At 42.6% G+C, this 60948-nt stretch overlaps 3 protein-coding genes across 7 annotated transcripts in view; 2 read left to right on the forward strand and 1 right to left on the reverse strand.

Annotated features, from left to right (window-relative positions):
• LOC115144926 (semaphorin-6B) overlaps positions 1-17187 on the reverse strand; it is a 153449-nt gene extending 136262 nt beyond the window's left edge. For 2 of the 3 annotated variants that reach the window (XM_065003076.1, XM_065003075.1), the window contains exon 1: positions 16948-17187. In XM_065003076.1, the coding sequence (XP_064859148.1) occupies positions 16948-17076 (129 nt within the window). In that variant the 5' untranslated portion in view covers positions 17077-17187. The other variant, XM_065003077.1, reaches the window with a different exon arrangement.
• Positions 17188-40559: 23372 nt separating this feature from the next.
• On the forward strand, positions 40560-52137 carry LOC115144936 (perilipin-3-like). Of its 2 annotated transcripts, none has more exons than XM_029686091.2 (8): positions 40560-40678; positions 48638-48732; positions 49027-49222; positions 49325-49404; positions 50029-50380; positions 50612-50973; positions 51097-51312; positions 51495-52137. In XM_029686091.2, exons 2-8 carry the CDS (start codon positions 48661-48663, stop codon positions 51630-51632), a joined length of 1416 nt encoding a protein of 471 aa, XP_029541951.1. In that variant the 5' UTR covers positions 40560-40678; positions 48638-48660; the 3' UTR covers positions 51633-52137. The 2 variants fall into 2 exon arrangements, with proteins under 2 accessions (XP_029541951.1, XP_064859150.1); XM_065003078.1 differs by lacking the exon at positions 40560-40678 and adding an exon at positions 43756-43780.
• A 351-nt stretch (positions 52138-52488) lies between these two features.
• On the forward strand, positions 52489-60457 carry zgc:77486 (uncharacterized protein LOC405808 homolog). Of its 2 annotated transcripts, none has more exons than XM_065003079.1 (6): positions 52489-52606; positions 54094-54258; positions 54533-54647; positions 54834-54961; positions 55138-55245; positions 56854-60457. In XM_065003079.1, exons 2-6 carry the CDS (start codon positions 54099-54101, stop codon positions 57000-57002), a joined length of 660 nt encoding a protein of 219 aa, XP_064859151.1. In that variant the 5' UTR covers positions 52489-52606; positions 54094-54098; the 3' UTR covers positions 57003-60457. The 2 variants fall into 2 exon arrangements, with proteins under 2 accessions (XP_064859151.1, XP_029541952.1); XM_029686092.2 differs by having other exon boundaries at positions 52490-52606; positions 54043-54258.
• The last annotated feature ends 491 nt before the right edge of the window (positions 60458-60948 follow it).

Genomic DNA, 60948 nt, shown 5'->3' on the forward strand with positions numbered 1-60948 from the left:
ACTGACCTTCATGTCTTAAAGTAATGGTGGACTGTGATTTCTCGTTGCTTATTTGAGCTGTTCTTGCCATAATATGGACTTGATATTTTACCAAATAGGGCTATCTATGTATACCACTCCTACCTTGTCACAACACAACTGATTGGCGAAGGAAGGAAACGTTTAACAAGGCACAATTGAAATTCATTCCTGGTGACTACCTCATGAAGCTGGTTGAGAGAATGTGTGTGCAAAGCTGTCATCAAGGCAAAGGATGGTTACTTTAAAGAATCTCAAATATAACATATATTTTACATTTTTTGGTTACTACGTGATTCCATACGTCTTATTTCATAGTTTGGAAGTCTTCACTATTATTCTGCAATTTAGAAAATAGTAAGAATAAAGAAAAACCCTGGAATTAGTAGGTGTGTCCAAACTTTTGACTGGTACTGTATATTGGCAGTGATACTAGGCCTGGTTTGGGATGAGGTTCTTCTGGCTGTCTGGGCTATTCTGTCCAGGCTATCTGTCTATCTAGGTCTTGCCATGGACACTGAGCTTTCCATAGGAGTGGTTCTATTATAGCCCAGTAAAAGAGTCTGGCTGTATTTCACATGCTGACACCCACCATTACATTAGGAGGGACGGTGGTGGTTGAGGGGGTTCCTGTACTGGTTGAAAGGATGCATTTGGATCTCTATATTAACCAGCCCTGCCAATGGCTAGGGGATTGGGCTGTGCTCTATATCAAGGGGCTCTTATAAAATACACTGTAACGCGTGATACAATAGACAGTCCCAGACCAATTTTCCAAGCTATTCTGAGGGGAACAAACGAAAGCACTTCCTGAAATAACAGGCTATTTACGTTGTGTTCCGGTTGTAATGAAATACATAAACCGCTGTCGCTCGTGCGACGTGATTGCTCTCTGGTTTTTCTGTTTTCCTTTCTGTTGTACTCCTCTCTCCTCACTCTCGGAAGTCTGTCTGCATTTTAAACAGCCGGGCATCTCACTAATTATCATAAAATTGCTTACTTAAAGTGTCATGTTTATGACGTTCCCTCTTTTCTTCTGTGGTATCACTTACCAGCACGAAGTAAGTAGTGAAACAACCTTGTTTTGTTTTTCTGGGTAAGACACCTTTGTTGACAGCCTAATGTTGCACCATCCTCCTCCCTAATGCACAAAAAACAATGAACACAACCAAAACAACACTCATATTAATTCTTAAATACACTATCACTCAACTTCGAGAGCTATAACCAACCCCACTGCGGCACAACCTGATTGGCACATTGTCACATACAGGATGGGTGTATGCTACGAGATAGTGGGCCAGAAAACTCATTTATAGACTTCTTCATATGCATGTTTTACATCCAAGTCAGGAGAAGGGTTTATTACACTATATTAAAAGAACTATCAAAATAACAGCAAAAATACTTTTCTGATAACCATAGAAATCCCAAAGCAGAGAAGGTAGTCTTTACCATCACACCCCCTAAAACACGCTAGACTCAATTCTGTAATTGAGGATATGTATTGTTCTGCGCTATAAAAGATTGATGTAGAGCTACTGTGGCTATAAGACACAGATGACTCAACCGCGAGTGGGGATTCTCATTTTCCAGACTAGTTGGTTACGTTGGTTGGTGGGCCTGCCTGGGTTTGAGTGTATAATCATTTACATTAAGATTATGTTAATGGAATGCAGAGGAATTACTCTGGGTATGTAGGGTTGGGTCCCAGGGCTCTGAAAAAAATTGTCTGGCAGGCAACTCTGTAAGGCTTACAATAACCATGCCATGGGTTTAACTTCCCGGCGACGCCTCTCAACAATAACAAATACTGTGGTCACAACAATAACAAATACTGTGTATACACAGACAGGCGTACAGACAGGCGTACAGACAGGCGTACAGACAGGCGTACAGACAGGCGTACAGACAGGCGTACAGACAGACAGACTAAATAACAATATCTGCCCGTGAAAACTAGTTTGACATGTCCAATATCAGCATGATTGAAATCATGCTCTCCAATAAGGTTGGGAGGGAGGGAGAACTGAGACTGTGTTTACAAACCATCAACTATTTCTAGGGCGGGATCCCCCAAAATACACCCTACTCTCATAGGGTTTAGTCAGGGAGAATGAATGTGAGCAGTTCAACAAAGTGCACCAAGTAGCAGAGCATGCATGGCTTTAAGATGTATTTCCACAGCAGGAGTTTAAGCTTACAGCAACACTCTCTCATGGGACAATACCACACAAACGCTATTAAGGCCTTTTCTGTGGCCAAATATTTTCTGTTGCTGAGCTGTGTGTGTGTGTGTGCGCATGTTTGTGTGGCTGTGCTCAGCGTCTCCTTGGTAGTAGTAATGGCCTCTGGTTGGGCTCCCTGTCTTGCTGCTGTGAATGGAGGCAGAGATAAAGTAGGTCGGGGACTCTGTCGGGAGCTAATAAGCCACACACTGTGACAGACTTACGCCCATCAGCCACTGGGAGAGAAGAACCTCACACCCCAGCAACTCATTAATGCACCTTAGCACCAGTGATGGGCAAGCAAGGTAGGGCACAGTGCCGCAGAGCAGTGAGGGGTAGTCCATAGTGTCCACCTCACCCATGCCAATGTAACGGGATTGGTAATGTTTCCACTTGCCTCTAAAGAAAGGTGTACTCAATGTTCAAGCATTCTTATTGGTTGGTTCAACTCTGATGACAATAAGGTGTGTTGTGATTGGCCCCGCATGCAGATAGGGGGAGATCGCGAACGTCAGATCGCACCAGTATAAAAATGTGATGCAAGGGGTAGGTCACGTTCTGAATACGGTTTTCTATTTTACAATGTGTACAAGTTTGCTGTACGTTACTGATTTATACATGTGTGGGTATATGGTACCTGTTAGGGATTGAGGGGCTTTCTGGGATGTGCTTTGGCATAGGATTGCTGTAAATAAGTGTGTTAGCTGCATACACCGATGTAATGGTCACATAAGCCCACTGCTAACGCAGTTGTTTTCATGCTACAGATTTGACCATCGACAGCCATCAACATCGTTAAGCCCTGCACAACTAACGTGCTGTTTCCCATTTAACAACAGAAATAAATCATGCTCAACTGGGACCAAAGGCTGGGGTGATTTATTTAGACAAAACACAATGCAAGGAGAGTACGATTTACATCTGTTACACCAGGCCAGGTAGAGCTGACTGAGCCCCTGGCTGGCAAATGGGCAGAGACATGAGACACGATGGTGGTAGGCCTGATCACAGACGGCGATGGGACAAGGAGGAGGTGGTGCCAGGAAAACAACCTCTCCCTCAACGTCAGCAAGACAAAGAAGCTGACCGTGGACTCCAGGAAACAGAGGGCAGAGCACGACCCCATCCACATCGATGGGGTTGTAATGGAGTGGGTCGAGAGCTTCAAGTTCCTCCGTGCCAACATCACTAAGGATCTATTGTGGTCCACACACACCAACACAGTCGAGGGCACAACAATGACTCTTTCCCCTTAGGATGATTTGACACTGGTCCTCAGATCCTCAAAAAGTTCTACAGCTGCACCATTGAGAGCCTCTTGACTGGCTACATTACCGCTTGGTATGGCAACTGCTTCGCATCCGACCACAAGGCACCACAGTACATCACTGGGGCCGAGCTCGCTACTATCCAGGACCTCTATACCAGGCGGTGTCAGAGGAAGGCCATAAGATCGCAAAATATTTAAATATACTGAACAAAAATATAAACGCAACATGCAACAATTTCAAAGATTTTACTGAGTTACAGTTCATTTAAGGAAATCAGTCAATTAGAATAAATAAATTACGACCTAATCTATGAATTTCACATGACTGGGTAGGGGCGCAGCCTTGGGTGGCCCTGGGTGGGCATAGGCCCCCCCACTGGGGAGCCCACAAAAGGGCTTTATTTCAGACAGAAATACTCCACATACTTCATCAGCTGTCTGGGTGGCTGGTCTCAGACGATCCTGCAGGTGAAGAAGCCGGATGTGGAGGTCCTGGGCTGGTATGGTTAGATGTGGTCTGCGGTTATGAGGCCGGTTGGACGTACTGCCAAATTCTCTAAAACAATGTTGGAGGCAGTTTATGGTAGAGAAATGAACATTACATTTTCTGGCAACAGCTCTGGTCGACATTCCTGCAGTCAGCATGCCAATTGCACAATCCTTCAAAACGTGAGACATCTTTAGCATTGTGTTGTGTGACAAAACTTCACATTTTAGAGTGGCTTTTTATTGTCCCCAGCACAAGGTACACCTGCGTAAAGATCATGCTGTTCAATCAGCTTCTTGATATACCACACCTGTCAGGTGGATATCTTGTCTAAGAGGGATTTGCTCACTAACAGGGATGTAAGCAAATTAAAGCAAAAACCATTTGAAAAATGTGTTTTTTGTGCATATGGAACATTTCTTGGATCTTTTATTTCAGCTCATGAAACACGGAACCAACACTTTACATGTTCAGTTTATATTTTTGTTCAGTATAGTTAATAAAATAGCTATCCAGATGATCTGCGTTGACCCTATTTGCACAAACTTTTTTGACTCATCACAGACGTTGCTGCTACTGTTTACCATCTGTCTCTTTATTCCTAGTTACATATCTACCTCAACTACCTCGTACCCCTGCACATCCACTCAGTACTGTAACACCTTGTATATAGCCAAGTTATTACCTCGTACCCCTGTACATCCACTCATTACTGTAACACCTTGTATATAGCCAAGTCATTACCTCGTACCCCTGTACATCCACTCAGTACTGTAACACCTTGTATATAGCCAAGTTATTACCTCGTACCCCTGTACATCCACTCAGTACTGTAACACCTTGTATATAGCCAAGTTGTTACCTCGTACCCCTGCACATCTACTCAGTACTGTAACACCTTGTATATAGTCAAGTTATTCCCTCGTACCCCTGCACATCCACTCAGTACTGTAACACCTTGTATATAGCCAAGTTATTAGCTCGTACCCCTGCACATCCACTCAGTACTGTAACCCCTTGTATATAGCCAAGTTATTACCTCGTACCCCTGCACATCCACTCAGTACTGTAACACCTTGTATATAGCCAAGTTATTAGCTCGTACCCCTGTACATCCACTCAGTACTGTAACTCCTTGTATATAGTCAAGTTATTACCTCGTACCCCTGCACATCCACTCAGTACTGTAACCCCTTGTATATAGCCAAGTTATTACCTCGTACCCCTGCACATCCACTCAGTACTGTAACTCCTTGTATATAGCCAAGTTATTACCTCGTACCCCTGCACATCCACTCAGTACTGTAACTCCTTGTATATAGTCAAGTTATTACCTCGTACCCCTGCACATCCACTCAGTACTGTAACTCCTTGTATATAGTCAAGTTGTTACCTCGTACCCCTGCACATCTACTCAGTACTGTAACACCTTGTATATAGCCAAGTTATTAGCTCGTACCCCTGCACATCCACTCAGTACTGTAACTCCTTGTATATAGTCAAGTTATTACCTCGTACCCCTGCACATCTACTCAGTACTGTAACACCTTGTATATAGCCAAGTTATTACCTCGTACCCCTGCACATCCACTCAGTACTGTAACTCCTTGTATATAGTCAAGTTATTACCTCGTACCCCTGCACATCCACTCAGTACTGTAACATATAGCCAAGTTATTACCTCGTGCACATCCACTCAGCTGTAACACCTTGTATATAGCCAAGTTATTACCTCGTACCCCTGCACATCCACTCAGTACTGTAACACCTTGTATATAGCCAAGTTATTCCCTCGTACCCCTGCACATCCACTCAGTACTGTAACCCCTTGTATATAGTCAAGTTATTACCTCATACCCCTGTACATCCACTCAGTACGGTAAGCCCTTGTATATAGCCAAGTTATTGTTACTCATTGTCAAATCAAATCAAATTTTATTGGTCACATACACATGGTTAGCAGATGTTAATGCGAGAGTAGCAAAATGCTTGTGCTTCTAGTTCCGACCGTGCAGTAATATCTAACAAGTAACCTAACAATAAAACAAAATACTGCATAGTTTCTGTGTATATATTAGTATATATATATATTTTTTTTATTACGTGTTTTACTTTTCTATTACTTCTCTATTTTCTTTCTATCTGCATGGTTGGCATTTCACTGTTAGTCTACACCTGTTGTTTACGAAGCATGTGATGAATACAATTTGATTTGATGCTGCACTGATCAGAGTGTGACTCATTAACATCCACACTAATGAAGAGCCTGGAGTGAGACACTAGGGTACAGATGAGGCTCTTGAGACACACACATAAACTGTTTTAACACGCCCAGCCTGCTTGGTTGAGCACTGCTGTTGGAAGTCTGGCACTCCTTCTCAGTCTGAGGAGTGACACACTGTCTCATTTGAGATGGAAAAACAGAAAGGGATTATCCGATGAGAAAAGAACGCACCTCCATCGACAGCGGAGTAGACAAAGACTCTGATGTACACTCTTCATGTGAACAAAAAGCACCTCAGCAGCTGCTTGAGCCTGGATGCTGCGTCAACTCTCTAGGAAGAGGCCTGCACAGCCACACCATTAATTACTTCTTATCAGCAACAGGGAACATGCATAACAATGCAGCCAAAGCACAGCCTAGTGGCCAGTGAAATACAAACAGAATAGATTCCAGGCAACATAATCAGCTTTTCCACTTTCCTTGCTGCGAATGTGACAAAGGCTAAGTGACAAGTATATAAATATATAAAGGTGTCTGTCGGGCGGGCGGCGGTCCCCGGCCAGCCAGTCATCAAGTCAGGCAGCCATTAGGAGTATGTGGATGCGGTGCTGGACTCAGTGTGAAGCTGGAATAATGGAGGAGTGTTATTACATTAATGAAGGACACTACACAGCTGCCGACGCAGGGATTTGCATGGACTTTCCTTCTCAGCACTGGGCTGATGGCTGATTAAGATCTGCCAGCCAAATCTCCCCGACACCTTGCCTGCTGATGCAGAGACAGGACGACTGTCACATGAACCCCCCCCCACCCCCACCAACACACACACACTCCTACGCACACACATCCCTCCTCAAGCCCTGCACCCTTATCCCCCTCACCTTCTGGACTCCTCTGTTAGCATAAGTCCACTCCCAAAACAAAACTGCATCTGTGGAAACCATGGAGACACCAATGGGAGACATGGAGGCAGAGATAAAGAGGTGGGATCAGCCTGCGTTCCATACAGCCAGCTGGTAAATGTCCCCAAGATAGTAAAATAACCATCTGATTAGGAATTGAAACACAGTCAAGTAAATGCACACAAGGCATCCACTTAACAAGAGATTCACCAATAAAATGTTAACTTGCCAACAGTCACTACATCTGCTATAGAAAACAGATCAATGCCTGTGTTATTGAGTGTCATTTTTACAACATGACTTATTTTGGTTTTTAGGTTCTGTCTTAACATTGATATACTGTACGTTACTATCAAAGCATGTTACTATATCAACTGTACAATACTCAATTTTTTAAAAAGGGCTAAATGTTTTGCCTGGACCTTTCCAAGGTCACACATGGTGTGAGAGAGGGAGAATGAAAAGGGAAGAGAGAGAGAAACAGAGAGAGAGAGTCGACAGGGGGAGAATAATTGGCCCAGCTGTCCTGAGGGCCTTATCGTATAGGAGGGGACCGAAATCTGAACTAAGGATCAACGCTGAACTCCCGAGCTGTCCCTCTTTAAGGCCCTGAGCCCTGTGGAGCTTCAAAGCCACTTTGTAGTGTCCGCTAATGGTGCCGATGACAGCAGCAGCGAGAAGCACCAAGCGGGTGAAATGTCCAGGCCAAAAAATACAAGTAGCAGAGGGAGGAACACTCCTGTCCAAAGGCCATAAAAACCCATCCTAAAATGACTGCCATATTTAACATTTGGCAGGAACAGCACTCCCCAGTGTTACTTAAACGAAGCACTCAACACTGGGGCAGTACAATTATATACACTCTGGCCGAGATTCATCAATCATTTGATTTAACCTTTATTTAACTAGGGAAGTCAGTAAAGAGAAGAGTTCCAAAACAGTTTGATTCCCTGAAAGCCAGGAGTATGCTGAGTGTAACAGGGCTGTTTAGAATGTTTACCGTTACATATTTCTATGATGATTGGGCTATTCTTCCCTGGTGCCAGCATGTGCTCACAATTTCCACACCATCATAATATTCGATTTTATTGTTGCTACTCTTCTTTTGTGCCTATTCTTCAGTTGCGTGAACATGGAAAAACTCTGTCATTGCCTTGCCGTGCCCTTGTTACCCCACCCGTAGCATTTCAGGGAACATGAAGTTATGACAAACTACAGGCTACAGGCCTGTGAGAGCTGGATTCTCAGGCACTTCAGCCTGGCCTGATTATTGCTTTAGTTTAGTCTCAGGGATCGAGTTTCCTTGGCTACTGCAATGGCTAAGCGAGAGAGCAGGCCAGGACTGAAACAAAACAGAGGGGACAAGCTATGCTATTTATATGGAGCAAGCAGATAATTGTTTAAAAGGTTAGTCTACAAGCAAGGGACAAACAACAGAGAAATCTGGGAAGTGTTGCTGCATGCTACTGAAAAAAGCCAATTTTCTAGGCCTGTCACATGGCTGAGTGGCTGTCTGCCCAGGAGACCCACAGCTCCAGCCAATGGTCTCCCAGAATTAGCTGGTCATGCTCTAGCACCCACAGACCAACCATACAACCATGTAATTACAAGGAGGAACGGGGCAATCACTGAAGTATGATGGTAATGCATACATTATATACAGACATATATATACATACACATACAGATATACACACACATACACACATAACCCTATACAGACACACACACACACACACTAGTGATGGCAAAACACCAAGGCTATCGGCACACACACCAAACCACCAAGCGAAATTAAATGATGGCCAGAGCAAATCACCACTAAACTCACACATAGAGAAATAGAGAAATGTCCAAAGCAGAGCTCATTCCATGGCACAGTACCACCAGCGTTGAAATACTGCCATCTAACTGAACTCACTCCCCATGCTGCAAAGTCAAACTTCTCAAGCTGAGTTATAGATGTTCCATTCTGACAATAAGAACTCCTCGAGCTGAACTGTTAGAGCTGAACTGACGAACTTCAAACAACCGACCCTGATATGTGTATGTGAGTCAGACAGGCGGATGAGTGTGCCATACTTTGAGCAGAAAACCTTGGATGTGTCCATCTTACGGGCGCCAAGGGATTGGGCCAATGAACAGAGTGGAGGCGCGGTCGGAGCGGTGCTGGGGGCTGAGCTCTGATGTTTGCGGCAAAACAAGTCATTAAAGGCAGGAGGATGTGCATGAATATTCACACAGAGATCCACTGGCTAGAGAGCACATCAAGGAGAAAAATCCCTACGCATTAAAACCCTGTCGGGCGGGCGGGTGGCACTGCTCTGAATGTCACTGACAGTCAGCCCGCCCTCTCTCTAAGCGAGGCAGACAGTGAGCCATTTTGATTGCTCCACCAGCAGACCAGGGGGTGAAAAACATTTACATGCAAATACAGATGACCCTATAGTTATGAGCAGGCATGTAGTCATGGGATTTCTGAATGCACACGAACAGCAAATAACCACATAGGAGACCAGCAAATAGTCCTCCACTACCACCCTGAAAGAGGAACTACAGTATACAACATCCTTTATTTCCAATAAAATACAGGAACTACAGTATACAACATCCTTTATTTCCAATAAAATACAGGAACTACAGTATACAACATCCTTTATTTCCAATAAAATACAGAAACTACAGTATACAACATCCTTTATTTCCAATAAAATACAGGAACTACAGTATACAACATCCTTTATTTCCAATAAAATACAGGAACTACAGTATACAACATCCTTTATTTCCAATAAAATACAGGAACTACAGTATACAACATCCTTTATTTCCAATAAAATACAGGAACTACAGTATACAACATCCTTTATTTCCAATAAAATACAGGAACTACAGTTTACAACATCATTTATTTCCAATAAAATACAGGAACTACAGTTTACAACATAATTTATTTCCAATAAAATACAGGAACTACAGTATACAACATCCTTTATTTCCAATAAAATACAGGAACTACAGTATACAACATCCTTTATTTCCAATAAAATACAGGAACTACAGTATACAACATCCTTTATTTCCAATAAAATACAGGAACTACAGTATACAACATCCTTTATTTCCAATAAAATACAGGAACTACAGTATACAACATCATTTATTTCCAATAAAATACAGGAACTACAGTATACAACATCCTTTATTTCCAATAAAATACAGGAACTACAGTCTAGTGTATGTACAGTATATAGTATCCAAAAAAGGCAGATATGCGGTGCCTCATAAACAGATTAGCTGTTAAAGCTCCATAATCCTCTCTATCACATATAACATATTCTTTGAGTATGCAGAACACTCACCAATGTATTTCCTACCTACAACCAAACCCACTCATCTGGAAAGATTGTGTTAATAATAGTCATCAAACATTCGCAGTCAATTTCCACAATTATGTTGTCCACCAACGACCACCAGCTCTTCAATCCATAATGCTTAACTGCACGACTGGAGCTAATAGAGGATGGCAGGTGACAGATTGTGGCCTGTTAGAAGGAGAGATGTGGGGGTCTTGGATAGGGGAGACCCTGGCTCAGACTCTGGCCCTGACACAGGCCATGTGATGCTCTGATTGGAACCCACCTGCTGTCCTGAGACCTGTTGCCTCCAGATGGCCCCTGGGCCCCCCTTCCCTCCATCACACGTTCTCTATCCTTCCCTCATCTCTGACTCAGGCCATGGCTCTCTGGCTGGCTCCACAGAGAGGGGGCAGAGCAGACGCTCAGCACAGTCAGACATCTTTAATTCCCCACACCAGAGATGCCGGCACCATACATTAATTGGTGCTTCGTGAACAGTTGATTTAGTGCTTTCGAGGGCCCACTTCATCAGAGTAAGCAGTCTACAGAGTCTATTATGCTTCTGCCCACCCAGTGTAATCCTGCTGGTCCTCCACTGCTACTGCATCTCTGCCCCCTGACACTGACCGTCATCCCCCTCCTCTCTCCATCTCTCCCTCCCCTCCCTGGATCTCTGTGAACATTACCTCACAGCTCGACTTCACCCATCACACAGGACACACAGGCCTTGGCACCACTCCCTCCTCATGCCTGACCCCCTCACCCATCCCTCCCCTCGGTACAGTTTCTCTTCAGCCTGACTGCCTAACGCATGACTGGCTCCCCTCGCAGAGTGCAGTAAGCCATTCATTTCTTCAAAGCGGAAAACAAGTGGCACTGTACATGAGAAGAATAAATACAGCAAAACAGGCAGGCAGACAGAGAGAAACAGAATAGAACAGAATGGCCTGGTAATGAAGAGGACCACATTAGCTACTGGTAAACTGCAGTACACTGAGAACAGAAGGAGGAGTCGCTAGGCTTAGAACGATAAGCAAGCACAATCTCATCGTTTCTCAGCAAGCAAGCAAAACAAGCAATTGAAGGATATAGTCTCTCTAAAATAAAGGCAGCCATAAATGAGGAGTATGATATCTGTGGGCCTAAAGGGCACACATCCACAGCCTCACACTGTGGTGGTGAAGTGTGACTCAATCACTCCTACTTCCTCCCCATCCAACAACAATGGTCTGTTAGTCAGCAACAACACAATGAGAAAGAGCCAGGTTGGCCAAATGGGAAAGATGAGGCATCTAAGGTATAAAGGGTATGCTTGTTAATTGTGTATGTGGAGTTTAACGGGAAACGGCCTGTTACACATCTCTCCACATCTCTCCCCGGACTGACAGGGTACTATTAGAGCCTCCATGCAAGCCGCCTCATCGTGTGTGTGTGTGTGTGTGTGTGTGTGTGTGTGTGTGTGTGTGAGGTAAAGTAAAGGGGGACCAGTCTGTCCACATCTTTCCTTGCGATGGCCCATCGTTAGTCTCTCCACTCATTAACAAACCTCTATGAGCCACATTGGCCATGTCGATGGTGGTACAGTCACAACCAACCTCATGCACCGAAGGGAGAGAGCCATGTCAGAGTGCCTCAATGACAAAAAAACAGCCTATATAAAGCATCCTCACACATAGACTGTATGTTCATTCATGTCCAGGAAGTAATGCCTCATCCTGCTCCATCACATCTGCCTGCCTTTCCTGCACAATATCCTTCATGATGCACTGCCAAAGGCACTATGGAATTGTATCCATGGAAATGTGTATTTTCTCTGTAGTGGAATGAATCCCCCCTCTCCTACATCTAAACACGGAGAAGTAATGTATTAACCATACAGAGGGCTTTTTATTCAACAGCTAGCCGAGTCAGTCCTCAGAGAGACTGTAGCTTTGTGCTCCTCCATCACCTCAGGCTTATGTAACAGATACCCTTCACCTTCCCAGAGCCTCTCCACTGTTAGAGGCCACAGACACCAAATTATAACAGAGAAGAAATATGCCTCAGAATGAGAATGAGCAGCAATGGGAAAGCCTTTGAGGGAAAATGAAAGAGCTCTGATTATTGACTATTTCAGGGGACATTATCTTTGTACCGCTTCGTTTATCCTCCTGCCTTGCTTTGGTATTGCACTAGATATACAGTACATTTAAGCAATACGGCCCGAGGAGGTGTGATATATGGCCAATATACCACGACTAAGGGCTGTTCTTAGGCACGCCACAACAGGACACAGCCCTTAGCCATGGTATATTGTCCATATATCACAAACCCCCGAGGTGCCTTATTGCTATTATAAACTGGTTACCAACATAATTAGAGCAGTAAAAATAAATGTTTTGTCATACCCGTGGTATACGGTCTGATATAAGATGGCCATCAGCCAATCAACCTAATCAACCCACTCAGCCAATAAACCCACCCAGTTTATAATTTACATTGTAGTAATTTAGCAGAAGCTCTTATCCAGAGCCGTACAGTAGTGAGTGCATACATTTTCATACTTTTTTCCTACATTATTTTCTCCGGTTCTATTCTACATTCTATTCTCCTATAGCCAGTGGCCTTACCAGCCTGATGATAGATGGGGCAGTAAAGAACAATAACACACGAATTGACATTTTGTAGAATTTTTGTGCCATAGTTTAAAACTCACGAGACAACATATTACCCAGGGGTTGGTTATTTATTCTACAGTCTTTCCAGTGTCTAGGGTACCCAAACTCACATAAAAGTATAAAGAAAACCTTGAGCGTGAAAAAGTGTGTGTACTAGAGATATATATGATCGGAGCCATATGGGAGGAAAGGAGAGAGGGGAAATCAAATGGAAAGTGCAGATGATGAGGGAGAGTGTGATTAAACAACAGGAGGGATTGGTGGCTTGGTGACCTCTGGCCAGCTCCAGCCGCACCTCGCCGCAGGTGAGGGGTAGCCGCTACACTGCAAGCCCATTGGAGCCTGGGAATGGAGGCCCCAGGGGTCACCGGCTAACCTGTTTATCTGCTGCCATAGCAACCCCAGCAGTGGCCTTGGGCAAACATAAACAGTGGTAGCAGCGGATGGCTGCTGGGCGCCGTGCCTAAATGGTGAGGTGAAATGGATAAAATACAAGGAACTGCTGATTCCTGCAAAGGAGCACACAGGAGCCCCGTCTGTCCACTCCTCACTCTGCAGCACGGACTGACACTGACCAAGCCTCTCATTCACCTTCCCTTTCTCCTAACGCCACGTGCTAAGTGGAAACATTGCTACGGTAAATTTGTCCCATTCAGAGTCCCAGTGGGCAGTGTCCTTCTCCTGACAGCCCAAAGAGAGGCCACACTGCTTGGCCTCCCAAGCGCCTGACATCAAGGTCCAGCGGGAGGGAGAGGGGGAGGGCTGGCAGAGCAGGTTAGCCTTGGGGCCCCCAGGCAGGCAGCTCAATAGTCAGGGGGTGGTAGAGATGTCACCAGCTCTCTCACATATGAGCCAGTGATCGGGCTACCCTGACCAGGTAACATAACCCCCAGGAGGGGGTGGCGGGGACAGGATTGAGACCCCTGCGACAGGACAGGGGCACCTGTTATTTTAGCACAGTGGGCTCAACACTTGCTCTGAGGGGCGCTGGCCTGCGCGGCTGCTAGAGAGTGGAGAGGATACTAACAGGGCATCCATTCAACAAATCCTGGACAGCATTGAATCACACACACACACACACACACACACACACACACACACACACACACACACACACACACACACACACACACACACACACACACACACTGTGGTAGAGAAACAAACACACACATTTAGGCGCACAGACACAAATACACACAGGCACACACTATGACAGGAAAACGAACAGACTGTGACAAACAAATTCTCCCTCTCTTTTTATTTTTATTTCTCTTTCTCTCTCTCTCTCTGTCTCTCTCTCTCTCTCTCACACACACACACACACACACACACACACACACACACACACACACACACACACAAACACAGTACTCAGACAGATCCCACAAATGATTATTCCGGTAGGGGCCTATTTTCTCTTATTTAATCCATCCTCTTCAGCTGTTAAAGTACAATGAGGAGATCACAACATTTATCAGACAGGCGTTTCCCTCTGTTCTTCTCACCTAATTGATTCCTTATGATAGTTGTTGTGTAATCAGTGCTAGTGGGATGATGAGTGTACAAGGAGGTCGGAGGCAAGCAGTGAGAAAGGTGTAGTAGAGGAACTCCTTAGCCATGAGAACACACAGCACAGTCACCCACTAAAGCCCAGTAGCCCTCCCCTCTCTCTCTTCTTCCATTTTCTCCCATTCTTACTCGCTCTATTCCATTCTATTTTCTCAATTTCTCTTTCTCTCTCTCCCTCTACACATAGGCAAAGAAAACAATGGCATGAGGCTGGAACTGTAGGACAATAGCCCAGCATCTGGGAAACAGGAGAGTTAATTCGTGTATAGGTGAGATCTGCAACCTGTGGCAGAGCCCAGGGAGAAAGAGAGGCCTTTCAGGGGATTTTAAAGAGCCCCTTGTCCTTAGAGCCTGATTGACACATGTGAGTGAGGGGAGGGCTTGTGCTATTCCCTTGGTTATATCTTAGCTTTCGCTGGCTGAACAGAACTGTCTCCTCTCCCTAGCCCCCTTTTCTCTTCCACTCTCCTCTCTTCCACTTGGGCTCATTATTGGAATGCTCTGACCCTTGGGGACTTCACTTACTTGTCTCCCTTTCCAGGCCACAAACCCCAGGGCCCAACAAAAGGCAGCTCAAAGGCAATTTGAATTTGAAACAGGAAGCACAACAAAAACGTGCAGCTTTCTCCCGAAAGAAGAAACTTTGGGGAGCTCAGTGCCAGCAATTCAAAATTAGCCCTCACATAAAAACGCACATTAGATTTTGACACTAACTCAGTGTCCTGTAAAGGCAGCAGCTGCTTCAGAAATAGAGGGACAGAGTAAAGGGAGAGAGAGGAGCCCAAAGGGGAGGACAGGTGTAAGGACACCTGGGGGCCATTGGGCAGGATCACAGATCAGCATGCACAACCACCAGCAGTGCCACTGGACACACACCAGACACACACACCAAACACAGAGAGGGCTGCTGCCCTCATAGCTACTGAACTCTTCATGTGAGAGAAGAGTAAAAGGAGTCATTTCTGTGCATTTTAAGAACATTTTAAATTATATTTAGTCAATAATAATAATAATAACAAATAATAAGAATAATATGGTTTAATGCATTGGAATAGTAGGCTAATTGGCTAAATATATCCTAGCCTGATATTGCACAGTAATAAATAAATAGCCTATTATTTTAGAAAATAGTAAACATGTCAGTGTCAATTACTTTTCTATAAATAGGGAAGGAATAAACATAGCATACTTTTTTTTAGTAGTCAACAATTAATAAATCCCGCTGTCTGTAAAAAACGTGAAATCTTCATGTGGTTTGGACATGGAGCTACGCAGTATGAAATCGAGAACTAACTACACAATGATAGAAAAACTATGTAGACTAACATTAGGCAATTGAACAACATTTTATATTTATGTCGCAATAATGTGTGTCATTGTGATAACTGTGAAACTCTCCCTCCGAGGGAAAATACCAAGGCCAATTTCAAGTAAGTTCCCTACATTCGTTTGAGCCATTTTCAAACCCATGACAAATCATCACATTTGATTATATTTGGAACACCATTGTACCCAATGCATCGGCATGGCGCGACCGGAGGCAATGTCCCACAGCGCGCACCACCACCCTCAAACACCGGACCCCAACGTTGGACAGCTCCGTTCACTTACCGCTTATTGTCGCGTAAAGGGTGCGCCCGGAACGCGGCGGTTACACAGTTCTTGCCTCTCTCTACAGTCTGATTTCCCCTGGATTAATATCCAGTATGTAAGAAGAGGAGAGAGTGATCCGATGTTTTCGTCAAACCTAGTCCTAACCTAATTTGTAAACTACTAGCCTACTCCTCTCTGTCGCATCTGTCTCTGGCAACAAAAAAAAATCCTGTACGGCAGCGTGACATCCTTAAGACAACTGTCTCCGGGTTGTGTTTTCATATACACCCGCTACCTCCCAACACCACCTGTCCCCGGTGGAAAACACACCACAAAGCGCTTCTTATGTCGCGCCACGACACATGGCATTCCCCTATAGCTCTGCAGCAATATTCCTCCTCCGCAAGCCGTCCGGAATCAAAGTAATTTGTAATTGCTGGTAGAAGTGGCTGATGTAGAAGGACTGATTGCAATAACAATCCATGCAGTACCCAGTGTCACTGAACCAGCTGTACAATAAGACAATTACATATGTTTCCGTCTCCCGGCCTGCGCTATAGCAGTTGCGTTATCAATCATCTATCCCCACAATAGTTATTTTGTGCTCGATGTAGCTGCGCACGGCTGGTGCTCTTACCAGTAGAATGTCATTGCTGCGTCGTTTTACTTCGGGTCTCACTGAAAGAAAAGGCTGTTCATCAGTTTGGAATGCGCCCCTTTTCCAGTATGCTCCAGCTTCAGGATTCTCCGGGAAGGAAAATCCCATTAATCGGTTTATTAAAAATATGTAGCCTAATTTTTTTCTGTGGTTTACCCCTCAGGAGCTTTGTCAAGGTAGGCTCTGTTTCTCTACTAACGGTGGAATACAGCATCTTCAGTAGGCTACTTCTCCCTCTGTCACCCACAGGGACAGAAAACAAGGCGATACCAAAACCTGAAGCAGAATTATGCAGTGACTGGAATGGAATTAATTCATAGTTGGGCTAACGTTTAGGCCTAATTAGGCAAATTATTTTATTCTTAAATAAAACATTAAAGGAATGCTTTGGGATTTTAACAATGAAGCCATGTATCAACTTCCCCAGAGTCAGATTAACTAATGGATACCAAGCAGTTTGAAGGAAGTTGCTAACTAGCGTTAGCACAATGACTGGACGTCTATGGTAACAGCTAGCATTACCATAGACGTCCAGTCAATGTGCTAACACTCGCAAAACTAACTCTAACTTCCATCATACTGGATACCGAGACATAAAAATGGTATCCACAATTTAATCTGACTCCAGGGAAATAGATGAAGGTCTTCATTACCAGAATCCCGAAGTATCCATTTTAAAGTCCAGGTAGCAGATAATGGACCCTATCAGATATGTATGTAGTTCGTGCTGTACATTGCATTCGGAAAGTATTCAGACCCCTTGACCCTTTTACATTTTGTTCCATTACATACAAATTCTAAAATGAATTAAATTCATGTTTTTCCTGCTCAACCTACACACAGAACCCCATGATGACAAAGCAAAAACAGGTTTAGACATTTTTGCACATTTATTACAATTAAAAAACAGAAATACCTTATTTACATACAGTACCAGACAAAAGTTTGGGTCACACCTAATAATTATCTTTATTTGTACTATTTTATACATTGTAGAATAATAGTGAAGACATAAACAATATGAAATAACACATATGGATGTAGTAACAAAAAATTGTTTAAACAAATCAAAATATATTTGATATTTGAGATTCTTCAAAGTAGCCACCCTTTTCCTTGATGACAGCTTTGCACACTCTTGGCATTCTCTCAACCAGCTTCATGAGGTAGTCACCTGGAATGCATTTCAATTAACAGGCGTGTCTTGTTAAAAGATCATTTGTGGAATTTCTTTCCTTCTTAATGCGTTTGTGACAAGGTAGGGGTGGTATACAGAAGATAGGCCTATTTGGTAAAAGACCAAGTCCATATTATGGCAAGAACAGCTCAAATAAGCAAAGAGAAACAACTGTCCATCATTACTTTAAGACATGAAGGTCAGTCAATCAGGAACATTTCAAGAACTTTGAAAGTTCTTCAAGTGCAGTTTCAAAAACCATTAAGTGCTATGATGAAACTGGCTCTCGTGAGGTCCGCCACAGGAAAGGAAGAACCAGAGTTACCTCTGCTGCAGAGGATAAGTTCATTACAATTACCAGCCTCAGAAATTGCAGCCCAAATAAATACTACACAGATTTCAAGTAACAGACACATCTCATCATCAACTGTTCAGAGGAGACTGCGTGAATCAGGACTTCATGGTCGAATTGCTGCGAAGAAACCACTACTAAAGGACACCAATAAAAATAAGAACTTTCTTGGGCCAAAAAACACGTGCAATGGACATTAGACTGATGGAAATCTGTCATTTTGTCTGATTGCATCACTGCCTGGTACATGGCAACTGCTCAGCCTCCAACCGCAAGACACTACAGAGGGTAATGCGTACAGCCCAGTACATCACTAGGACCAAGCTTACTGCCATCCAGGACCTCTATACCAGGCAGTGTCAGAGGAAGGCCCTAAAAATGGTCAAAGACTCCAGCCACCTTAGTCATAGACTGTACTCTCTGCTACCGCACGGCAAGTGGTACCGGAGCACCAAGTCTAAGTCCAAGAGGCTCCTAAACAGTTTCTACCCCCAAGCCATAAGACTCCTGAACATCTAATCAAATGGTTACCCAGACTATTTGCACTGCCCCCCTTACGCTGCTGCTACTCTGTTATTAACTATGCATAGTCACTTAATAACTCTACCTACATGTACATATCACATCAATTACTTCGACTAACCGGTGTCCCCACACATTGACTCTGTACAGGTACCCCCTGTATATAGCCTCGCTATTGTTATTTTACTGCTGCTCTTTAATTATTTGTTACTTTTATTTATTTATTTTTTTGTTGGTATTTTTCTTAAAACTGCATTGTTGGTTAAGGGCTTGTAAGTAAGCAATTTATTGTTGTATTTGGCGCATGTGACAAATACAAATTGATTTGATTTGATGTGAGGATATGCTCATCTCAACATGATACAAAATAACCTTTTTGATAAAGGGCTCTGGCACATACAGTGGCAAGGAAAAGTATGTGAACCCTTTGGAATTACCTGGATTTCTACATGAATTGGTCATCAAATTTGATCTGATCTTCATTTAAGTCACAACAGTAGACAAACATAGTGTGCTTAAACTAATAACACAGACATTTTTGTATTTTTCTTGTCTATATTGAATACATAATTTAAACATTCACAGTGTACGTTGGGAAAAGTATGTGAACCCCTAGGCTAATGACTTCTCCAAAAGCTAATTGGAGTCAGGAGTCAGCTAGCCTGGAGTCCAATCAATGAGACAGTCCAAGGTAAGACAAATTGTCTATAAATGGAGAAAGTTCAGCACTGTTGCTACTCTCCCTAGGAGTGGCCGTCCTGCAAAGATGACTGCAAGAGCACAGCACAGAATGCTTAATGAGGTTATGAAGAATCCTAGAGTGTCAACAAAAGACTTACATAAATCTCTGGAACATGCTAACATCTCTGTTGACGAGTCCACGATATGTAAAACACTAAACAAGAATGGTGTTCATGAGAGGACACCACGGAAGAAGACACTGCTGTCCAAAAAACATCTGAAGTTTGCAAAAGTGCACCTGGATTTTCCACAGTGCTACTGTCAAAATGTTCTGTGGACAGATAAAACTACAGTTGAGTTGTTTGGAGGGAACACACAACACTATGTGTGGAGAAAAAAAGGCACAGCACACCAATATTAAAACCTCATCCCAACTTTAAAGTATGGTGGAGGGAGCATCATGGTTTGGGGCTGCTTTGCTACCTCAGGGCCTGGACAGTTTGCTATCATCGACGAAAAAATGAATTCCCAAGTTTATCAAGACATTTTGCAGGAGAATGTAAGGCTCTCTGTCCGCCAATTGAAGCTCAACAAAAGTTGGGTGATGCAACAGGACAATTACCCAAAACACAGAAGTAAATCAACAACAGAATGGTTTCAACAGAAGAAAATTTGCCTTCTGGAGTGGCCCAGTCAGAGTCCTGACCTCAACCTGTTTGAGATGCTGTGGCATGACCTCAAGAGAGCAGTTCACACCAGGCATCCCAATAATATTGCTGAACTGAAACAGTGTTGTAAAGAGGAATGGTCCGAAATTCCTCCTGACCGTTGTGCAGGTCTGATCCTACAGAAAATGTTTGGTTGAGGTTATTGCTGCAGAAGGAGAGTCAACCAGTTATTAAATCCAAGGTTTCACATACTTTTCCCAACCCTGCGTTGTGAATGTTTACACGGTGTGTTCAATAATGACATGAAAAGGTGTCATTGATTGTGTGTTATTGGCAGGGTAGCCTAGTGGTTAGAGCATTGGACTAGTAACTGAAAGGTTGCAAGCTCAAATCCCCGAGCTGACAAGGTACAAAATCTGTCGTTCTGCCCCTGAACAGGCAGTTAACCCACTGTTCCTAGGCCGTCATTGAAAATAAGAATTTGTTCTTAACTGACTTGCCTAGTAAAATAAAAGGTAAAATAAAAAAAAAATAAATATTGTTGTGACCTAGATGAAGATCAGATCAAATTTTATGACCAATTTACGCAGAAATCCAGGTATTTCCAAAGGGTTCACATGCTTTCCCATCTGACCATTTAGAACAACTTGTTCCTTACTGTGGAGTTACAATTTTTTAATATATATTTTTTCTTTAAATTGAACCTTTATTTAACTAGGTAGGCCAGTTGAGAACAAGTTCTCATTTACAACTGCGACCTGGCCAAGATAAAGCAAGGCACTGCTACAAAAACAGCACAGAATGCACAACCAAGTTCAGAAATTGCACTATTGTACTATTCTAAGTGCTATTATTGTGAAGTGGAAACATCTAGGAGCAACAACGGCTCAGCCGCAAAGTGGTAGGCCACACAAGCTCACAGAATGGGAACGTCGATGTGGTACTAAACGCCCGAATACCCTCCCGAATACGCACCAGATTATACGCGCTCCTGAGGGCCAGTTTCGTGAAGAATCGCGCCCCGTGAAATTATTCCACCGCCATAGTGATGAGAGGTAGTGGGTAACTAAAACCCAAAGAATTATCAAGGAATTTAGACCTTGATAATCAATACACGGATGCAAACCACCCTCCTTTTTCTTCACGAAAAAGAAACTCGAGGAGACGGGTGACATGGAGGGCCGAATGTACCCCTGTCCCAGGGCTTTCGTGACATATGTCTCCATAGCCAACGTCTCCTCCTGGGATAAAGGATACACATGACTCCTGGGGAGTGCAGCGTTTACCTGGAGGTTAATCACGCAATCCCCTGTCAATGGAGGGGTAATAGGGTCGCCTTCTTCTTACTGAATGCGCACGGTGGAAACCTGGTCTGGACTCTCCACCGATGTCGCACCGATGGAAACTCCTAAACACCTGCCTGAACACTCATCAGACCACCCCTGGAGAGCTCCCTGTCTCCACGAAAGCCTAGAATTGTGAATAGCCAGCCAGGGAATCCCCAGCACCACCGGAAACGCAGGTGAATCGATAAGGACCAGACTAATCCGCTTCTTATGATTCCCTCACGTAATCATCTCCAGAGGAATCGTGGCCTCCCTGACCAGCCCTGACCCTAACGGTCGACTATCTAAGGAGTGCACGGGGAAGGGGGGGGGGGGTCTACCTTAACTAACGGAATCCTCAACCTCTGGGCGAGTCCGCAATCTATAAAATTCCCCGCTGCGCCTGAATCAACTAGCGCCTTATGCTGGAGAGAGGGGAAAACTTCAGGAAACAAATTAACAAAAACATGTGACCAACAGGAAGCTCTGGGAGAGTGTGGTGCTGACTCACCTGGGGTGACTGAGGACTGTTCTGCCTGCCCTCTTGACTCCCAGATGGACTCCTCCAGCACCGACCGGAAGTGTGCCCTCTCCGGCCACAATGGGTACAGGAGGAGCCTCCTCCTCCGGTCTCCCTAGATGCACCCCTCCTAGCTCCATCGTGGGAGTGGGTGGACCAGGAGGTGGAACTGACAGGACCCTTTCAGAACGTCCGCGAGCAGCCAGCAGATGGTCTAACCGGATTGACATGTCGATCAGCTCATCATAGCTGAGCGTAGTGTCCCGACAAGCCAGCTCCCTGCCGACGGGCCAAGGTCCGGAATTCCGGCGCGAAGTCCTGCGCGCTCCTTGTCCCCTGCCGGAGATGGAACAACCTCTCACCCGCTGCTCGGCCCTCCGGAGGATGATCGAACACGGCCCCGAAACGGCGGGTGAACTTCAGGTAGTGACCCCTCGCTGAGTCGGGCCCGTTCCAGACGGCATTGGCCCACTCCAGGGCTCTACCCGTCAGGCAGGAGATGAGGACACTCACGCTCTCCTCGTCCGAGGGAGCCGGCCGAACGGTAGCCAGGTAGAGCACTAGTTGTAACAGGAATCCCTGGCACCCCGCCGCCACTCCATCGTACTCCCTCAGAGGCGTGATGCGCAGAGCGCTGGCACCGGATCCCGCTGAAGGGGATGGTAGAGTTGCTGGTGGGAGGATAGGTGGGGTAGTAGGGAGACCACTCCTCTCCCAACGGTCCATCCTCTCCATAATTTGATCCATCGCTGATCCGATGCGATGGAGGATGGACGTATGATGAAGGACTCTCTCCTCCATCGTGGGGAGAGGGGTGGTCGCTGCTCCTGCTGACTCCATATGGTGGTACGGGCTTCTGTAACGTCGGGAGAGTGATGGGTGTGGAGTCCGACGCAGAGAGCAGAAGGTAGACGGGAAAAAACGCTTTAATGTCCTCAATCACAATAACAGGTACAAACATGGGGGAAGCCCAAACCACAGGCGCAACAAACCCAAAAACCACTGTTACAAAAATACCGGACAGCGAAAACCCAAAAGTCAACAAACACCACTAACGTAAAATAACCACAAGCCCGCACAAACACCAACGGGCTAAACAAACTTAAATAACACCCATCCCAAAACTCCAACAAGGAACAGGTGAAAACAATTAGACAACAACAAACGAAAAGGAAAACGGGATCGGTGGCAGCTAGTAGACCGGCGACGACGACCGCCGAGGGCCACCCGAACAGGAAGGGAAGCCACCTTCGGTGGTATTCGTGACAAGCTGAAAACTGTTGTCCTGTTTTAGAAGCAATAAACTGGCCTTCTTTAGACTAGTTGAGTATCTGGAGCATCAGCATTTGTGGGTTCGATTACAGGCTCAAAATGGCCAGAAACAAATAACTTTCTTCTGAAACTCATCAGTCTATTCTTGTTCTGAGAAGGAAAGTTGTTCCATGCGAGAAATTGTCAAGAAACTGAAGATCTCATACAACGCTGTGTACTAGGAGCAACTCAGGAGCCTTCACAGAACAGTGCAAACTGGCTCTAGAAAAATGTATTTAATTTGGTCATGTTTTCTTCTGGGTGTTCTAAGTTACCACGGCTGCGTTTCTGACATTGAGAAATAGCTTCTAATTGCCCTTTAAGATCATATAAATCAATGGTATTCCCAGGCTCCTGAGTTGCGGAGCAGTCCAATTGGCCCAGGTTTGGCCGAGGTAGGCCATAGTTGTGAATAAGAATTTGTTCTTAACTGACTTACCTAGTTAAATAGAATTTGTTCTTAACTGACTTACCTAGTTAAATAGAATTTGTTCTTAACTGACTTACCTAGTTAAATAAAGGTGAAATATATATTTGTTTAAATAAGCAGTTTTCCTGTTGTTATATGTCATTCACTGACAGTCACTCAGCTACCCAATGTCAGTTAAAACATTTTAGATTGGTAAATTAGTTCAGTTAGTCTAGCCAGCAACGTAAACTGGCCAAATTACCGACCAGGCACACAGAGCACGTGCCCAGGGGCCCTGACCTCCAGGGGGCCCCCATTGATTTGGTTAGTCACTCTCACTCAGATATCGTATTAACATGGCATAAGTCTTAAGTCATGGCAAAATGTATAGAATAGCAGGCAATTAGCTGTAAAACTGCAACAAAAAGTTATGTACAGCAAACATATTTGTTCACCTTTTGTTATTAAAATAAATGTTAAAAATTCTCTATGTATTAAATGATAGTTTTTAATCTCGGTGCTGAGTTAATGTGACTTGACTATGTGTAGTGGCTAATTGTATAGCTAATGTTTTTAGTTATACAATTACTGTATATGTGTTTGTATATCGATTGATGTGAGTGAAGCCACAGCAACCAATGTCATAATGGCTGGATACATTTTTGCTTGTTTTTGCTGTTCTCCAAATAGCATTTTACCTTTTACATTGTATAAAAATGCAGTAAATTAACTTAAACTTTCTTAACATGGATATATGAGCAGTTTTGATGAGCAGAAACAATGGATTTACTTGTATTTTGCCCTAAGAGTTGTGCAAGGTTGGTAGAATCTTATTCAAAGTTATCCACAGCTGTAATGGCTGCCAAAGGTGCTTCCACCAAGTATTAACTGGGGTGTGAAGACATATGCAATCGATAAATCCTAATTTTATACTGAACTAAAATATAAACGCGAAATGCCACAATTTCAAAGATTTTACTGAGTTACAGTTCATAGAAGGTTATCGGTCAATTTAAATGAATGAATTAGGCCCTGGTCTATGGATTTTACATGACTGGGCAGTGGTGTAGCCATGGATGGGCTTGGGAGGTCATAGGCCCACCCACTTTTTAATTTTTTTATTTTAAATGTAACCTTTGTTTAACTAGGCAAGTCAGTTAAGAACTAATTCTTATTTACAATGACGGCCTACCCCGGCCAAACCCTAACCCGGACGACGCTGGGCCAATTGTGTCCCACCCTATGGTACTCCCAATCACGGCTGGGTGTCATACAGCCTGGAATCGAACCAGGGGCTATAGTGACGCCTCTAGTGCTGAGATGGCAGGGCCACTTGGGAGCCAGGCCCACCCACTGGGGAGCCAGGCCCATCCAAACAGAATGAGTTTTTCCCCAAAAAAGGGCTTTATTACAGACAGAAATACTCCTGAGCACCACCCCTCCTCAGACGATCCAGCAGGTGAAGAAGCCGGATGTGGAGTTCCTGGGATGGCGTGTTTACACGTGGTCTGCGGGGTTGTAAGGCCAGTTGGATGTACTGCCAAATTGATGTAAACAAATTTGTGCACAAATTTGTAAGAAATAAGCTTTTTGTGCGTATTTAAAATTCCTGGGATCTTTAATTTCAGCTCATGAAACATTGGACCAACACATTACATGTTGTGTTTATATTTTTGTTCAGTATACACAACCGTTCAAAAGTTTGGGGTCACTTAGAAATGTCCTTGTTTTTGAAAGAAAAGCATGTTTTTTGCCCATTAAAATAACATCAAATTGATCAGAAATACAGTGTAGACATTGCTAATGTTGTAAATGGCTATTGTAGCAGGAAATGGCAGATTTTTTAATGGAATATCTACTTAGGCGTACAGAGGACCATTATCAGCAACCATCACTCCTGTGTTCCAATGGCACGTTGTGTTAGCTAATCCAAGTTTATAATTTTAAAAGGCTAATTTATCATTAGAAACCCCTTTTGCAATTATGTTAGAACATCTGAAAATTGTTGTTCTGATTAAAGAAGCAATACAACTGCCCTTTTTTAGAATAGTTGAGTATCTGGAGCATCAGCATTTGTGGGTTCGATTACATGCTCAAAATGGCCTGCAAGGCTGTAATTGCTGCAAATGGAGGATTCTTTGACGAAAGCAAAGTTTGAAGGACACAATTATTATTTAAATAAAAAAATATTATTTATAACCTTGTCAACGTCTTGACTATATTTTGTATTCATTTTGCAACTAATTTCATGTATGTTTTCATTGAAATCAAGGACATTTCTAAGTGACCCCAAACTTCTGAACGGTAGTTGTATATAATTTAGAAAATGTTCTGGCGGCTCGGTGCCTGCCCGCTACCTCTCTCTCTCCGGTAAACACGGGAAGTTGGCGCAGGTCTCCTACCTGGCTTCGGCCACACTCCCCGTGTGCCCCCACCAATACATTTTTGGGGCTGCCTCGGGCCACACTCCCGTGTGCCCCATACCAGTGCCTCTTTGCATTTTCCAGCTCTGCTTTGGGGCGACTGCCTCTGGCTGTGCCAGGGTCCGCATGCCGTCCAGAATCTCCTCCCATGTCCAGGAGTCCTGCGTTCTTTGCCGCTGCTGCTGCTACCCTTTACCACGCTGCTTGGTCCTTTGTTGGCGAGTGTTTCTGTAACGGCATTCATCCTCCTCTTCTGAGGAGGAGTAGCGAGAAGGATCGGAGGACCAATGCGCAGCGTGGTAAGTGTCCATAATGTTTATTTAAATACATAAACTGAACACTACAAAACAATAAACGTGAAACAAACTAAACAGTACCGCGTGGCAACAAACACTTACACGGAAACAAACACCCACAACTCAAAAGTGAAACCCAGGCTACCTAAGTATGATTCTCAATCAGAGACAACTAACAACACCTGCCTCTGATTGAGAACCATACTAGGCTGAACTCAAAACCCCAACATAGAAAAACACACATAGACTGCACACCCCAACTCACGCCCTGACCATACTAAATAAAGACAAAACAAAGGAAATAAAGGTCAGAACGTGACAGTGTGTAGACTGTACCATTAGTCAACTAGCTTTCCATATTAACAACTTGTGTCATGACTGTATAAGGTCAGTTGCCAAAGTACCACAGAATGTACAGACTACATTTCCTTTAACAATATATTTCTTGGTAGGACTATAAAAATCAGCCCAGTGGACCACTGCACCCTCACCAGAGGACACTGCTCAGTCAACACACCAAGCAGCAGCATCATTATTCAAGCAGTGCGATGCTGGGGCCAGGGCCTGAATAGTGATGAGTTCTCCTCTCACAGACACACAGCACACCTAAGAAGAGCGGGTTCGATAGGATTGGATCACAGCCTAAACTAAGGTCTCTACAAGGTCACCTCCCATCTGCGTTGAACTGAAATGACTGCCAGTCACTTTAAATGTTACAATAGACAGGAGGTTATGAACATTTGAGGACACTTAATTCAATTTAAAAGTATGGCTGTAAGGATATGCTCTGGTGGCCCAGCCTTTAATTAAAACGTTTTCTAATTGTGTGTGTGTGTGTGTGTGTGTGTGTGTGTGTGTACTGGTTTTCCTACCTTATGTCCGAACAATTCACCCAAATATTCTGACAAGGTAGGAAAATAATAACTTTTTAGAAATGTCAGTACTTCTTTCATGTCCTCAATTTTTTCAAATTCTATTTTAAGCTTAAAGGTTAGGTTTAAGGTTTTGGGGTTAAGGTTAGGGTTAATGTTAAAGTTTACAGTTAGGTTTAGGATTTGGGGGTTAAGGTTAGGGTTAAGGTTAGGTTAAGGGTTAGGTTTAGGGGTTAGAGAAAATAGGATATTTAATGGTATTTTATTTTACTCCCAACAAGTCAAGTACACGCCAATTCACACTTGCAATTTCAATCTGTTGTGACATTCTCTGTACTGGTTTCCTAAAGCTTTATTCAAAGTAATAAATTAGGACAAAGAAACATTGCACCAAATTCAGCAGAAAAGTTGCGCTTCTGTTCATTTTGTCTATTTGATCTCTTGTCAAGGATGGAGGAGGATGGGAAACTGACAATAAATAAATAAACAAAAAGCATGTGTTGTTCTCTTCCCTTTTATCCCACAGAGTCTTGGAGCAGGCAGGCAGATCGCTATAGACCTGCACTAGATAAAACGAGAGCGGAGCAGGATGCGAAAATGAAATAGCAAAAATCGTAACCTTTGATGGGGAACACTGTGCTTTTTAATCTTTCAACAATGTCGGGAGAAGGGGCAGGGCAATGAAGTGCAGGCTTCCTCTGAGAGGAGAGCAGAGATGCTAACACTAGATCAGTACTGAAAACAGCAGTCACTATTGTTAATATTCTGCAGTATGTGCCTGACATAAGCCCATGGGGCAGGTGTCATCGTGATGATGGAAGGATATGATATTAATGATGCGTAGTGTAGATGTAGATACTCCGTTTTCTACTATGAGCACTAGCAGCACGTTGTCCTCAGAGAGGTAAAAACATAGTTCAGCTACGGGCAAAGATACTGAGTTATAATACATTCGTGTGAAATTAGATGATCTGCTGTCACAAGTGAACCAGCAGCTCTGTCTGTCTCCATCTCTCCTTGTGATCTGATACCATGTTTGATAAAGGAAGGCCCCATGAAAACCACTCAGACATTTTAAGAGTTGTTATGTGTCATGCCTTTCTCTTATCAAACATTTGTCCTGGAATGGTTTGTCGAGAAAACACAGTGTAAGCTTTTTTTAAAATCTAGGCATGTCAGTTAAGAACAAATTCTTATTTACAATGACGGCCTACCCCGGCCAATGCTGGGACAATTGTGCACCGCCCTATGGAATTCCCAATCACGGCCGGATGTGATACAGCCTGGATTCAAACCAGGGACTGTAGTGACACCACTGCTGTGCCACTCAGGAGCCCAGTGTTTGATTGCAGTTGAATAACAGAGCTTGCTCACCAGTACAAATTGATTTCACTTCCCTGCCTCACTAACAGTAAGGCATCCAGTCAAACTTTGGATTTTTTTCTGCTTCCTCTGTGGAACCAAGAAGCTCAAACTGTGGTTCAATGTCATTGGCTAGACTTCATTGCCATGTGTCTTTACACAGAGAAACAGGAAAGGGAATTGTCCACTACGCTCATACATAATTTCTCTTGCACAACCTTGACTTATCCTGGCTGTTTCCCATAATTATGAGCACATGCACCAATTGAATCAACAAGTATAATGCCCCACTTTACAATGGCTATATTCTATGTTGGATATTAACTTGAGCTCTGCTAAATGCTAATGCAATTACTGGTGATTTTCTCTTGGTAGACGTCCAGAGCTGATAAAAGTGCTCTGCTTCTGACGTCTGCCCAGGCCGGATGGCCATGTTATTTCTCTGTGAGGGGCATTGTCATGGTAGCCATCATTCATGGTAGCCGTGTGAGTGGAGTGTGCAGCAGGGGATGAGATTATGAAAGAGGGGACAGAGGGAAGAGGAGGAGGGCCAATTTAGAGGGAGACTTATTTTACAGTACCTCACCTTGCTACAGTCACACAGCATACTGCAACACACCAGTCCTTTGTTTGGGGACAACACAGTTGTAGGCCATCACTGTCAGGACAGATCAGCAGTCACATCCCAGCCAGACGATTAATATTTCAGGGCTAGCCGTCTCCCCCATGTTCCCAGTGCACCTCTACTGTTGCCACTGACCCGTTGGCAACCCCCTCTGGCCAAATAATCCCACTAGAATAAACAGTGGAAGGGACTACAGAGTCGCCTGTGTTTCAGATATGATGAAAAGTCGTAAATTAGGAGGATATTTTTTGCCATGGAGGAAACTGTGTCTTATTTGTTACTTTTCATTTCATATGACATTTTGGGGAGCTTGGAGGTTTTTCATGCAGCAAATATGATTGTCTACTTTGTTGTTTTAAAGAGCCAACAGAGATTCACTTGAATCATGTTGTCAATATTTTACAACCTGGAAATATGGAGCTTACTTAAAGTCTCAGGCTGTTCCAACTTCCTCAACAGAGGCCTTTGTGATTATAATAACCGAAAAGATTAAAGAGAACGACACTCAACAGAGCCAAATACTGTACATGCAGTTAAGGACTATGATGAGTATTCATTTTAAAAGAATAAGGGTGAGTTCACGCTTCATGAAAATGTTCAATTTGAATGCCCCCTGATGCACATAATTAGGACAGTTTTTTTCCCTCCACTATTTCTAACACGTGATTTTTAATGTGAACACATTGTACAAAAGTATTATAGGAAAATAAGCCTTTAGAGAGCAAGAGAGTATTGGACACATTAACATCATAACTGTTTAGGTTTTCACGAATGCGTCGATAAGCCTCATCATTCAACCAAACAACCTTTAAACATTGGTGAGAAGTAATCAATATGTTTATTTATTCATTGGAACAGTAGATATAAAAGGAACTACTGCTGAAAGGAAAACGGATCTGGTACTCTCAGTAAAGGGGTAGATGGAGGCAGGCAGGTAGGTAGGGCTAGAGTATAGTAACAGTATAGTATGAGTATGGTTGACTTGACAGCCTCTGGTGCATGGTCAACCTCTGCTCTCTATATCTCTTCCACGTGAGCTATGTTCCTGTTCATCTCTGAGACCTGCATCAGCTCAGCCAAGGTCACACCTTATTATAAATATGTTTTTGCACCATATATTGCCAGGGCAAGAGTTCATATCAAGTTTCAACCTTGAGATCATATCTAATGGTGTCTTCCATGTTACTGATATCTGATGTTGCAGCCAGGACACCGGCAATATGTTGCAGTGCATTGAAAATACGATTTCTGCTGGTGAAAACAAACTGAAACAAACTTCAATTGAAATTGTCATAAAATGGCCAGATGGTAAATATTTCATATAAATTGAAGATTCCGCTCTCTTGACCTTAGAAACACCATTGAAGTGTTGCAGTCACATTGGGGGGGAAAAAACAAACACGATGCAAGTATGGGGGAAGAAGTTGAAAAGTGCTTTTTTTTCATGTTCTCCATGTAATGCACCTGTACCATCTGTTTCTTGTGTAAACATGAAATCAGTGCAAATGTTTTTCATTGTCATTGCAGAGATCACATTCATATGACCTCAGAAAGCCTTCCTTGGTGGATAGCCTACTATTGGACCAATTCATCTCCCAATGCAAAGGATACAGTTTATAAGTACTACCTGATGTTTGGGTCTCATTTGAGTCCTCTTTACTAGTTAGTTTACTGGGTTTGGGTAAAAAAAAACATCCAGATCAGATTTTTTAAAACACTGGGTTTGGTTAAATTGACCCAGAACGTTCCACTAATGCAAAGAAGGTAATACACAATCTTGTTTAGAAAACCAACAGCTGTCCTCAGGCACAGGGAAAGTTGTAATTTTCCTAAGGGATCAGTGAACTTCTTGTTATCTCCTAATCTTCAATTACTCAATATCCAGAACCATTTGGGCCACAATCAATTGATCCAGTGGAGCAGAGTCAGAGTTAAGCAGAAACAGATGATACTATGGCCCTCCAGGGCACATGCTGGTAACCCCAGTCTGGGGAAATTGAAGGAGGAGGAAGTAGGGGGACACTGGGGAACATTAAATCCCCACGCTCTCCAAAAACACACAAACCAATAACTGAAATATATATGAGAGAGGAGAAACACAGACACCCCACTGTTCTCCAGCTACCAGACTCCTGTTCACTCTCTCATTCGTTAATATGTCTGTATGCTGTGTGAATACGTTTACTTTTAGAAGGGTTGGTGATTATAAATGTGACCATTTCACTTCAAACATGAACCAAAATATAACTGTGGAAGCCGTTCAGAGTCTCTGATAGCAATATTAAAGTAATCTCTCCCTGTGTTTTGTCCTAATAGCTATGAAAATATGAAAGGGCAGATAATGAAAATTCTAATGGGTCATATTCTATTGTGATGAAAAAATATCCTAATGAAATGTAGGAGTTTTGTGGAAATGTAATCCTGCATAACAAATAATGGTAATATGAATTATTGTGTCTGGCATGCTGGGATAATATTATCCCAGCCACACAGAGACACACGTTGTTCTAGCTCAGGGATGGGCAACTGGCGGCATGCCTTTTGTAGGCTTGCGGATCAATTCCCCCCCAAGTTGAGACCCCAAACTCAGTCGGGGTCTCAACATACTGAATCGTAGAATACGGCGCAATTTCGAAATTTGGTTTTGCATGAGCAGTTTTTTTCTTGTTATGTCAGTCACTGACAGTCACTCAATTACCCATGTAAGCTAATATTTTTTAGATTGGGAAATTTATCTCACCAGCTATCCAAACTTGTAGTAAACATGGACGAATACCGACCAGGTATGCAGGGCACATGCCCAGGGCCCTGACCAACAGGGGGCCCACTTTGATTTTGTTAGTGACTCTCACTCAGACATCATATTAACATGGCGTAAGTCATGGCAAAATAGGTAGAATAGCAGGAAATGTGTTGTAAAACTGCAAAAATGTCTCTCTGCCCCATGAGAAAATGAGTAAAATTGCATTTAAATGTGTTCTAAAACTGCAACATTCTCTCTACACCCCATGGCAAAATGTGTAAAATTGCAGGAAACTCACTTTTTCACATTTTTCTCTACACCGTAAAGACGGAGGCCAATAAAATGTTTGCCCTCTATGTGGATGAGCCCCCAACCAAATCTCGATTAGGGCCCCCAAAAGGCTAGGGGCTGACCCTGGCTAATGGTATAATGCATTTAGTTAAAGAGATTCTCTGGTACTTTTATATACTTTTTGGCCAGGAGTGCGAAGTTGCACTCAAGAGTGGTCTCTGAAATTCCGTCAGATATGTGCACCACGTTATAGCTCTCTGTCTCTCGCTTTGCTGTGTGTGCATCCTGCTAGCTGTACCTCAAATGTTGAGGGGCTGAAGCTCATTGGCTTGGACTCAAATTGCTAGGGGGCTGGCCCACATGGGGGAAAATTTAGGGATATTGGAGCCGCACAACTTCCAGAAAACAGTCGCTTTCAAACTAGGGATTTTGTGGCTAATTGAGGTAAGACAGTAATTCTACTTATAGATTATGCATGTATGAACTACACATTTACACATCGAGCCAAAAGCGGGAGGTTTACTAGTCGTCAAAGTTCCGGAACATGTCTTTAAGAGAGTTAAGTAGTTTAACTGCACTAATGGATTAATTGCACAAATCAGTTGACTGCATGTGTGGGTATGGATGTAGGTATGCAGGCCCCTCATGATGAGTTCAGATGTTTTGTGGACCCCACCCACATCAAAGTTACCTATCCCTGTATTAGAACTCCACATGTCAGGAAATCATGAATAACCTTTTTATTTTCCTATGGACATTTCTCAAAATATTTCTTTCACAGTGATAGCCTACATATGTACATTTACTTTATAATAATATATTATTATTATTATTTACTTTAAACTCCACACTTGTATTTATAAATGTATCCACATTCACTTCTCTTTCATCGGCTTCATATAGCTGATTTATTCTCTGTTCAATTTTTTTTTAAATAAACTTGTAGTTATAATTTGTGTAAAAGGATCGATCATCTGAACAAGTCTTCCATATGGGTGCCAAGCAGATTTGAAAGACGTTGCAGAGGTTCAGCCACATACAGTGGGTGAGGCTCCAGCAAATTGGCCTCTCTATGTGGGTAAAGATTGCCCCCTTGAGGTGTAGGTAACAGCTACCCACTGCAGTTACAGTGCTTCCCTCAGAAATACAAAGCCACTCATGTAGCTGTAGTAATTACTTGAGTTTTAATCTCAGCAAACTAGAATCCAAATTTAAAAAACTTGATTTGATTCTGGAGGAAAAGTTAAGAGATATGAAACGTTAGGCTAAATTGATGTTATTGGGACTTACTTGGGACTTACAGATTACTTGAGTTAGTAATAGGCCTACCTGTAATGGCGATTCCCGCCGTTGGCGCAGGCTGAAAACAATTGGCTTTCCAGGCGTAGATCTTTGGTTGGGTGATTTTAATTTATTGCAGGTATAACATCTAAATGACATATAGCTCATTTGCATATAAAAGCATAACATAATACATAAATTGAGAAGTAAGAATTGCCTGCCCTCTCCTCTCACCTGTGCTAACACTTACTGGTCCCCTGTGTAACATGTGACCACTGACCAGTATAACCATAGAATTAGGAATTAGAATACTATAATGGACATTAACCTATAGAGAGGGGTGCTTGCAACACCACAGGTTGTGGTCAGCCAGTTTAGAGGAATGCGTTTTTCAAAATAACTACCAAATTATGCCGACATTTCATTCAAACAATGCAGTCAAACCACCACCATACACTGGCTGAAATCAGTTGATGTTAGGACTTAGACAAGTTGTAAATGCATACTATTGTAGCATATAACACTGACAGATTTCCAAGAAAACAAAAATGTAGACATTTATGGTCTGTTTACATTTAAATAATTGTGTAAAACTGTATTTATAATTATATATTTTTTTTACCTTGTCACCTCAGGGATTCAATCTAGCAACCTTCCAGTTACTGGCCCAACACTCTAACCACTAGGCTACCTGCCTATTGCACAATTTCTGATATACCATTTGCTTTACTTTTTTTCCATGCATAAGTAAAATCACCTATGCCTCTACTGCCATTCATTGCACTTAGACTGGTTTGGATCTCTCCCTGACCACTTTGGCTTCCAAATTTTCAGACCATTCTGGAACTTTTAGGTTTCATGACATAGCCCCTCTAGTAATTTAATAGGATCTCTACGCCTATAACCTCTTTGCTCGTACTGAACAAAACATCTATAGACAAATACAACACAAATACAGCACATAAGCAGGCCTACAATCAAAATAGATTATTTGGATAAGACACAGGTAATTATTTCAATATGAAATGTATCAGACAGGGAAAAATCCTTGACAAAGTATTTTTGACATTTGTTGTTCACATTGTGCAGGTGTGGAACTCATCCAGTAGGCTACAGGTGTGATGTCACCTTCAGGAATGTTATTGCTCAACATCTTGAAAACATGTCTCTTGTTGACTTAACAAATATTTAATTGGAGCTGCGAGGCACCTGTGTCCATCTGAAGGGTAATAATCACAACAGATGTTTCTGTGATTGTACCAGGCGTTGTGAAATCTGGCACATAGTGAAGTTAGTTAAGTGTAGTTTATAACGCAGTTTCCTGGAGGAGCGCTTAAGCTTCAGATGACATATCTAAAGGCTCCTATGCTGGCGCCTATGCAAACCCGACTAAGCAAACCGAGCGAGTGTGCTCGCATATTCCTTAAAAGACCTTTGCATGAAAAATGAGAAGAAAAAAAAACAGCAAAAGTACTGTTTGTCCATTTTGAGATGCTGTAGCCAGTAATAGTCTGAATTCATCTAAAACAACTCAGGAAATCTGCTATTGATTTTGATGTTTTTCTGAGGAGATCTTAGTTGCGCAATTTCACATCTAACTAAAATCTTTGGTGCAGTATTACTCGAGTGAAAACGCGTGCATGAAAACAAGTTGTCTCTCATTGAATGACAACAAACACTTTTTGAGTCCCTACTGTTGACCAATCACCTACGAAGGAGCATAGACTTCTGCTACAGACTTCGGCTTGCCTGAGAAAAAATGTTGTGTGCCCTAACAGCCAACAAACAAAACTTGCAGAAGACCAAAACCAACAAAAACGTCATAATATATGCACAAACTGTTACGAACTGTTTTGGCTGGGAAGCATTGCGGACGCCTTAATCCACAGCAGGAACATCCATATATTGGCTTGTCTTCCGTATTGGACCGTAATCAGAGCAGGGACTCCTTATATGGGCAAAGCCTTTCCATATTGGAATGCGGCCTGGAGCTGGAACTCCATACATGGACACTGACATTCATATTGTAACGCAGAACTGAACAGGACCTCCATAAATGGTCCCAGACACCAATGTTGGACTGTAGCTTATTAGGAAGGAACACCATATATGGACATAGAACTTACATCCGGTTGGTGAGCATATGTATGGTCCATGAAATGGTGGAGCGTGTTATATTGGAAGCATGTTGAAGAGTGAAAGATTGTGTTGGGTCATTGAGGTTTGGAAGGGATTTGGGGGAGGGTCTGTTAGAAGGGCTCTTTTTTTTTCTTAGAAGTATTGGAGGATTTAGAAATGTGGAACTGATGTTGTAAAATGTGGTGGACCACATCCTAGCACAGTAGGTGGCGGCATGCACCTTTAACATTTGTTTGTGCAAACAGTCTACTGCCTTTTGCCATCCTGCAACTGGCCCACATGGCATTACTCACCCCAGGACGGAAATTTTCGGACCACCAAACAACTATTGATTTAGAACCAGAGTTACCGCAAGTCAAAGAGAACAGGAGCTGCCTTCACTATTCCAGCACCATTTCAACCTCACAAAATCAGCTATGCTTACTCTAATACAGTGACAACTAAAAGGCACCAAAAACGATTTAGTCCAATCAATGTATGTTAAATATGTGGCTGTCCATGTTTCTGCTGTGTGTGGGTGTTGACTCACCCTACTTGTAGAGAAATACCAATGCCATCTTACTCTCATGTTGAGGAAACAGTATCACTGTCATCCAATACACTTATTTGTTGTTGTCTTTGGCTACCTGGCTAACATGCTTGCTCGCTAGCCTAACTTCCTTTCGTGGGTAACATTAGCTAGTTAACATTAGCCTTCTACATCTAGCTACATACTGACCTTCCATCCTCTCAGGCCAGGAACACAATGTAAGAATGAATGGTTGGATCAGAATTGCAGTTATAATAATTGGCCAGTATGGAGAATTAAGATCTTTTTTGATCAAGGTAGGCTAAATGCTCTCTGGCTTCCCTTGAATTCAATGCTACAGGGGGCAACAATCTATGGCGCCAGATAGCTGCCAAAAGGTTGAACGTACGTATCGTTAGGATCATAAGAAAAGCCATGAGTGAAACATGAAACGTTACATTTTATCTGTGAACATACAAACACCATGTTATGATTATGGAATTTTTGGGGGGCAATTCAGGCATACAATAATTAATTTCAGAGTTCTGGCAGCTTCATCTAACCAACTTTTTTTTTCTTTACACCAAACGGCCTGTGAGGAGTGCTACGCAAAAAAGCATAACACAGTATAAAGACGACTGAAGTCAGGGAAACCGGAAAAGGTATCCTGCATGTTTTCAAGTCTCCAATACTCCTCACTTGTGTTCATTTCACATTTATTTAACCAAGATCAATTAAGGACTATACCAGCCAAAGATGGGCCAATTGTGCACTGCCCTATGGGACCCCCAATCACAGCCAGTTGTGATACAGCCTGGATTCAAACCAGGGTGTCTGTAGTGACACCTCTAACACAGAGATGCAGTGCCTTAGACCGCTGCGCCACTCGGGAGCTAATGTAATGGATCTCTACAGCATGGGCATACAGTGCATTCAGACCATTTCCCTTTTTCCACATTTTGTTACGTTAGCAGGGTAACGGAGTGGCAGGGTAGCCTAGTGGTTAGAGTGTTGGACTAGTAACCAGAAGGTTGCAAGTTCAAACCCCAAAGCTGACAAGGTAAAAATCTGTCGTACAGGCCCACTGTTCCTAGGCCATCATTGAAAATAAAAATTTGTTCTTAACGGACTTGCCTAGGTAAAAAAAGAGCCTTATTCTAAAAGTTTCCCCCTCATCTATCTACACAAAATACCCCATAATGGCAAAGCGAAAACAGGTTTTTAGAAAGGTTTGCAAAAATAAAAAACAGAAATCCCTTTATTTACATACTAAGTATTCAGACCCTTTGCTATGAGACTCGAATTTGAGCTCAGGTGCATCCTGTTCCCATTGATCATCCTTGAGATGTTTCTATAACTTGATTGGAGTCCACCTGTGGTAAATTAAATTGATTGGACATGGTTTGGAAAGGCACACACCTGTCAATCAATACAAGTCCCACAATTGACAATGCATGTCAGAGCAAAAACGGTACTGGTGTGCCAAGTCTAGGTCCAAGAGGCTTCTAAACAGCTTCTACCTCCAAGCCATGAGACTCCTGAACGTCTAATCAAATGGCTACCCAGACTTCCGGAGGCATGCAGCCATAGAGTCATTATACCCTAATGTAGGCCTATTTGCCTACTAGCCAAATAAAGTGCAGGGCATGCATGATGTGTGCAACTCATCATTCCAACATATTTGAACATTTAATTCATCCTTCATTCAGTTCAGTCAGTCAGTATGTCATCCATTCTGTCATTTGTTGCAATAGGAACTAAATCAAAGAGAATAGAACAGTCTTATCCATTTGTTTACTGAAATCCATGTGTGTATCTAAAATTATCTAAATTCTCCAAAGTTCTTTAGCCTATCACTTTAATAATTCAATGTTTAATTTAGGCCTATCCAAATATAAAAATAGGCCTTCAACTTATAGGCATTGCAATTTAGTCTATCATTTTGGGTACTGGTGTCTTGCAGAATACTATTTGTGTTTTATAACTGTTTTTATTATAGGCCTCCCCTTAAAAAGAGACCCTAGCTCATAGGCCTCTAAATAAACGTTAAACAAAATAGCGGAAGAAGCACATGCAGTGACTGATAGGGAAAACAGTACTGGCAACAAGAATAGGTTATAGATAGTCTTGACCATTTGGGACCCCTTGGCTATTTTGCTCGGGACAGGTTATAGCCACGACCGGGAGACCCATGAGGTGGTGCAGAATTGTCCCAGCGTCGTCCGGGCTAGGGGCGAGTTTGGCCAGCTAGGATGTCCTTGTCCCATCGTGCTGCAGCGACTCCTTGCGGCAGCCGGGTGCATGCACACTGAATTCAGTCTCCAGCTGTACTGTGTTTCCTCCGACACATTGGTGGTGTCAAGAAGCAGTGGGGTCATGTTTCGAAGGACGCATGGCTCTCGACCTTCGCCTCTTTACGGGAGTTGCAGCGATGGGACAAGACTGTAACGACCAATTGGATATCATAAAAAAAGGGGTAAAAAGTACCCCCCCAAAATATAAAAAAATAATCATTTTGTTTTGTCTCATTATGGATATAGCCTCTGCGTGATGGGGTTGTGCAACGCAAATGGCTATAACAAGCCTACATACAGACTGGAATTCACAAATACACAGTCAAAATGCCTAACATAAGGCCGTCCTCCCAAATACTGGAAAAGTGAGATTCGTTAGGTTACATGATCACCACAGTAGCCCCACGCGGCCATAAAAATGTATTATGTAATGATATGGCCATTAAATAACACACAACAGCATGGCATATTTAGAAAGTAGAATAGGCCTAGCATAAATCATATTTACTTTCTGTATTGCAGTTCAGGTGGTTATTCTAGACGAGGCTCTTCTGTGTCTTTATAGTATCATTCTCACAAAAGTAATTTGCTGAAGGCCCATGCCTATACTACGCCATCAACTGGTATAATGTCATTATTGAATTTCCGTTCTAAAACAAGCTCTAGACCTTTATTTTGGAAATGAAACTGGAATCTGCAAAACAACTCTAATGTCTGGGCTAGAGTTGCTTGATTGACTAGTTAAGTTCGACTAGCTACTTTCGGGTTCATGTCCTTTGCATATTCCACATTCCTGGCAAAAGTTTGTATGTATAAAAAACATCTGTCACAGAGTAAAGGGAGACGTAAAGTAAGAATTGAACGTTTCAATGTTTATTCATAGATGTGACATAGGGTTTGTACATTTACAGACCTAATTTAACGGTTACGTTTCATGTTTCACGCATGGCTTTTCTTACAATCCTAACCATTTACGTATGGATTTTTTAAAGATGCTAACGATACGTACATTCAAACGTTTGGCAACTATTTGGCTCCATAACAATGTCATACTCTTTTGGACCAGACAGCATCAGATAGATGGTCTACACTTACAGAGACAGAGTGACGCTATTTCACTCACCCAGTTGCTTTTTCCGGTGAGATTTGTATTTATTATGGATCCCCATTAGTTGCTGCCAAGGCACCAGCTACTCTTCCAGGGGACCGGCAAAATTAAGGCAGTTAATACATTGTCTCTTGCGTATTGAAGGAACATTATGAAACACAGAGAGACGAAAGATACATTATTTCATGTTTTTATCTTGGTACATTTTTGGGGGGTAGCCTGGCTTCCCTTGGCATCCATGAATACACGCCACTGGCTACTACCCTTTCAGATATGTTCCTCAGATGGTGAGAAGCTGAACTCGTGAAACTCCCATTTGTGAGCCATTTTTCTTCATCTGATAATGCAATGTCAGGTTGTGTACTTGGAGATGGAGAGACCTTATCAGTTAGCTAAAACTGTTTCCCCTCTATAATCAAAATGATTATTGGAATAGGCTAAAACAGTCTCATCAATTATGACATGAACACAACTTACATAAATATACATTCACAGACATTATAGACAAATGGCTGTGGATATTCAAAAATATATTACCATCTTCATACAGGCACAACTATTGATATAATTGTTAGCCTACATTGCTTCATTCATATAAGCAAACAACATTCATTGGCTACTGTAGCTAGTTTGGTTTCAGGTTACTGTGATTGGTTAACTTTCGTGGACAATTGGACAACCCTGCCTTTGCTAAGCCATCATGTGTTGCAATTGTGCTGTCAAGAGGGCTTGGTCGGAACACAGCTAGTTCGGCTTAATTTCGCAGCCAGATACAAGGAGAACAGGAGCATACGATCAGTGAGGTCAGTAAATACAATTACAACCTATAGCGACAAACGTATTTTAAAAAGCATGACAATTGTAGTAATTTGAAGACATCGCCACGTTTCGTGACTACTAGCTTGCTTACTACAAACTCTACTGTAATATTAGATGTCTGCCTAAGTGTCTGTTTAGATGCCTATTTCGATAGAAGTTTATCAAGTTACATGACTCAATAGTTATCTCCCAAAGACGCTGTTAATATTATTACAGTACTTGGAAAATTCCTCTTGTGGGGGAAAGTTCAGCTGAACCGTCTTTCAAAACAGCAGCAAATGTTCAAATGGCCACTCAATGCAGACCTCTTGTTATTTTCTTATTGGTAAAATAGTATTTTTCATATTTTTACATGGCATAACTGTACATGATGTGTCTAGATCTGGAATCGTAATGTTGTAGGCTGCTAGGACCATTCACTTCTATGCCTGGGACCTTTATATATATATATATATATATATATATATATACACACAGACACATGTGGTATGGCTGGGGCCCAAGTCTTTCTTCATATAATCAGTCAGTGTTTCACTGCTTGCATACTAACATGCTTGCCATTTAGGCCTGCCCTACTAGCTGTAGGGGTTACAGAGAGTGCTTTTTGATAGTAGATTGAACTCTCACCAGGATGTGGTTGTCCGAAGGTGTAGACCATCAATGCAAAATAATGTCAATTCCCCCCCTCCAACTGTTTGGTATTGTTAGTTGCAAAGCAGTTATTAAAATATATTGCTCTAGTATTATATTTCTCTTTATCTGTTTCTTGTTATCTGATATGAGAGACAGACTTTGCTCCAGTGGTGTCACAGTGTAAGTGAAGATCTCACCGTGGATCATTTCAGTTCTAAATAAGTATGCCTACATTTAGTCTGTATTTCCACCTATGTTTGTCCTGTAGTTTATAGCTTCAGTCGTGACCTTGACCCAGGCACTGAGCTGTATTATCATACCAAGCTAGTCTCCTCTCTCCATTCATGTTACCTTCACTAAGAATGAGAGAAGAGTATGCTTATACACACAGTGACACAAAAATACTAATTGCGGTTTAGATGCTTAATATAGGTATTAATACTGACCAAGTATTATGAATATAAGAAACACAGTTAAATGTGAAATCAGTTCAATGGGAGTCTAGTCAGTTCAATCACATCAGTCAATCAGAGCATGTTTTGGCCTCGGAGTCTGAGGCAGGCAGGAGGCCCATGTTTTTGGCCAGCTCCACCATTCATAAAATGGCAGTAAGCCTCTCCAGTGGTTTTTATAAGCTGCCTGTTGTTAGGAGACTCAGCTGCCCTGTCCTCACCCTCAGCATGGTCTGGTCCAGACTGGGCCTTCCTCTTCCTCAGCTGCATCAGTATGCGTATGTAGAACTCTCTCATATGGGCAAACTCTGCTCTGCGCATCAGGTCCATGTAGTAGCAGACCTGGTTCCACCTCTCCTGATCAGACAGCTGCTGGTAGTACTGCATGCACCTTTCCCAGTACTCCTTCTAGTTGTAGCGCTCGGCTGGGTGACTGAAGACATGTGCCTGCCATGGACGATAAGGGAAGGGGAGAGCAGCAGGAGAGGGGCCTGCTAAGGGGATGAGCCCAGGGGGTGCCCAACTTCCTCCTTCAGCTGCGGCAGAAATGGCCTGGAGTGGGCTCAGTACAGGGCTGTTCTTGGACTGTTGTGGTGGTGAGGCCTGGTCAGGAGCAACAATGCTTTTTTCGTGAATATGCTTGTTAAATCACCCGTTTGTTGAAGCAGGCTGTGATTCAATGATAAATTAACAGGCACCGCATCGATTATATGCAACGCAGGACAAGCTAGATAAACTAGTAATATCATCAACCATGTGTAGTTAACTAGTGATTATGTTAAGATTGATTGTTTTTTATAAGATGCGTTTAATTCTAGCTAGCACCTTACCTTGGCTCCTTGCTGCGCTCGCATAACAGGTAGTCAGCCTGCCATGCAGTCTCCTCGTGGAGTGCAATGTAATCGGCCATGATCGGTGCCCAAAAATGCAGATTACCGATTTGTTATGAAAACTTGAAATCGGCCCTAATTAATCGGCCATTCTGATTTAGTCGGTCGCCCTCTACTCTGTATATAAGTTCCATCTCAATCACATATCAATGACTTCTGACATTCCATAACCCAAAGTAAAGACGAGGCAAAACCACAGCAGATCACCATACAGATGTAGGATCTTAATTTGAGCAAGTTTGCTACAGCAGAAAAATAATGCTGCAGCATCAGGAAGTTTAAATTATGTGGATTATAATTAATGGCAATTTTTTTTGTAGGTGTCGATACATCTTTCATTAGGGAAAATCAGTGTTGTGTTCGAGACTTAAAGTGAGACCAAGTCAAGACCGAGGCCAGAAAAATGCCAATTCAAGACTATGAATGTAATTTGGTCAAATCGCCACTATAATAAGAGTTCAAAATGTCCAGTATTTCTGTGTTCATAATTCAAAAGAACATATGGATTCTTTAGACATTCAGAATGATGGGAAAAAAATGTGTGCTGAAGAGCCACTCTACAAATGATTACTATCCCGAACACAGTGAGGAACAATGAGGGACTTCTACACTTTCAGAGAAAGGTTAAGGATCTATAAAATGTTTTTTTTTCCAAAGATGTTTTGATTTTAATCTCTTCAGTTTTTGTTAGAAAGGAAAGGGTTAACACTGAAGAGAGAAATATTAAATCAGGATTTTTCTTTGATGGTCTCTAGGCAGATAAATCTAGCTAGCTAAGTCAGCCATTGGCTAGGCCATCAGATGCTTGATAGAGGACATCTGCCATTGAACTATATTAGGGGTGTCAACCAATCACATTGACTTCTAATAAGTGGGACCACTTTTACAAAAAAAACCCATGGGAACTTCTGCATTCTCGAAGGCCAACAGGCCACTGTGCAATAGCAAGCAGTAGTTTTCCCACGGTCCAGCTAGCTAGCTTTTGTTGTAGGCTAGTTTGCAGAGGTTGCAGCAGGTTTTATCGAAGTAAATGTTGTTGCTAATTTGTTAGCTTGTCCTTTTTCAAGAATAACTTTCATCAAGAAGTTAAGTTTCAAATGATCATCATCTGGTAAGTGGAACTGTGTTTTTTAAATTTATTATTGCAGCACGCTTCCTGTTAGCCATCTCGTTTGAAAATGGCTTATGTCAAATCAATCAAATCAAATGTTATTTGTCACATCTGCTGAATACAACAGGTGTAGTGTAGACCTTACGTTAAATGTTTACTTACAAGCCCTTAACCAACAATGCAGTTCAAGAAATAGAGTTAAGAAAATATTTACTAAATAAACTAAAGTAACACTAAAATAAAAATAGAGGCCATATACAGGGGGTATCTGTACCGAGTCAATGTGTGGAGGTACAGGTAAGTTGAGGTCATTTGTACATGTAGGTAGGGGTAATGCTTAGATAATAAACAGCGAGTTGCAGCAGTGTAGTGTAGGGGGGTCAATGTAAATAGTCACGGTGGACATTTGATTGTTCAGCAGTCTTATGGCTTGGAGGTAGAAGCTGTTAAGGAGTCTTTTGGACCTAGACTTGGTGCTCCGGTATCGCTTGCCGTGTGGTAGCAGAGAGAACAGTCTGACTTCGGTGACTGGAGTCTTTGACAGTTTTCGGTCCTTCCTCTGACACCGCCTAGTTCTGGATGGCAGGAAGCTTGGCCCCAGTAATGTACTGGGCCGTACGCACTACCCTCTGTAGGTGCCTTACGGTCGGAGGCTGAGCAGTTGCCATATACCAGGCCGTAATGCAACCTGTCAGGGTGCAATTGTAAAACCTTTGGAGGATCTGAGGACCCATGCCAAATCTTTTCAGTCTCCTGAGGGGGTAAAAGGTGTTGTCGTGCCCTCTTCACCACTGTCTTGGTGTGTTTGGACCATGATAGTTTGTTGGTGATGTGGTCACCAAGGAACTTGACACACTCCACTACCACAGCCCCGTCAACGTGAATAGGGGCCTGTTTGGCCCTCCTTTTCCTGTAATCAACAATCATCATCTTTGTCTTGCTCTCATTGAGGGAGAGGTTGTTGTTTTGGCTCCACATTGCCAGGTTTCTAACCTCTTACCTATAGGCTGTGTCATCATTGTCGGTGATCAGGGCTACCACTGTTGTGTGGTCAGCAAACTTAATGATGGTGTTGTAGTCATGCTTGGCCACACACTCGTGGGTGAACAAGGAGTACAGGACGTGACTAAGCATGCACCCTTGAGAGGCCCCAGTGTTGAGGATCAGCGTGGCAGATGGGTTGTTGCCTACCCTTACCACCTGGGGGCGGCCCGTCAAGAAGTTGCGGAGTGAGGTGTTTAGTCCCAGGGTCCTTAGCTTAGTGATGCGCTTCGTGGGCAATATGGTGTTGAATGCTGAGCTGTAGTCAATGAACAGCATTCTCACATAGGTGTTCCTTTTGTCCAGGTGGGAAAGGGCAGTGTGGAGTGCGATTGAGATTACATCATATGTTGATCTGTTGGGGCGGTATGTGAATTGGAGTGGGTCTAGGGTTTACGGGATGATGGTGTTGTGAGCCATGACCAGCCTTTCAAAGCACTTCATGTCTACCAACGTGAGTGCTATGGGGCGATAGTCATTTAAGCAGGTTACCTTTGCTTTCTTGGGCACAGGGACTGTGTGAAAACATTCTTGCATTTAAACTTTAGATCACCGGTTACTTTGTGTGCTAAAAGTGAAATGTGTTTTGCAATGGAAAGTCAGATGTTCATTGCAATTCGTAAATGCTTAGCCTAATGGTTATGTTTTTGTATTCTTATGATTGGGACCTACTGGATTATTTTGTTTGAGTGAATTGACTGCTTATCCTTTAACATCATGCTGCGTGTGACTGCTTTCTTTCCATCGGCCCAATGAAGTGGTGTAGTGGTGCCTTGAGAAGAGGGTCCTGTGTGAAGGAAAGGTACCCTGTGTGACGTACTATGTTTTCCTAAAGATTTTTCAGATTTTCACTCAAAATCTCACATAAAAAATAAAAATAAATAAAAATGTGATGTCCTTGAACCACATCAGGAGACCATTTGAGGTGTGGGAAAAAATAAAAAATAAATGTAGTTGTCCCTTATTTCAATTGAGCTAAACAAATGCCCTCCCCATTGATACAAATCAGCATTTATAGCATTCTATCAGGTAGGCCTGCATTGCTGTCAACGTTTAATTGGGAAGTTTTTTTTTTGAAAGGCTTTAAAAATGTTCATGCAAACAGTGTATGATGATTGAATTGCACATCGTAAATAGCCTACTAACCAAGACTACGGACCAACATTTTTCAATACCTGATTTGCATACCCATTGTTGCCATAGTTATCATTTACTGGTGGATGTAAGTTGAAATGTCTTTTCTACCCTACCGGCTATGGATGTCATTCTGTGAGCTGCTCCATGCGACAACCAGTTGAGAGCTGCACACTCATGCTGCTTGCAGATGATATGCTGCTGAAACTAGGCTATTTGTGATGAGATGTATATACTTCACGTGCTTTGCAATTGTTTAGGCTACTTTGTGCATGATTTCTCTATTGTACTACAGTGGGGACTGTGAAGAGACACAGACACACGCACACATGATAATACACTCAATCTACTGTTAGGTTCTAATTATCAGAGTAAGAACTCGACGGGGACTATGAAAGCTTAGACCAAGTTTATTCTTCCCAAAGGATCGAACCGCTGAATCGACAAAAACGTGTTTACTATAGTGGTGGTATATGTACCCCACTTTGGGTGGAGTCTCCTCCTTCTCGCTAAAGGTAGTTTCCTGCGTAGCAATAAAGATACAAAGTGATACGGGCAATAACCCTTTCCTTCTCCTTTAACGTGACCTGACCTGACCTTCACCACATCACTAATCCATGACTCTCTCCCCTTATCAATGCCTGCCACGTATGATCGTTTTCCCTACACTCAGTACATTCCAAGCTTAATTGCACCCACCATATACCTTCCTCCTACAGATAACCATTCACTTCTGGTGTAAACCCTCTAAACCATAGTACTCAATATTTCAATAGAATACCTGATAATGAACCCTATTTCAAGTTTAGGAGTTAGAACCCAGAATCCATCACTACACACACATGGATGTTGTATTGTAAATATGTGATAGTGGAGTAGTGGCCTGATGGTGTTATGAAATGTAACGTCATATTTTAAATTGTGTATATAACTGCCTTGGTGTTGCTGGAAACCAGGAAGGGGATCCTTAATAAATAATAAGTTGTATACCTCCACTACACTAATTTGATACGCAAACAGTAGGGATTGAGAAGTGAGTATAGTGAGTATAGGCAATGCCCACTGAAAAACAAAATGTGTATATGGCGTATACCTGCGTATAGCTTCTACTCCACCACTGGCCCTTTGTGTTTTACAAAAAGTGTGCACTCCTACATGAGTGTGCTGGTATTACGCTTGCTGTCCTTTCAGCATCACAAGCCTGTCACACACTGATGGCCCAATAGGCTCGACACTGCACGAACATGTCTATAGCAGATATAAATACTGCTACAATTTCCCCGTGTCTCCCCTTACTAATAGTGAGCGTGCAAATTTCCAACAATTTCCCCCACTCTTCCCTACCAACAAGTCAATTAAATTCAGACAAAGTTTGAGGATATTTTTCAACAAAAGTTAAGGACAGTAATGTTACGAGTAAAGTAGGAATCCCAGGTTTAAATAGGCGATACAATATTAATGTTTCAAGAAAGGAGTGTAGATATTTGGCCTGGAGAATCGGTTTTATCCGCTGACTGAATGGAAGCTGATAATTATTTTTTATTTTTACTCCGCTGGTCTCTGTAAGAAATTACAGACTGATATGCTCAATATGTGGTCTCGAGACCGGACTCATATTACAACCCTGGGGCAAATTAAGTCTGACATTTTTAAAGTGGAAATTACAAACTTTTTAGAAGCCTTTTTAAACCTTGAATAGACTACAAGTTTGCATTTGCTGTGCAGAAAAATTCTCAGCAACAAATTGACCAAATTGAGATCTTACATCTGTGCCTTTTTGGAAATGGAATATTGAGCAGTACACAAAAATAAGCTGTAGCCCTGTCCTCTGCAGAGGAATAAAATGTTCTTACCACTATAGATGAAAATAGTTGGTCTTGCAGAAAGATTTACCTGTTCCATCAATGGTACAGACTGATCAACTTCCTGAATTTAAAAAAAAGAATAATGTAAAAATCACATTTTTGTATAGAAAGCTTGGTCTCAAATGGCCTTAAATTTGATGCCACCAAAACTGAATTCAGGATCAACTTTGGCACATACTTGGCCCAAACATTCTACCAAAGTTGCTATGTTCAGATGTTGTCATCCAATTGAATAACAAACACATTCAGAATCACCATGACATTATGAACAAAGTTCTGCAGGATTTTCATGTTCAATTGTGATGTCATCAAATAAAAATGTTTGCCAAAATTGTTCAGGTAAAATATAAAAAGCACATGATCAAACTGCCACATCTTTATTATAACAGCAAACATCCCAATGAAGGCCTACATTACTTTGGTCTGCAGTGAGATGGGCCATGGCCCAGTTAGACCTGTAGCAGAGGAGCTATACTGTTTGTTTGTAATATAAACAATTACTGTATCTACCTCCATCAGAATGATTTTAATATTTTGGCTGTGGGAGACATAATTGAAAACCACAAGACTTCAGTCATCCTTGCTCAGTTCAACTTCTATCCAGTGACGTGAATCATTTTTCAATTCTGCCCTATCCAATTCCATCTTGACTGTATCGTGTTGTTTGACAAATGAAGCAAACATGCCTGGGTTGTCCTCTAACAGATGGATGGGGGGGGCAGCAAAATAAATCCCATCGCTGCTGTTTAGCTGGATAATACATTTCTGTCTTCTGAAGCAAGTAAAAGTTCTCTCATAAACTGTCATTTCATGTCAGAAATTAAAGAAACATCCTGCACAATGGCAGACAGCGAGAAGTCTGATGAGCCCAGTGCAGCAGCCATAGCCCAGCCAGCTGATGGAGACCAGCAGGTGAGGAGCACCATCACTGGGACAGTAGTTTACTCTATAACACACAGCTCTCTTGAAGGGTCTGGTACACAGATAACTTTGAAACCAGCATTCAATATTTCACAGAGAATAGGCACTCAAAGTTGATTAATTGGAAATATGCACTCCTCAATTGTAATATGCACACACAAAAACTCAGTGTGCAGAGTTGAGTTATCAGTACAAAGCAAACAAAATATGAAATTGGCAACACAATGGCTGTTTCTTCTCTCTTAAATCTTGCTAAATTATAAGCATTGTGTGTTTTGTTCCCAGAGTGTTGTGTCCCGTGTAGGTAGCATCCCCCTGGTGAGCTCTGCTTGTGGTGTAGTGTCCAACGCCTACAGCAGCACTAAGGACAGCGTTCCCCTTCTGAAGGGGGTCATGGATGCTGCCGAGAGCGGGGTGCGCACCCTGGGGGCAGCCGCCACCACCGGCTCCAAGCCACTCCTGGACAGACTGGAGCCACAGAGTGAGTTCTGATGCATAGTGACCACAGACAGACATCATTTTTTAAATTATTTTATTTTAGTGGATCACTTTTTGTTAGGAATTGATTCATAATTTGTTACAGTTTCTGTGGTGAATCAATATGCCATGATGGGACTAGACAAGGTGGAAAAACTACAAATCCTCCAGCAGCCAGCTGACAAGGTGAGACTTTCCAAATCTAATATTGACTAGTCAACAACGCTTCCTCATGCATCCAATTTGACTAAAGTCCCCAAGAAAAGACAGGTAAACTCCTTGATATCTCATCCCTCACTCACTAATCTTCGCTTGGAGCATAGTGCCTCAACATATGGATCCCCACGCTGTCCTATTCTGGGTCAGGTCCCAGGTTGATGTGTTGTTTTTGTCTCCGGTTGAGTAGGTCGTCCTCTTGGGCGTGTCCAGTTGGGGATGGCTCCTTGAGGATGAGGGTGGGCTCTAGAGGTGGGTTTGATCAGGCCAAGTCACCAAACAGTCAGAGTCAGGAGGCACTGATTAGGGAGGAAACGGGGTTGTCCAACGTCTTTCGCCGTATTGTAGTTCGGGATGTGGTCTCACCATGTGATGCCCAGTATGCGGCGGAGGCATTTGCAGTAAAAGGCGTTCAGACGACATGTGAGGTCCAGGTAGTTTTTTTTTCAGAGAGTGTGCGTTGTTTCCAGATGTTGTCTAGGCTGGCCATGTTTGAGGCTTCCCATGGTTGTCACCGATGCTCCTGCAGATGTATAATACCTCATATATTTATAACACAGCTTTTTAATGAGCTGTATATTTTCTTTCCCACAGCTGGTTTCAGACACAGTGGGCATGATGTACCAGTCTGTTAGCGGGGCAAAAGAGGCCATGGCTGGAGCCAAGGACACCATGACTGGGGCTGTATTGGGGGCAAAGGAGTCAATAACTGGGGCTGTGACCGGGGCCAAGGAAACCATGGCTGGGGCCAAGGAGACCATGACTGGGGCTATGATGGCTGCAGTGTTTGGGGGTGTGGAGATGACCCAAGCAGCAGCCAGTGGATGGTTCAGCTCATTCATGGGGACCGGTGTGGGCCAAATGGTCAGCAGTGGGGTGGGCCTGGCCCTCAGCCACTCTGAGAACTTGGTGGACCAGATCCTGCCTCTCAGCGACAGAGAGCTGGGTCAGTATGAATGAGAAAATTAACTAGTAACCACTGAATGGACTGTACTGAAATGGATTTCAACCCATCCCTGGTGTGGGTGCTGCTGAGTCAGGTCTAGAGCTGCAAGATGGTGTGATCATTTAATTTATGTTTAGATATGTGTATGTAGACAGGGTGGCACTAAAATCAATAGCTCTGATCTCAGACTGAATGATCCATTCTAGATCATCTTCATTTTTTTCTGTTCAGCTGCTTTGGCCGAGCCTGCAACAGGTGAGGTGGCTACTGCACCAGTGGTGGGCTCTAGCCCATCTAGCCCCAGCTACTTTATCCGTCTGGGCAAGCTATCCTCCAAGGTGCAGGAGCGGGCCCTGGCGCAGTCCCTGGTGAGAGCCCGGTACGCCAGAGACACCACATATGCCACCATAACCCAGATCACCAGCACCTTGGACCTGCTGGAGAATGCCCGCTCCACCCTGGCTGCTGCCAACCACCAGCTGGAAGGGGCACCAGAGCAGCTGCTGCAGCGCTGGAAGGAGTGGCAGGAGAAACAGCCTAAAGATGGACAAGTAGATGGCGGGAAGGTGGATGGTCCCAAAGACCAGACTGCGGTAGGGAGTCTCAAATTAGTTTGTTTTGACAAAGTAGTCATGGGAATGACTGTACTTGGGGAACTTTATAAACACTGTCTAGGTAACCACAGCTAACTGTAAATGCCATTATTTGTGTTGAAGTTGGAGTGGCGAACCCTCTCGATGGTGCGTGGTCTCAGTGTCCAGTTGCGGTCTGCCTGCTCTGGTGTGGTGTCCAGCGCCCAGGGCCTGCCCAGTGCGGTCCAGGACCAGCTGGCAAATGCACAGAAAGCAGCTGAAGAACTGCACTCCTCCCTGGGCAACGCTAGCACCCTCACACCCCACCTCCTGGAGCAGACCCGTTATCATCTAACACAGGTATACCAAACTCTGTTGCTCCATTTTTCCTGTGTGTATTCATTATGAATACACTAGCTGCTGGTTTCTCATTATTTATTCATAGTTTTAATATTTCAACCAACACATTGCATGTACATCATCATAACAGATAATTATGATTCACTCTGAGATTATTTATGTTGATTGACACATTTTTGCAGGTGCGACATTCTCTAGATGGCGTAATGGAGTATCTGCTCAATAACACTCCTCTCAACTGGCTGGTGGGACCCTTTGCACCCCAGCTCACTGAGAAGGGGGAGGACAGGCAGGCTGTGGATAAAGGCCCTCAGACCTAGGCTTGGTTTGAGGACCGACAGGTTGGAGTAGATTACTTCAAAAAGGCTTGCACTTCATCTGCTTTCAGTGGCCGAGGCCTTAGATTAACATGTTGCTGGCATGGTGTGTTCATTTTTTTGTACAGATGCAGTAAATGATGCACTTACTGCACACACTTGTGAGTATAAACTATGCTGATAATAACATGGTACATACATATGGAAATCACAATACTGTTTTGTATATTCTCCAGAAGGGGATGACCACTAAAATGGCCATATTTGTGCTGTAAATCACACTCCAATCTGAATGTTAAGGAACCATTTAAAACCAACTAATTTTGTTTTTCTGTAACACTAACTGTACAAAATGCTGTATAAACCCCACGTGACTGATCTTTAATCCTTAAAAATGTACGAAAAATTGGTGTGATATTTCTGTGCTCTCCTCTGTATGTGTATGCACCTGAAAGGTCTCTTGCTGTTCTTGATTGCTAATATGGTCAATAAAGTATTGTTGACTCTCCTCCTGGGCTTGTAGTCCATTATATTTGCTTTTTCATATTTTTATATAATACAGGATTTCATTCACCTGCATCTTTCACTCATTGCTAGTTGATACTGCCTAGTGAATATTTAGAATTTGTTATGTTGTCTCCAGTCTAAGTACTTTTCTGTTCTTTTTTTATTTTCCAATTAACACACAAACATGTTTTCCAAGAACCAGTATGTTCAATGTCACAGTACTCATAAGAATCATTTTTTTAAAATATAATTATATCACCCCGTTTCTACAATGGTATTGTATTTGGCAAATTAAATGGGGATATTATGCATGTGAGAAAATAATGAATTGTTGCTTAGAATTACGTCACGGTGGTTTCGAATGTCGGGAGCTAGCGCTGGTTAGGAGGCCGCGCGCACAGAGGCGACCGATTACTTGTACATTTCTGGAGACTAAGGTCGTCAACACCGCTCATCACTTCGTATTTCAGGTACTGGGTTGGTTTAATAATAAATAAGAAACGATTTCGCTAATGTAAACCGATTAAATATGTTCCCGCTGACGACAAGCTACTGTACAGTTAGCGCTTCGTGCTAGCTAGTTATAGTAGCCAGATAGCAGTTGTAGCTGGCAGTACATGTTAACGTTCGTTTAGACACTTGTGTGAAAACTAAGTCGTGTTACATATTCAGTGTAATTCGCCTGGCTAATAAATATAATTACCCAGATAAGCTAGTGCATTTTTACATTCAGGACATGAAAAATATGACGTCGCCGCTGGTCCTTGTTTTCAATGAATTAGCTAGCTAAATGTTACTGTAGCTAACTAAATATCCAGTCTCTTGCTAGCCTAACGCTATTTGCTTTTGAGCGAGGACGCAATTGTTTTCGACTGCGGACAAACAAGACCTGGGTTGATGATCAGCAGTAACGTTAGTTACTAATTGATCTAGTTAACCAGACAGCTAGTTTGCCAATTATTGTCAGTCTATGACAAGGGAATGCCATAATTTTATTGTGTTCTTTCAAGTTTGCTTGAACCGACCAAAACATGTAGCTATGATGCTGGCGCTGTAATTGAATTTAGTCTATCCTGGCAGCCTTGGCAGAGTTGGTATTTCTTGGTTTATCGAGGCACAAACTATTTTGTTTTCAGTGCACACACTACAGCTAGCTAGGTGGTAAGCTTTTGTTTGTGACACAGGCACTGTCTGACAGTTTGCGATGTGTATTTTGTTGTTGGTCTGTTTTCCATGCTGTAAAACAAGGAGTACCAACGCGTTCATGGAAAATGAGCCCATATGTATTGTCATGGTGACATATATTAAACATTTGTAGTCATTTAGCAGGCGCTCTTAACCAGATTAGTGAGTGCATACATTTTCATATTTTTTCGTACTGGTCCCCGGTGGGAATCGAGCCCACAACCCTGACGTTGCAAGCGCCATGCTCTACCACACGGAATATCTCAGTTTTACTTCCAGCCAGGTGCATGTGTAATAGAGTATTGTGATTTGTAACTGCTTCTGTTTCTACTGTCAGTGTTATCTGACCATTCAAATTAAGTAAACAAGTTGTTTTTGTGGTTTGAAAGCTACGGGTGTAAAATTCTAAGCCTAATTTAACAGAATAAAGCATTGCTCCTGGATTGGGTAGCCTGCATGCTAGTAACAAATAGTATTTGTATTGTATCTAACAAAATAGATCACTCATCACCAGTACTATACAGATTAGATCTGTCAGGATCATCTGTAATCCACTAAACCAATAATCAATCATTCACACTTACTCCTAGCAAAACCACTAACACTTTCAGAACTGCTCTCCTGCTCCAATGCCGGTCTCCAAGCTCTTTTAGCCTTTTTATAGACATGTTCATGTAAACAATGGCCGTGAGTTTGACTAACTCTTCAACCCCATTTTCAGGAATATCCTCTCCCATCCCCCTTACCCCCCCTCCCCCTCCCCCTTTATCAGAGAGCATGGCTCAGGAGACCAATCAGACGCAGGTGCCAATGCTTTGCACTATGGGCTGTGGTTTCTATGGTAATCCCCGCACCAATGGTATGTGCTCGGTCTGCTACAAGGAACACCTACAGAGACAACAGGGAGGGGGCCGTTCCAGCCCCCCAGGTGACAAAGGTAGGAAGATGGGAGAGGGACCCAAAAGGAGGGTGGTGGGTTGCTAAAAGGGGCTGGAGAATGAGGTAGCAATCGCTGCTAAAACCTTGGCATTATAAAGCAAGAGAGTGATTTATCAGTTCGTGAAACACAACCCTTTTTTTTTTTTTTTTGGACCATGTAGGTAATCAATAGCATGTGGCATATGATTCAATATAGGTACAATTCATTCATGGTCAACAACTGGGGGGGGGGGTTCAGTTGTGTCCTATATAAACGTGTGGTTTATCTACAGGCTCGGCAGCTTCATCGCCAGTGGGGTCCCCGGGAGCAGCTGGTGTGTCAGTGGAGAGCACAACGTCGGAACCCAGTACGGAAGGGGTCACTACGCCCGAGGAAAGGACATCCAGGTATGCTGACATAAAATCAGCTTGTCTCTGCAAACAAACACACAGACTGCTAAATGGAATCCATTACATTGACAGTAAGCTGTTGCTCAAGAGGCTTTTGTTCATTGTTTTTTGGAGTTCCATAGTATATTGGATTATGGTTTGTTGTTCACCTCATTATTGGTCTGTGTGAATGTGTGTCTCCAGTCCCAACTCCCCCAGCCCAGTAACCCAGCAGATGACAGCCATGAGTATCTCCCAGGATACTGGAGCCACTGACTCAGACCGGGCTGATGGGGACGAGGAAGAGGACGAGGGGACATCCAAAAACACTGGTTAGAACAACAGGAAAAAAAGCTTGAGACTTTTTCAGTAGCAGTCATCAGCAGTATATGGCATGGCTCCTGTCTTGTAATACATAACTACGCTGCAGCCACCCGAGGGTACACTTCAAAAGTAATATATGGGTAGCTCTGTTTGTGAGGTTCAGTTAGATGTTGTATTTTAACAGGGCCAGTGGGGGAGGCAGCCCAGGCCTCGTCTGATGGTGATCAGACCCCTGACAAAAATAAGAAGAAGAACCGATGCTTCACCTGCCGGAAGAAAGTGGGTCTGACTGGTAAGACGAAAGATAGGGTGTCCAATCAGAAACGCATCTTTTGACCAATGGGTAAAATAATATGGTAATTGTGTAGATACTCCTCTAAGAAAACCAATGGTCCAAACATTGTCTCTCATAATCCATTAAAAAGTTATTGGAGTATTTACCCTTGTAGGATAGCTGAAATTAGAGACCCTAAATCAGAGAAAAAAGTGGTAAAATAACAGGAAAATAGTTTTGCATCAGCTAGGCTAGATGCTGTGTGAGAATTAAGTCTAACTGAATGGCTCACTGTTGAACTCATCTTTCTTCTCGAATCTGGAGGGCATAAAACAATATAGAGGTAAGATATTGATTTTGAGACATGACATGGAGTATTTTCATATTATACACTTTTCATATTAATGCGAAATTCTCGTTTTTTTAAAGATTTTTCACAAAAACAAGTGTATCTTTGAAATGTCAACGGTACACTGAGCCGTACTGCAAGCTTTGTATTTTTTAAGCATTTTACATTTAATTTCGATTTTTGCAACCCGCGGAAACCACTGCAGATGACTACCAGAACATGTAAAATCCTCAAGTTGCTGTGAGAAAGCGTCACTGCTTTGTCAACAGAGCTGGGTGCATATTACTGAATGTATTAGGTTACGAAAGCTGACTTTTAGGATATAATATTAATACCATGTTAGAGAAAGACCCCAGTGAATGATTCAGGACATGAAGAATTTGTTCTGGTAAAATGTATTTTATAACATAAGGAAGTGTGTTTTGGGTAGTGGGTGGACACCTAACAGAAGGTTTCAGGGCGCACAGCACACACATGGCAGGTGGCTGTTGAGTTCAAAGGGTTTATGGGGCATTGAGCTTGAGTGCATAGGAGTTATTTTCTGAGTTAGCTTTTAGGTGTTTGAGATTGTCTCGAATCTTTACCTCTGGGGAAATGGAAGCATGCAGGGCTAATTAGTTAGTTCAGATACATTTTTGTTTTTTTATCTGACTGATGTTACTGCTCTCATACAGTGCTGATTTGATGCTTTTTCAATGGTATGTTTGTTTGATTTTTTTCAAAGAAATTCTATAATCTGCTACACAAACTAAATTATATATAATTTTCAATAGACATGATTAATCTGCCAATTTGAACGTCAGAACATCATATTTATCACACACAGTGCAAAAATAGCACAGAGACCTCAAGACTGAATGTTAATATGATGCCATTGTCCTTACTGGCTGTTTTTTAACTAAATCTTTGGTTAAATGTTTTTTTAAATCAATATTCGCACGTTTATTTATTCCTATTCCAAACATAGACTACAAGTTGTATGAAAGTAGTCCACCTATCACATTGCTGTTTGTGTAGAGAGCAACATACTGCAGGTTAGTGGTGCATTTCACGGTCCACTGCATTTCACAGTGTACTGTTGGCTTGCACTCTACCGTGGTGTTGGCCTGCTATACAACAATCTCTTGGAAGAGCCTTGTGCTCACCACCCTCTAAGAAAGCACACTGTTACTACACATCTCAGGTTTTCATCTTGGACCAGTTTGTTGGAACTGACCGTGGAGACTGAGACGTAGATGGGGTTGGATGTTAACTTTGTCCATCTCTTCACTCTCTAGGCTTCGACTGTCGCTGTGGTAACCTGTTCTGCGCCATTCATCGCTACTCTGACAAACATAACTGTCCTTACGACTACCGAGGCGCCGCCGCAGCCCGCATACGCAAGGAGAACCCCATCGTGGTGGCTGAGAAGATCCAGAAGTTATGAGGACTAAGTAGAAAAGTCTCTGACGTGAAAATTTGGAACAATGGCGGCATGGAATAATACCAGATAAAATGGCTTCATTTGTTCATGGTAGGATAAGGCGGGTGGGGTGGCAGCGTCATAGCCACTGTCCAGCCACTCCCTTTATTGGCATCTCCCTCTCTCTCTCCTAGAGTGACTGCTGGAGTGTGAATGCGTGTGTGAATTCCCATGTGGGGAGATGGTGTGTGTGTGTAGCTTGAGAGTCAGGGAGAGTGCAGTAGGGTTAGGTGGGCATTTGTCTGCTGTGGGGAGGGAAGGCATTACATTTTTACCCTTTTTATTGTTAACTTGGTGGGACTTATTTTTATATTATCCCTGCGAGGTAGTTAAAATGAGACAGAAGTAACCTGTTTAAGAGCATGCCACAGCTCGGATAAGGACATTGGGAGGTCAAGTTAAGATCCATACTCGGAGTTTCTGTGTGTATCATCAAGATCTTTTGAAGACTTCACATTCATTTACTCCCAAAGAAAAACCATTGTCTAGTTTCTGTCAAATGGGCCTTTTTGTCTTATTTTAATGTTTCCCTCTGGGTGATTAGTTCACAACATGTAAAACTCCCAAGTCTCTGCATTGAAGAATGTTTTCTCTTGGATATATTGACTTCTCATACTGATGTTGGGTGCATGAACAGTTAGTTATTGGAGGGGGTGGGACAGGGCTGGTGTTATCAAGATAGCCTTGACATAACTGAGTGATTGAGTTCTGTTATTTTTCCCTTCCTTTTTGTTTTAATGAGCGAATGACATCAGAAGATCTATATTAATATATTGTAGTTAGCTTGAATTGTTTGATTGCATTCTATTTATTTTTTAAATCATTTGGTTGGTTTGTACTGGAGGATTGGCAGCATGTGTCCGCAAATCATTTGATTTGTACTTAACCTTTCAATTCTACTTAAGCATTTCCATCTGATTATGTAACCATTTGAAAAATACACGTTCTGATATGTGATGGAGTAGAGTGGACATAAAAGGTCCATTATTTTGGAATCAAAGTGCAACAAATAGTGTCACCTGCAGAGCACAAAACATTTAATGTGCAAATTAATCTACTCTTTTCTTCAGCCTCTGGGTCTTTATAGTTTAGTTGGATCTCTATGCAGGTTTGCTACAGAGAATAAAGCATATTCTTCCCATGCTGGCAGGACATAATGTAGTGTTCTCCTTGAACACCTGCTTCTGTTCCATATAGCTTACACTTTAAGCCTCCTTGTCCTTAACCACCATCATACCACTGACATATGCTGAATGATAACTGAACTGGTTGGCAATTAATCTCCATAGTGACACCTATTCTCAGCTGAAGTGAATTACTTCAGAATGTCCTCCCAAATGAGTCCTTTTTCGAAGACGCTTCTAGCTAGCTACTTCCGGAAGATCAAAATGCGCATGCATGTACAGTCAGATGAATAACTGTTTATTATAAACAGAAAAACGAGCAAGAATGTTAAGACACACAGCATTGGCACAATGCAACGCGTTACTGGAACCTTAACTGGCTGAGGTTCAAGTTAATGGGACTCTACTATGTTTTCAATTGTAAATACCATGTGGCTACTATTCATGTAGTATAATCTTATGTAGAATGTCGCCAGATAATAGGCGGGGAGAAAAATATCAAAATATTAGTATGTGTATAACAGTGCTTTTCATAACTACCCTAAAAGAAGTGCAGTGGCACTGCTTGGTTTTCCTTTTATTTTGTTTCACTCACAGGTAATTCCTGTGTCTTCAAACGGTGTAGAATTTAGTCAAAGGGCTCAAATCACCCTGGATGACATATTTATCTTTGACAGTGTCATGCTAGGTTGCTTTCCAGTTCCTCCTGACTGCCCTGAGAATCAGTGACTCAACTCTACAGACAGTCAAACACATCCCTTCTATGTCCAAAGTACTGCTACTAACTGGCTCACTCCTCAGCAAGGGCCTTGGTGTCCCTGTGGTTGTTTTCAGGATTGGTCACACTAGTTCATTTCAAAACCATTTGTGGCCGTTTTGCATTGTTGAATCAAAGGTGTATCAAACATTGATTTACAATTCATGCTTTTTCATAACATAGCAGAAGTCATTGAAAAAGATTGTGTGAAAAAAGCAGATACTGAAAAACAGCAAGTGTAACACCTGGCAAAACAACAAGGAGAAAGTCTGAACTAAAGGAGATCTCTTTATATAAACGGAATAACCTAGACTTAATTTAGTCAGACCTGTGATTGGCGCATTAGCCTGGGTAGTATTACCAGTTAAAGAATGTCTTTAAGGGCGGGCAGCAGTGGCTTAGGGCCTTGGCATGCAAACACCAAGACAGCCTGTCCCTGAGCCTAGCCCGGAGCTCAAAGCCCCTGTTACGAGATGAGTCCTCTGGTTTATCATTTGGAATCAGACACTTGGATCTTAGGGTTCACACTGTTTAAAGTATCTGAGTGGAGATGGTGCGGTGCCTTTGATACCATGTAAGAAGAGGGCCTGAGAAGAAGTGTGTATGATGGGCTAGGCTGTCTGAGTTGAAAAACCTTCCTTGCTGTTGGTTTATTCCCCATGGTGATGTTTTGGTTTTAAGGGTATGCACTAAACAGACTTTTTAAAATGGGGCAGAGATGCGTGGCCTCGTGTACCTGATGAGTGTACTCTGTTCTAGGGCAAGGGAACAGCTTCGGCTTGTACTTCAGTTTGGCTGACTGTCGTCTTTGCAGTTGTGATGTGTTGCAGGTTGATAGTTCCCTTGACTGCTCAGACTATCCCAGCATTTAAAAAGGTGAGCCGTTTGAATGTTACCAATGGGTTGATGGGGTCATGCTTATCAAGCTATTTTTGTCTCTGGAATTGACCACACTGAGCCTCCCTTGTGGGGCCCACTGAGCTTATGTTTTAGGCTTAATAAGAACTGTTGAATCACTGCAATTGTATGTAAATGGATCAACTAAACCGGATCAGAATCGGTGATTTGATGTTAGGAAAACATCCACTGCAATTTCAATCTGTTGCACTTTTACAATGTTGATGTCAAGTTTGTCTTTAGCACACTTTAACATAATCATTGTCCTCATCTTGCAGGCCATTACTACAAAAGCTTTTGATCTGTGATGGTTAACCAGCTAATGGGTGACCAAATCTGGCAATATTCTCTCAATGTGTTGCAGCAGAACTGAGTTCCCATAAAATACAGTGAAGTGCTTGACTCATTCCACTGATGTATGAGAAATGATGGAACAGACAATAATTGAGTTCCAAAATGTTACAAATTGTAGATCTCTCCTGTAGGAAATTGCAAAAGTGCAGTCAAGTCCTTTGGACTGGTGCACACCAGTCCCCCAGAAACAACACCAGATATCTTTTTGTTTTTTTTTCTTTAAAAATTTAGGGTTGTATGATGTGTAAGTATAAAACAATAAAATTACAAAGTTTATTTTAAATTTACACTGTCTTTTGTATTTATTTGTACAGCTGAGGGTAAGCAGGACAGATATAGGAAATCAGGGTTCAGACTTTCCTCTTGAGATCGGTTTATCCTATAAAAAGCCTAACATTCCCATCATAGCCACACAACACCTGGAGTACATTCAATGGACAACACTTAATATTGCAGTAGCCTATTGTTGCAGTAACCTATTGTTGTACATTTACACAATGCGTTGTACTGATGTGTTTCTCTGACTCGGCAAAATGCTTAAGAGACAAATGGGTGTCCACAATGTCACCAAATGTTCAACTGGAATGGATGCTGGCTCTAACTAGAATTTACCATGAGGGCAAACATATCCTGCTGTGTTTAACACACCTAGACTGAGGCAGCCATGTCCATGTGTGCAGTAGCTGTGTATACCCGTGCCACAGAGCCCTGCCCACTTCCACATCAGCAGCCATTCACTACTCTTGGTTGGATTTGAGCAACAAAGTAGGTGTCAATC

Source organism: Oncorhynchus nerka, linkage group LG17 (assembly GCF_034236695.1).
Source record: "Oncorhynchus nerka isolate Pitt River linkage group LG17, Oner_Uvic_2.0, whole genome shotgun sequence".
Lineage (NCBI taxonomy): Eukaryota > Metazoa > Chordata > Actinopteri > Salmoniformes > Salmonidae > Oncorhynchus > Oncorhynchus nerka.

What these genes read in the sequence shown, in the direction of transcription:
- LOC115144936 (XM_029686091.2), top strand. Translation starts at nt 48,661, where the DNA reads ATGGCAGACAGCGAGAAGTCTGATGAGCCCAGTGCAGCAGCCATAGCC. An exon ending in TCCAGCAGCCAGCTGACAAG is followed by an intron (nt 49,405 to 50,028) that starts GTGAGACTTTCC and finishes TCTTTCCCACAG; the next exon opens with CTGGTTTCAGACACAGTGGG. An exon ending in TCTCAGCGACAGAGAGCTGG is followed by an intron (nt 50,381 to 50,611) that starts GTCAGTATGAAT and finishes TTTTCTGTTCAG; the next exon opens with CTGCTTTGGCCGAGCCTGCA.
- zgc:77486 (XM_065003079.1), top strand. Translation starts at nt 54,099, where the DNA reads ATGGCTCAGGAGACCAATCAGACGCAGGTGCCAATGCTTTGCACTATG. An exon ending in CCCGAGGAAAGGACATCCAG is followed by an intron (nt 54,648 to 54,833) that starts GTATGCTGACAT and finishes GTGTGTCTCCAG; the next exon opens with TCCCAACTCCCCCAGCCCAG. An exon ending in GAAGAAAGTGGGTCTGACTG is followed by an intron (nt 55,246 to 56,853) that starts GTAAGACGAAAG and finishes TTCACTCTCTAG; the next exon opens with GCTTCGACTGTCGCTGTGGT.